At 34.1% G+C, this 68,344-nt stretch overlaps 2 pseudogenes; both read left to right on the forward strand.

The window, feature by feature from the left end:
* Positions 1-14,538: 14,538 nt before the first annotated feature.
* LOC128230873 (noelin-3-like) lies at positions 14,539-19,050 on the forward strand (annotated as a pseudogene).
* Positions 19,051-28,650: 9,600 nt separating this feature from the next.
* LOC128230874 (noelin-3-like) lies at positions 28,651-43,529 on the forward strand (annotated as a pseudogene).
* The last annotated feature ends 24,815 nt before the right edge of the window (positions 43,530-68,344 follow it).

A 68,344-nucleotide genomic window follows, 5' to 3' on the forward strand; every position in this document is an offset into this window, starting at 1 on the left:
GAAATTTCGATGACGTCCCGTTGCACTTAAGGGAATTAGGGTGATAATTCTTCCACCGTTAAGCGCTAACTAGGCCATTGAATCGAAACTTTCTCTCGTCGTAAATTGTATCGAACATTAAATGCTAGTCCCCAGATGAGTGCTTGGAAGATTTCTTATTGATGTTTTCCATGTTATGCTATATAAACGTTTAAATTATAAATTACATCCTCTTGTGTTTAATAATAACATGAACACATGCTGATATTTGCATCGGTTATATCTATTATAATAGATATTTAAGTCACGACATGGAATAATCATTGTACTTTTATAAAAAGTATTGTTTATTATTTCATTCTTTTAAAAATGCAGCTGATGATGAAATTGAAGTTAAAATCATTTAACGGCATGGCGACACCATTACAAACGCTTTTCTGCAGATTCATCATCCCTACTTAATAGAAATTAAAATGCGCAATTTACCACAAGGCAATAAATTCTCAAGATAAAACTTTTGCATAACCTAAATGTACACTGTACCTAAATGCGTTTGTAGGATCAGTAGAGAACCCCTCAACCGGTAACGTCAAAAATATAGTTTCGTCAACAGTTTTACGAATCAAATTGTAAAAGTAATTCAACCCGTCACTTAATTATATTCCATCTTAATCTTAATGTGGAACGTTTGTCTGCGTGTATAACGTCATTATTACCTTAACTTAAAGTGAATAATCGTTTTTGGATGCTATTTTTTAATGATTTGAGGTTGTATTGTCTGTCGTATAGTGTGTATTCGGCCTTGATTCGTGAGCTTTCAAATCATTTTTGGAATCATATTTTAGCTAAGACTTAGAGGTAGTATAACTTAGGGATGCAAACCTTTTGACATGCGCTTCTCCTTCAGAAACGAAATGTATATGACATAAAATGTTTGAATTGGGGTCTTGGTGTATTTTTTCTAGTTTGAAATAGTACAGTTTGATCATATGTTTTTATTTTTTCTCCGATATGACATAAAAAAGTAAACCTGTACGTGTAAAGAACGCCGGTTGAGACCTCTCTCAATCCATTACTGGAAACTATCGAGTACTTAACAATTAAGAAGGCAAAAATGTTAAGAGAGCGAAATTTGGCTCGACAGCAGGAATATAAAAGCATGACAGGGAATTGATTGCTGCTAAAAAACGATTAAGATAACGATTTTTAGTAAGTGCTGTTAGAACTAAACATGCATGGCATAACGAATGGCTGCGTGTTTGCGCGTGTTTGCGCATCCTTTAGTGTTGGCCCTAATAACCTGAGCTATTGCATTAAGAACACTGTGTGATTCTTTATGACCATCGAACGAACACAGGCATAGGCTAGTTCATGAAGAACAATATTAGTATGTAGATGAAATGTTGATTTCGGTGTCGAATTGTATTTTATTCCACGAATGACCATTAAATGAAAAAACACTAGTGGAGCAATTTATATTTCATTGACCACGAGCATTTTACTCGAACTAGAGATAAATTATCAAGTTTTTCTCAACCAATACTGTCGACTCTTTCACCCACAGGCAAAAAATAAAAAATAAATGTTTCTTTTACATTCTATGATTTCACTTGAGTTTTACTGTCCTTCTAAAGGTAGAGAGCGATGTATTTGCCTATGAGCGATATTGAACGAATTTAGAATGCAATTTGGGACTAGGATGTTTCTGTGATAACATGACCTTTAAAGTACACGTGTATAAAATCAGGCACTTGTCTTCGTATTTGGAATGCATCCTTATATCAATATTCCAACAAAACATATTCCTTCTTGGTAGAACCAATAAATCAGCACTCGGGCCGGAAAAGTTTTATTAATACCTCATTCTGAACTTATCGAAGCTAAACAATGACTGATGGTCTTCTGATCCAATAAATTATAGAAATGCACCCTCAGAAATTGCCTGCGGAAACAGTTTCGGATATTTCAGGAACCAATTCTGACTTATATGACTATGTGGAGATCTGGCGTTTAACAAGCAAATGGTTATGTGTGGCTTTCGGGCAATGCAAATTAAGTTCATGCAGTGACGTACTATTTCGGTACAACAAGCAAAGCATGTATGTATCCATAGAGCAACACAATTAAACCAAGATGAACATTTCAATTGTTGACTAATGTCTTGGTTTTTACATGTTTTACATTAGCTGTTTCTATCGTTTGTTTATTTATTTTTCATCGGCCTACACAACATACAAAGTAAGTCTTTGTATGTAAACAAGATTCGCTCGTATGCTTAAATAAAGTCAACTGTCCGGGTGGTGTACTGGCTAACAGACGCACCTGCAGACCGCGAGTACCCTGTTTCGACCCCTGCTACCGGTTGCCGACGTCAACTTATTTTGTGATTTTATTGTTTTGTGAATATATTTAAGAGATGAATATTATGTTACAATTTTTAACATTGTCCTGTTTCGTATATATTTTCGATATATTATTTATTTAATGACATACAATGACAGCCTATTGGCCTTCACAATTTAAAAAAAAATTATAAATTAATAACCACTATTTCGTCCCCTTTGTGCAAGAACTCAATATCTGCTTATATAAATATGAATATATATAAGGCTATTAGAATACAAAATCGTCCGACCAACTTAACACGTTATGGGGAAAATGAATCAACGTGTATTGTTTTAGTCCTACAGAATCAGTACAATTCCGTTCGTGTGGGCATATACTCTCCGACAACACACAATGACGACCGCACATTTCTCTACATTCTCAACACAAAACTTCATAACATTTAATAAAAACATGAAACGCCCATTTGAAGTTCATTTTATTGTTGCGACAGAACAAGAGGAGTAAATAAACGGCAACCTAATTTTAATACATTTATAATTTTAATTAATAACGAGAAACTAACGTTATCATTTATGCATGTGTTATACGCTTCTTTCGGCTTCATTGCGCAAATGCAAACAAATGCATGCGATAAATTTTAATTTAAAATAAATTACAATTACAAAAAAAAATTGATTATTTCCATTATTATTGTTTGTGATTTTTTTGTTTTTATGTTTTATGTCTTTTGCGTTTACACAGTGCCATTTAACCCCTGCTTATGTTTAAACTTTTTGCTACTGAGCTTGTTTCTGTAGTTTTTCGCATCAATATTAATCAGAGGAAACTAAGAAAACAATTTGAGTGTGTGTTACACATTTCTTTCCGCGAAATTGCGCAAATAAAAAAGCCCATACGAGTATTGATCAATACATTACTGAAAATATTGGATCATTTCTGACATTCATTTGAGTCTGGCTTATTTTCAATCGTCATTTAACACGAAATATATTTTTGAATCTCTAGATTAGGTTAAAGAGTATCTATCTGGAAGCTTCCTATCTGCTATTGCCAAGCGCAGAATGAGATAAATGACAGTTGCCTAGATATCATTTTTAAGCTACCGTGACAATTTCCAGATGATTGTTTGACAGTATTCGGTGAGAATAAATGTCAAAATCAAGAGAATACCAAGGCCATGATTACAAACCTGAGGGTCAATGGAAAATATATCAATATGTTCAGCAGACAAATGAGAAGTGTGATCATTTTGAATATCCCAACAATCAAATGACAAAGCAGGTCAGACACTTAGCATGAGACACACAAGACAACAAAACAAGCACAGTTAACACAACAACTGTATCAAAGTAACGTGCTTCGCGTTACCGCCTTTTAAAGTTTTGTAACGTTAACATCCCAGGCGCTAAGAATTTCTATTACACGAGCATCATCAAACCTAAACGCTAAGTATGTTTGACTAAATCGTAGTGATCAGATATCTTTACAGTTGTCTTCAGAAATAAAGAAAACATTGTCACGTCGCTAAATGTACGATTGTTTTCTACAATGCCCCATGCTTTAATTGTAGTGTATAGGTTATAAATTATTTTGTAGCACATTGTCTTATGTCACAGAATATTTTGAAAGCATTCAAACATCACTTTTAAGAAGAGGGTCATATACTGCCATATTTTGGTTGTTATTGTGTCATGTCTCTGAGATTGATCCTTAGGGCAATTGCCATTACGTCTGTCAAAATAGATATTTCCTGGTGGAGACCTTTTAATGTGAGCCAACATCAATGAAATAACTGTCGCCTGACTTAAATTTTACGATCCAAGTCTAAGGAATCGTTACACAAATATTAACCACTATTGAGTTCTCAGTACTACCGTTGCTCAGTACTCAATGCTGGGCCCCATACCAGGACACCACTGGGATCATTTTTATATCGTCTCTGGTGTATCGTACCAAGGGCTTGAACTCGCGACCACGTTTATCAAATACGTTTGTAAACGACTAAACAAAGAAACGATGAAGAATACAAAACTTCTAATAGGAGATGGCAAATAGTTAGAAAATATATTATTTGTCCCGTGTATTTCTCGAAGAATTTACTTTAACAATGTGAAAATGGCAATTTTTGTTAGTCTTTGTCAAATTGTTGCAGAGTTGTCTTCCCATCAATTATGAATTTTTCAGATTGTCCGAAGTATAACATTTGTACAGGTCATCTCCCAATGAACTTTGATTTTCTTTAAGAAACATTTGTAGATATGACTGTATTGTATTCAGTTGCCGTTGCTTAGGAAACTAGGAATCTGAAGTATGGAGCAATTTGAGCATGTTTTGGTTATAAAATACCGTTAGCAAAGTTGGCACGAAACACAATTCATTTGTTTCATGATTCAACATGAAATAAATATTTGATAACTTGATTACCTCATAAAACATTGCACAAAATTTAAATGTAATCACAGACCATTTAAGAATTTTATTGGATATGGAAGCTCAAGGGAGAAAATAGCAGCATTAAAAATCATGAATCCTCGTTATGCACGGAGCAAAACATTATAATATAATGATATTATATTTTACAACGATCGTAAAGAAGTTATGATAGCTTATACATAATCGCTCAAGTAAGCACGGTGTTGCTCGAGACTGTGGTCTTGTTTTGTAGGGGAAACCTGAGTACCCGGAGCAAACCAACTTATTCTGCTTGGTGACCACTAACCAAACTCACATGCACCCAGGCCAGGAATCCAACCCGGGTCGCCTTTGTGAGAAGCGAGTGCGATAACAACTGCGTTAACCGGACACCACCGGAGCAAAATCATTGTCATGAAATGTCTTAGTTGGTTATCCTTAACCTTACAACTAATAACATTTAATACGAATGAAATGTTTTGTTAAAATGTGGTAAACATTTCGTGGCTTAAAACTGTTTACGAGTGCGAAATGAGAAAAAAATAACAATTCCAAAAGACAAATTCATAATTTAAATGGCAATGAACTTATCTGAATATGTATAAAGTAGAAAAGCATGAACAAAAAAATTTGTATATAACAGGCATATGCGCGCATTACAGTCTTTGCTATAAATAGCTACTTTATTTCATGATGCACTGATGTAGCAGTGTTCGGTGCCTTAACCAGTGACTGTTAAACATTGCAAACAGAAAGTCTTCAAATCAATATTAAACAAAAAATATTTAAAAAATAAATTAACGCTGGTTCCCAATATAATGCATTTCAAATATTTGCCATTATTAATTTGTGGAATGAAGTTGTTCCTGTTAACAAACTTTAAGAACAGCCCTTCTGTTATAAGCGTTTACATAACTCGACAGTGCCAAATTCTAAGTAAGTCAATGGACACCTTATAGAGTAGAGATATTGAAATCATATATTAATTTACTGAGAAGGGAGATTGCACGTTTAAAAGTACAATACTTTCGTTGCGATCGAAAGAATACACGCAAAAGTCAAAATTACTGTTCACCTATATGTGTTAACCTAAACTTATTTCACTTTTAATAGTTCACTGTCTGCTTGAGGAAGATGTTATTTAAGAGAATCGTTTGAAAACCGGCTTCATCACGAGAGAGTAAAAATAGAAGCAGACGAACAGTCTGGGAGCCCAGGCATGTTATTAAGTGATCATATGGAAACTATATAATATGGCGTGTATAACGTCATTATTACCTATTACAGTAAGCAGTCGTTTTCTGGATGCTATTTTGTTTTAAATGATTTGAAGTTGTTGTGTCTCTCGTAAAGTGTTTATTCAGCCTTGATTCGTGAGCTTTAAAATCATTTTGGAATCATCTTTTAGCTATAAAACGATGCAGTCCAATTGCATATGTATATATATTATATGTGTATGCATATTGATCAAATGTTGTATTCTGTAGCATTGAGCTTATGGTAAATGATTTTATGTTCTTTGTCTTTGGCGTTTACCCAGTGCCATAAAACCGGGTTTATGTTAAAACTTTTTGCTACTGACCTTGTTTCTGTAGCTTTTCGCATAAATATAATGGAAACCAGAGGTTGATCCAGGAATTGACGTAAGAGGTAGCGTAACATAGGGGTGCAACCCTTTGACCTGAGCTTCTCCTTCAAAAACGAAATGTATATGGCATAAAGTGTTTGCATTCGGGTCTTGGTGTAAATTTTCTAGTTCGAAATGGTACAGTTTGATCATATGTTATTATTTTTTCTCTGAAATTACATAAAAAAGTAAACTTGGACGATTAAATGCGCTGGTTGAAACCCCTCTCAATCCATTACTGGAAACTATCGAGTACTTAAGAATTGAATTGGCGGAAATGTTAAGAGAGCGTAAATTGGCTAGGCGCGACAGCAGGAAGATAAAAGCATGACAGGGAATGAGAGGCTAAAGTTGTTTTAATTGCTGCTTAAAAAAACATTTAAGATAACGATATTAAGTAAGTGCTGTTAGAACTAAACATACACGTGTATGGCATAAAGGATGGCTGCGTGTTTGCGTATCCCTTAGTGTAGGCCCTAATTATCTGAGATATTATATTAATAACACAGTTTGATTCGTTATAACCATTGCACGAAAACAGGCATAGGCTAGTTCATGAAAAACAATATAAATATGTAGATGAGATGTTGATTTTGGTACATAATTGTATTTTATTCTACGAATGGCCATTGAATAAAAAAACAAAACAAGTAGAGCATTTTATATTTTATTAACCACGAGTAGTTTTTTTTCTCATGTCAGAGTGAAAATGATAATAGGAGCATTTCACTCGAGCCAGACAGAAATTATCAAGTGCTCCTCCACCAATACAGTCGACTCTTTCACCTACAGGCAAAAAATAAGAAATGTTTCTTTTACATTCTATGGTTTCCACTGAGTTTTACTGTCCTTTTAAAGGTAGAGAGCGATGTAATTGCCTATAAGGGATATTGAACGATTTTAGAATACAATTTTGGAATAGGTTGTTTCTGTGATAACATAATCTAAAATGTAAACGTGTATAAAATCAGACACTTGTCTTCGTATTTGGAATGCATCTTTATCTCAATATTCCGAGAAAACATTCCTTCATGAGCCTTCAAAACTTAAAAAATATAAAAATAATAACCAATATTTACTTATATTTATTTTGATCAAATTTTATTTGTAATCTAATTGAAACTGCCAATGTTATCTTATATATGGACCAAAAGTTATACAGGATAATAGGATATTAATGCTCTTTTTGTCATAAAAGTGTCGTACATAAAAAACTTCTTCGTAAAAAACAGGTAAATAACAAAGTATATCAAAATAGGATAAGTAGAATACAAAAGCTGCCAAATACTAAATCACGTAATGGTGAAAATGAATTGTATCGTTTCAATCCTACAGAATCAGTACAATTCCGTTCGTGTTGGCAAATACTCTCCGACAACACACAATGAAAACCGCACAATCGCTACGTTCTTGACCTCTAAATCATTAACCAAACTATCTTTAATAACATCACACTAATGCCTGGGTAGCTTGGGGCCATTTTTATGATCGATGTTTGATAATTTCATCAATACTGAAAATAACTTTTCGCAGTTAATCGAAGGATATTTATCAAACAAACGTTTGAACCCTTCATTATCTGTCGCATATCGCTATTCAGATAATACTTCAGTAATTTTTTGGCAGCTATGACACAGACGAACTGTTTTTTAACTTAAGTTTTTTTACAGACGGTTTTGCATTGTGTTGCACAAGATCCTCCTTGTACAGTCAGCATCAGCTTGCAGGCAGATTGCAATTAATTAAATAGATAAATTCAATTTCCGTTCCCAGAGAACGCAGAAACTCTCATTATCATACCCAAAGGTGTTTTTATCATCTAGTTCAATCGGTGCTGCTCATTGAACGCCATCAATTGAAATATACCAAAAGTTGAAGAAAAATGGATCCATCATTACTAATCACCGGCAAGGATTGTCAATGAATCTATGGTGATACATTACGGACATCTTCCGGAAAATACAATATAAATGAAGCCCCATAAATGTATCAACAACAGGCATCGCCCTAAAATAAATTAAAGGCTGATCAATTGACCATATTATTTACGAGGGTTGATTGTGTATTCGTGTTGCTCCGGTTGATTGTGTATTCGTGGTGCTCTGGTTGATTGTGTATAGTCTTGTGGCTCTGGTTGATTGTGTATTTGTTTGGCTCCTGTTGATAGTGCATTCGTGTGGCTCCTGTTGAGTGTGTATGCGTGTGGCTCCTGTTGATTGTGTTTGCTCCATATCCCATTTAACAAGATCACACCTAGGTTTAACAACGAGGATTTCTTTGTATCATTACATTTGAACAACAAGAATTATAGTAAAACAATACCGAGAAGCACACTCGAGACGTTCTTTTAAAAAGGTATACACTTTACTCTCATTCAGTTACAAAAGGAATAATTTATGATCGCTGTTCAAATGGAATAGTTGTGATCTCCTTGGGGAACACTTTTTTCAGGAAATTTTCGTGACGTCGTTTACGTATTTACAGTGATACGTCTTTCAACTAGACCATAAAATGAACATACATGAATTTTCCGCTCGTCGTATAATAATGTTTACAACAGGAGTCCAAGGGTGCTGTTCATTGAAGATCTTAGTTGTAAGTTGGAATGACCAATGGTCATTTTTAATTAATTTTGTTATATAATTGCGTTACATTTTGGCTAAGTGTATGTTAGACCTTGACTATCATTGAGTATCGTTACATTTTGGCTAAGTTTATGCTTAAGACATTCTTAAGGCCGATTCAATAAAGGAATTTCGTCATAACTTCAAAAATCTGTATAAACGTTACACATGGCAACACAATGATCTTTTTTTTTTATTTCATCAACTTTTTGTTAGTGTTTTTTCTTGCTTAATAAGGAAATTTAAGTTATATAAAGTCTAAATGGAAGAAAAAAACTGCAAATAGGTCCCAGTTTAAAGCAAATGTCAAAGCGCGGCAGCCATTCTCTCTAATTGTTTTCCTTCGTCACGAAATATAGTCATTTGTGCACTTTCGCAACTATTGATTGCAGTTTTCGGCAATGATCCGAAAATCATTTGCTTGTTCTTAAGTCTATTATTCGAATAGTTTTTCCATATAAGAAACATATTTGTTTTAGATTTCACTGTTGGGTCGCTTTGATATCATGTTCCGTATTGTGTGTAACAATGGCCAAACAGTTTATTCCTGCTAGTTACCGCTAAATTACCTTGAATACGGTTATTCTACGAAATTGTGAAATGATTATGCTATAAAATGTATATAAATTGAGTTCTCTACATTTAAACACAAAACTTCATATAGTTTAATAACAAACATGAAACTTGCTGGTTTGAAGTTCATGTAATTGTCGCGACCGAATAAGTGGAATAAATAAACGGCAACATAGGTTAAATACGCCTTGAGTGTGTGTTAGAATACCAAGGCCAGACAATGACTACACATTTGAGGGTCAATGGCTTTAAAGTATGTCAATAAATCAATGGAAAGTATATGAACATTTTCTGCAGGCAAACGAGTAGTGTGATCAGATTGAATATCCCAACAATCAAATGCCAGATGAAGTAAGACACTTAACATGAGACACACATGAAAACAAAACAAGCACAGTTAACATCAACTACTGTATCAAAGTAACGTGCTTCGCAGATATCTTTACATTTGTCTTCAGAAATAATGAAAACATTGTCACGTCGCTAATACATGCGATTGTTTTCTACAATGTCCCATGCTTTAATTGTAATGTATAGGTTCTACATTATATTGTAGCACATTTGCTGATGTCACAGAATTTTGTGAAAACTTTAACATCACTTTTAAGAAGAGGGTCGTATACTGCCATATTTTGGAGGCTATTGTGTCATGTCTCTAAGATTGATCCTTAGGGCAATTGCCATTACGTCTGTCAATATAGATGTTTCCTGGTGGAGACCTTTTAATGTGAGCCAACATAAATGGAATAACTGTCGTCTGACTAAAATAAATTTTACGATCCAAGTCTAAGGAATCGATACACAGATATGAACATGTATTGAGTTCCCAATAATACCGTTACTCAGTACTAAAAGCTGGGCGCTATGCCAGGAAACCACTGGGACCATTTTTATATTGTCTCTGGTATATCGTACCAAGGGCTTGAACTCGCTTGACCACGTTTATCGAACACGTTTGTAAACAACTAAACAAAGAAACGATGAAGAATACAAAATACTCTCATAGGAGATGGCAAATAGTTAAAAATATAATATTTGGCCCGTGTATTTCTCGAAGAATTAACTTAAACAATGTGAAAGTGGCAATTATTGTTAGTCTTTGTCAAATTGTTGCAGAGTTGTCTCCTCTTAAATTTTGAATTTTCCAGATTGTCCGAAGTATATCGCACAAGTAATTTCCCAATGGACTTTGATTTTCTTTAAGAAACATTTGTAGATATGACTGTATTGTATTCAGTTTCCGTTGATTAGGAAACTAGGAATCTGAAGTATGGAGCAATATGAGCATGTTTTGGTAATAAAATACCAATAAATAGCAAAGTTGGCATGAAACAGAATTCATTTGTTTCATGACTCAACATGAAATAAATATTTGATATCTTGATTATCCCATAAAACATTTCACAAAATTTAAATGTAATCACAAACCATTTAAGAATTTTATTGGATTTGGACACTCAAGGGAGAAAGTAGCAGCATTAAAAATCATGAATCCTCGTTATGCACGGAGCAAAATCCTTGGTTAAAACATTATAATATAATGATATTTTATTTTACAACGATCGTAAAGAAAGTTATGATAACTTATAATTAATCGCTCGAGTAAGCACGATTTTGCGCGAGAATGTGGTCTTGTTTTGTAGAGGATCTTATTCTATTGGTCACCACTAACCAAACTCACATGCACCCAGGCCGGGAATAAAACCCGGGTCGCTTTTATGAGAAGCGTGTGCGCTAACCACTGCGTTAACAGGACACCACCGGAGCAAAATCCTTGTCATGAAATGTATTAGTTGATTGTCCTTAACCTTTACAACTATCAACATTGAATAGGAATAAACTTATGTTGTATGTGTAAATGTGGTAAACAGTTCGTGGCTTAAAACTGTTTACGAGTGCGAAATGAGAGAAAAATAATCAAAAGATCAAATCAAAGTATAAATGCCAGTTAACTTATCTGAATATGTATAACGTAGAAAAGCATGAACAAAAAATAAATAACAAAATGTGTATAACAGGCACATGCGCGCGTTACAGTCTTTGCTATAAATAGCAATTTTATTTCACGATGCACTGATGTATCAGGGTTCGGTGCCTTAACCGGTGGCTGTTAAACTTTGCAAACCAAAGAGACTTCCAATCAATATAAAAATATTTAAAAAATAAATTAACGCTGCATCCCAATATAATGAATTCCAAATTGTTGCCATTATAAATTTGTAGATTGAAGTTGTCCGTATAAACAAACTTTAAGAACAGCCTTTCCGAAAGAAATCATGCGAAAGTAAACATTTATGTTCACCTACATGTGTTAACCTAAACTGAGTTCACTTTTGATAGTTCACTGTCTGCTTAAAGAAAATGTAATTTTAGGGAATCGTTTGAAAATCGTCTTTATCACGAGAGAGTGAAAAAAGAAGTAGACGAACAGTCTGGGGAGCCATGTTATTAAGTGACCATAACCGGCAAGTGTTTTATTACACGACATAACTGCCAGTTGGGTGACGCCATGTACTTCTTTTACAGCTATGTGTTAAAACAATATTATAATAGACATGTAATACTGAGGACGCGGGTAATTTTCCATTTTATTATACGAATCCAGTTTTAGCGCATTGGCTTTTAGGAGTAACATATGATGTAAATTTTACTACCACTAATTGATAATTATTGACAAAATCATGCATGACTTCAAATGCGCACCAGTCAGGTAGTTAAAGACACAAACCAAGGAGTTGGAAAAGAAGCAAATACGGTTCTTGATATTATTTGAACTTATTCAACTGTGTGGAAGTGGTAATTTCAATGTCATGTCTGTAACATGAAAACACACTAAATACTTTTGCAAGCTAGTCAGTCAAACACTTTCGTGTTAGAAAGTCAAACGTTCTCTATTTTAAAACATATTAGCTCCCAAAAGCCTTACGCCCAAATGAATGACAAAATCTAATCAACAATTTATTGTGATATGTGTGGCTTGCTTCACTTTTAAGAAATGTATTTGCATGAAGTAAAAGTGAGGGTACAATGGTAACAACAATGAGGTCATTCCAGTAATGAAGTCACAATTTTTTTAATATTTTTCTTTGCAAAGATATCATCAAAAATACTAAACAATATTTGATTGAAAAGTTTTAAGTAAGGCATTTTGGCACAGTTTCCAATATTAATATTTTGATGAGCTTTTGAGTTTTGAAAAACAGGGATTTTAAACAGATCCCTGATTAAAGGTTTATGTAGAGCCTTATATAGTATTGCTGTGGCTATATTTAGACATCTGTAATTGTGAAAAAGACGGTGATACCATCCCGTAAAGTGTTAAAAAAATCTGCTTCAATCTCATTTCGTAACAAAAGGAATAATTTATTAGTGTTGTTCAAGTAGAGAAGTTACGATCTCATTGGGAATACTCTTTCAAGGAAATTTCGGTGACGTTGCTTAGTGAATTACAGTGATTATTCTACGACATTAAGCGTTAGCTAGACCATTAAATCGAAATTTCCTTTTGTCGTATATTGTATTGAAAATAAGATTCTAGTTCCCAGATGCATTGTTCTGGGTCACTTGCGAGTAAGGGATGTAAAATTGATATTATACCGCCTATGTTATGTAAATGAATTGCAGTTAAACCATAAAATACATCCTTATGTGTTACTTACGCTCGAACTGTGGTGACATTTTTATCTAGTGTGTTTGTACTAGAAATCAGGTCGGACATTAAGGTATAAAGTTAATTTATCAAATACTCTTTAGAAATAAGGAAGTCAAAATCGGTATTACAGCAATACTATGACAATGCTGTTGTTGCGCACTTCGCTTTGTCTTACTTTATCCACATAAATAAATGCAGTCACATTTCCTTCCTTTTCTTTCTAAGACACGATTCACAGAAACAACTTAGGTTAAGTAAACTATAAAAACTGCATGTTAACCTCTTTTTATCCTTACTTGTACAATGGATGTGTGTTAACAAAATATTATCAATCTTCTTCAATATTTAGCTATATGAAAAAATATACGTTTTCTAGTAAATCAAAATGTCAGCCTGTGTTCAATTGCAAGACGATGCGATGAAAAATCTCATATTTGCCAAACAGCTACGAAACTGATCAACAGTAGCCCAGTTGCCATATTTTGTCTATACTAAAACAACGTTTAACAAACACCCTCCATTGGCTCATGATATCTAAACAAGTTTGTTGCAATGTTTGCAAATCTAGTAATATATTCCCCAAGAAATTACATTTATTTCGTACATACTGGGCTCCACAAAAATAACCCACGCCATTTGTATACAAATTTCCAATCATTTTACATTTACCCAATTTTCATTTCCTAAACTGTCATATAGTTTCAACATATAATAGCATAACTTTACATATCTATCATCAGGAAGTTTCAGAACTTTAAACAAGTAGTTAAGACATCTGTTGGGAGCAAACAATTTTACTGAATGAGCTCGCCTAATACCCATAATTTAAAGCAATCAATATCAAGTATCCAGTCCAGCGTTATCCGACGATCTATTGTCTACTTTCGTTAGGTTTATAGATGTGGTCTTATATGAAGTAGGAAAGAAATAAAACAAGAAAAACTGTGATACAAAGTATCACAGCGGGCCCACCAACAGATCTACCATGTAAAAATTTTGAAGTTGGTGATGGCTGATGTCGAGTCAAGGCTATGAAAGAATTCAAAGAGACCTATCTTGAATACAATTGATTCTATTTCAATAATAATTGTCTTTTGATTTTAATGTGATATTTGGGGAACAGATTTGGAAAGAAATGAAATAAAATAATTAGTGTTTTGGTATTATTTTGCACTCCGCAAAACAGTTATTGCTTTATAACTCAAACTATTTTCTTAACCTAAAGCATACCGCCAACAACAGAGATCTTTGTCCGATAATGATACGTTTAAAAGGCAATAAAAGCGTCCATGTCATAATGAGATTAGTCATCTGATTACATCATGGTAGCACATAATCCGATATCGAAAAGTGGTACCGGGTACCGGGCGATACCGAATACCGGGTACCGGCTTTTAGCACCACCCGCCAGAAACGTTGCGAAAATCAGAAACTCGCGCGCTTCTGTCAAACGTACGAAAGACAACTCTGTAAAAAATAGACTGTGTCTACATTATTAATGTCAAAAGTAACACCGTTTATTTAATGACGAGACAATCATTATGGTACGAACGACAACTCATGTATTCAAGGGAAAAATTGACTGTGTCTACATTTTCAGCTCAAAAGTACTTGATTTTTTTAGGAAAAAGAGACGCATATTTTCAACCAAGTTCTTAAGTCTCTATAAACCTTTTACTCACCACGTTTTAAATATAGCGGGCCGCTGTAGCGATAAAAGAGCATGCATGAAAATGGTAGTGAAACATATCTGATGAAATCAAAATGTATTATAGGGTAATAGCTTTTGCATGTTCTCTAATTGTAATAGAAACCAAGAACATACATTGCCATTACTGGTATTCAGATAAACGGATAAGTGTGTGTTGCCATATAAAAGATGTTTGTTAAAATATCTTAATGTGATAACTTTGTTTGCGTTTCCAATGGTAACATTGCGAAATTTAATTACATTTATTTTGATGCAGTGATAATTTGACAAATGAGCTTTCTCCGTGTTTCTTCCGAAAGTTAATCCTTGTTTTTGCTAGACGAAACAAAAGGTGATGCAAGCCGATCAGCGTGTTGAAAAAGAAGTCCTGAAAACTGCAGATTCCGAGAGGCTACATAACAAAGCAACTTCTTATATAACATTGTGACAGAAACAGTACAAGCCTTTCAAGCATGTTGCACTAAAATATGTTAAAGCTTAGTACAGATTTTTCAAACACGGGGTTTGGGGGGGTGGTAGCGCAGGACCAAGACATATTATTTAGCTATGGCTAAAGAGGCGACGAGGTAAACTTATAACCGTTTTATTGTGTATAAAATAAGTTCCTGCACATTTTAGGTCGAGTGTTCCTCGCTGAACGATTAGGGTGCACGGGCTACTAAGAAGCTGAACGAGGCGGGAAAGCTTCTGAGGAACGTTCGCGAGGACCTTTCCCTGCAGATAACAAACCTGATCAATCTGACAAGTCTCCTGCAGCGAGGGGACGAGGAGCTGAAGAATGACTTTAATACCATTCGACAGCATGAGATCAACTCCCAGCTTGTCAGAGAGGCCATTATTGCTGGTAAGTGTGACGGTTTTAAATATAGCGAAAGCATAAACATCAATTGGACGAAGAAAGTAGCCATTCTTCGTCAAAATACGTCCTTTCCAATATGATTTATAGAGTATCACAAAACAGTACAATTAGTATATATGTGTTCTTACATAGTGCGGACCTGCGGACTTATATATAGCTCTTTATGGTGTCTCTAGTGTATTTCTATAGATTATTTATATAAATCTGAATTACGATTGCCGTATGTTTTATTGAATTATAGATGTGTAAACCATTCCAATACCACACGAAATATTTCTTGTTCTGATAAAAATGTTCAAAGAGTGCTTTCAAGGGAAATTCTTATCCATGACAATACAATCGAACCAATCTAGATGTGGTCAGGCAAGGAATCAGAACAAAATGAATGCTGGATTGACGTTTTCTTCGGTCAAAATACAATAAACCAGATGCTTGTAAGAAAAAGAACTTAGCTCTAAAAGAAGTTCCATATTTATGCAAAAAGCTACAGAAACATGCTCAGTAGCAAAACGTTTAAACATAAACCCGGTTTAGTGGCAATGGCATACATAACATATGCTAAATGCTATCTCTGACAAAATATCCTTTTTTTGACGATTGCGTTATAATGAACCCTTGGATTATTATTTTCAAAACTTGTTGCTACCATACACGGCGATACAAACATTAAAACAATGATGATATCCATTTTCACGACAATCAGAATGTAGGAATTCAAAATGCTAGGAATTTCAGCATTGAAATGATCGCGAACTGTATATCGCCAAATAATATATACCGAAAAAGTACATAAAGTTTTCCTCCCAGCCATCTTGATATATCGATATAAACGATTTCTTGTGACATTCATGATGACTGTTTGGGTTTTCTTACGTTCTCTCTATGTCTTTGTAAAATGTGGACTACATTTTGGGCTAAAATTCTAACTCGAAATATTCATATATATATATATATATATATGGAGATCTTGCGTTTAAGTCACCAGTGATGCTATTTGCCTATTGGAAAGTGCAAAACCTCTTGCCATTTATTTTGATTTAAGTTCCAAAAGAAAGGCTTAATAACTGCATAAAGATAGCAAAGTAATATAGCTTTTTTATATGAATTATGTGTTGACCTTGACCTCAGGGCTGACGTCATAAATCAGACGCTCTATGACATAACCAAATTGATGCCCGGGGGATTCGAGCATGGTGCATTCTTTGGAGAAAAGACAAGTAGCCCAATTTGTTTCTAAATTGAACACTGTAATTGAAAAGAACAAAAATACACAACGTTTTAGTATAAAAGAGATCTCCGTAAAACGTAATCATGCGGCTGTAGACAGTTCGCAATTAATTCAATATATATATATATATATTCAATTTTCTAATTGTGCTCAAAAGAAGCAGAATCTTTCATCATACCCAAAGGAGTTTGGTATGTTCTGGTCCATTCGGTTCGGTTTCATTGAATATGCATCATTCATCGACATTAGTCGAAATATACCAATAATCTCCTTTGAGCGCATCTATCGCAATTAATCACTGGAAAGGATTGTTGTCGAACACATGAGGATGTATCACGGGCATCTTTCAGACAGATACGACATGAAATAAGCCCCTTTAAACATATATCGACAACATGCATAGCTCTTAAATCAATTATACACTGATTATAAGCGTTGATATGTACGAGGAGTTTTTTGTATGTATTAATGCACAATTTAAATCAAAACATTTTGTAATAAAGACGAAAGTAATACTATCGGTTTTGTGGCATTTAAAGTTAAACAAACACAAAACAAGGGTGATGTTTGACTTTAGTTTCCAATTTAAATACATTAAGATTGTATTTGGTTATGCCCAACATATTTGTTGATTTCGTATCCGGAGCCTCCCCCTTACATATTTTATATATATTCAGTGTTCTGTCCGCAACAACTCCGCAAGATCAGCGACAACGGCAGCGAGTGTGGTGTGTTGTGTGGACGAGGGCCAGATTATGGTTGACCCCCACACGCCATTTAAAAATCTGGGTCATGTACAGCTTCTCAAACATCAACGAACTGTCACAATACACTTCAATTAAAGGTAAGTTAATTTGGTATTGGTACACTCATACGCGATTGAATGAACTGATAAATATGATTTCCTGTCATACACCAACAGCTGGTCAATGCGGTGAAATGTGTTTCCTTTTTTTCCTATTGCAGACCGGATTTAGTAAACTAATCATAGTTCAAACAGCCTATATAGAGTTATTGGTTGTAGATGACGAACGTGTCGTTTTCTGGTTGTGGGAACTACTTATTTTTCAAACAGTTTATATGGAGGGACAAAATAGAACAAGCTTGAAGTGATACTAAAATCAGATAACATTTTCGCTTCTATCCCTCGATGTATACTTTGTTCTTGATGTTTTAAATCAATGAATATTATATTAAATCAATGTCATCTAATTAGGATTATTATTGCACGATTGATATTTCTGCTCCCTTTTGCAGGTTTGAAGTTCGAGCTGCTGGACAAAACGATCTCGTAACCTTCCTCTTGCGTGGGTACGGGTCACGTGGTTTTTAAACATGCACTGTACTGCCAGAAAATGTTCACCAATAAAATAGTAAAGTACAGTCTTGCAGAGGCTCGCTTTCTAGGGGAGAGGCAGCTTGAACATGTCGGCGTACATGACTCATTTCCTTACCAATCGGGCAAAAACAGACACATCGACGAAACAGGTTTATGGGTAATTTATGCAACAAACTCATCAAATGGGTGTATTGTTATTAGTAAACTTAATGAAGATGTGTCGTTTGAGGACACGTGGGTTACTGAGATAGCAAAAAAAACACGTTGGTAATGCGTTCATTATATGTGTCATTTTGTACGCTACTAACGCATACGACGAAGTTCCTACGTTCATCAAATACACGTTTGACACACGCACAACCAGAGGGAAGGTTTTAGAACCGGGGGTATTACCATTCAGGAATTCAGTGAGTGGAGATTATGCAAAAGTGTATGCACTTGACTACAGCCCTTCCGATAAACCCTTGTATTCTTGGAACAACGGTCGAGTGGAAATATTTCCCGTGTCGTTTGTAGATGATTCTGATCCATAGACTGATGTGAAATGTCGTTATATGCAATCATATACGTGAAGTCATTGTATTCAAACGTTTTGCGGAGCCTTAAACACTGCTTACTCTTCGATAACATGGCGTGTATCAAACATGTGCATGCCCATAAATGGATGTACATATCAAAATACTAACTGTATAGTATAACATTTAAATATCACCTGTTTAATTTATTCCATACTACTTCTGTATGTTAAAAGTCACTTTAATCAGTACAAAAATGTAAATACGAGTGTATATCACATCACTTGCATATTTCGATATTTTTACTTAATAGGGATTCATTATTATTTTACTTAATCACTGTTATGGTTTTTATATACGTTTATGCTGTTATGCAAATTTGAAATGCTTGTTTCTGTCAATGTTATGTATATTTTGTTAGTACATGTATGCCTGTGTACGAAACCCATTGAATCTAATATAATAAATGAAGGGGAAGAGTGTTCTTTGGCTTAAAAGTACAGTTTATCGTCCATCAATCTTATTACACATAAATATATTTTCAGTAGTCAGTATAGGAATGAACGTTATACATCTTATATAATCCACAAGCATATCAAGCAAACACACTAAGTCTTGAACAATTTGTTATGGAGAGCATGCGCCGACAGAAAGAGTTCGAATTGTATCCATATATACGCATATGTACTTTAATAATATAAATCACAGTTATTTAGTGGTATTAAATTATTAGGGTGAGCAAACAAAAGAACATCATTGAGTAAGCAAAAAGGAAGTTTTTAAGGAAATGCACACTGAGTTTCCCCTATTAAAACGAGACCAATCAAATGCATTCCGGAAATGAAAAGACAACAATACGTCCAAAGTAAAAAAACCCAGTTTTGTTGGATTTTCAAGACTTAAACATGTAAATATGTTAGCGACAGTTATGTGTGCTAAATTGCCACTGCACGTACAACAACGCCTTTAATGGGATTCTAATATGGCATTTCCAATTATACCGAATGATGAGCAGATAATTGAAATTCGAACGATTGCACCCTGACACAATCGGGAGCAGAAATATCATAAAAAAGGTAATGAGCTCATTAAACAGACGGGCGATTAGAGTTTTTTTCTTAATTATTGGTTTTCCATTACTTGCTATGCTTCGTCACGTTACATATATTATTCATAAATTGCAAGCTACAATGTACGAGTAACTATAAGCAAGGGAATTCCAATGAAATTCATGATTTCCCAACTTAAAATTTGAATAAGGCAACAACCACTTGTAGAGCATTTCTCAAACAGGACAAGGTAACCTTGATATTTTCAGAATGTTTGAATTAATAGTATTTGTTGCTATACGAGATTATTACAATGGCTGTTGATGCAAATGCACTTGTCTGTCCTTAAATTACCATAACATAAGTTTTTAAGTCCAGAAATGCCAATTTTGATGATTCAAGGGCTATACCTTTGGTTGTACAATGTGCAGTGGAAAACGAAACCCCTTGTTCACAATTTATAACCCCATTAATATCTCCTGAGATTGGATTACTCTGGGTAATATAGTTATTGAGTTTTGAGCGACACAAGTCCAGCAATGCCAATTTTGGCTTTATTCAAGAACCTTTACTCTGTTTTTACTAAGTGCAGCGGGACAAAAACGCCAGTGCAACACCGTATCACCCCATTAACATTCCCCTCAAGAGTTATGACTCTTACTATTATATTTTTTAAGTTTTGGGCGTCACAAGTTCGTATTATACTAACTGACGGAATCTTGGACGAACTGACTAACGCACGCACGTATGCACGCATGGACAATCAATGGCAAATACGCCTACCCCTATTTGTGTGTGTGGGGGGGGGGGCAAAAACGTCGATTGTTGATTGGATAGTATTTAAGTATCCGATACACAAATATGTGCATTTTGTTTTCCCGGTATTCCGTATCATGTTGTTAATAACAATATTTATTTCAATCTACAATATAAAAAGTACGTAACTACATTAAGCATAATCATAGGGGAAACATACGAATGACGATGTAAATATGTTCTTTCACTCCTTTAATCTGCTTAATAATATGTGAACATTGGTGTGAACGAAGACTTAGTTGAAATATGATATGTTGGTATCAATTAAAAAGGTTTTATGTGCTGAAATAGTGTATACAATTCTTATTAATAAAATAATATAACAATAAAGATAGTTTGCCTTAAACATTGCAAAATCAGTCCGATTTCGGTACACGTATAGAGCAAATATACAAACGGCAATAACTTTATGTTTACTATAAGTATATATACAAACGGCAATCACTTTATGTTTAATATAAGTATATATACAAACGGCAATACCTTTATGTATAATATAAATATATATACAAACGCTAATGTATAATTTATCTTTGGTAATTTATTTTACATTATTAGTTATAACCAAGCAATTACCTTTCAACTCATATCAAAATTATTCAAGGTCACCGACATCAACAATTACCATTACTGTCAGTAGTAAGCTTATTTGTTATTAGTCGCATTTCTTAAGTTTGGTCTTTAAATACAAACAGATCGAAGAACTTTTGTGTGTGGGTATAGACTGCGTTTTACACAAACCTATTTTGAATTGTAAGGTCATTGCGTAACAAAACAAATAACTCAAATGGAAATATTCGATCTCATTGGAAATACCTTTTCAAGACAATTTCGGTGTCATCGCTTAGGGAATTTCTTTGATTATTCTGATTTCGTTAAGCGTTAACTAGACCATTAAATCTAAAATCCAGTTAGTCGGATTTGTTTGGAAAATAACAGTTTCTTTCCCAATGAATTGTGAAGAGCATGTTGCAAATAATATTTCAAAAGGGATCTATGATTGAAGTTTTACCGCGAAATTTACCGATCCTTTAATTATGGGCGAATTTTGCTGAGGTATGCATCTTGTGTGTGGATATGCGTTCCGTCCATATAAAGGCACGAGGCCTTCGTTATTCGTTATTTTTTGTCAAAAAGAGGAACAAATCAAGTCAATATTTAAATTATAAAATATTGTCAGATTTCAAATGTACAATATACAGAAAAACAATATCTATGTATAGTTTTACCGACACGTATTTAACAATAAAATAGTAACATAGTTATACATGTAGATAAGTTAATATTCAACCAATGATGTGAACAAATCGCTTTGTTTAGAACTATTATATGAGTAGATACATGATTGGAATAGATGCACAAAGAATAATTAAGTAAAAAAATAAGCTCGTGAACGCATACTACACATATACACATAGATAATGTAACACACTCGTTTTAATGTAGGAAAATAATCGTATCTAAATCATAATAGAGATTAAAACATTTAACTTAAATATGTATTTATAAAACAAATAGAATAGTCACAATTGTGTTCATTTAAACGACGATACAATGACCTGTCATGTTCTTCAATGTTCGATTTGAATATTTTCGCTCGGCTAATGTACTATTTGCAACAAGTTCTCGTCATATGATTTGACAATAAGGGCTATGGGTAGAATACCAAATTGCGTATTGTCACGCATGTAGACACATAAGAATTCGGTGGCATAAATATCTGACCTCACAATTAAATTTCATATATTGATGTACTGTTTATGCTGTGGCGTATTCTGCGAATAATTAGCATCAGTTGTGTGTACTTTTTGAAAAGGATCCTGCAGGGCTAACTCATGTCCGTAATTTAAAAAGTAGGTACGCCATCTTTGTATCAGTTAAGGTATCCAAACTAAAATTATGGTAGTTCTGATGCCTGGTACCATGGTATTTTGGTATCGTTAAATGCATTTAGAAACAATCAAGAAGAACTTACTAAATATATATACTAAAAATAAACCAAACATAATGTAACAAACAAATATTGATGGGATGTGATAGATTGTAAAGGTATTTTAAATTCCAATTTCGAAGAAGAAATTTTGAAGAACGAAGTTAACAAAACCTTAAATCGTTACCTTTAAAGCTGCACTCTCACAGATTTACCATTTCTACAACTTTTTTATATTTTGTCTTAGAAAGAGCAAATTTTTGCGTAAATATCTGCAAACCAATGATATAAGATTAATGACAAAATATCAGATCGCAGATGTTCATATTTCCGTTCGAAAATTAATGTTTTATGGCTTAAACCGTTACTAACCGTTACTAACGGTTTAAGAAATAGGCATAAAACATCAACTTTTGAACTTGTGTATAAAAATCTGCGCTCTATTTTTTTGTCAGCAGTCTTATAGAACTGCCTTCCATGGATTTTCGAAAAAATGCCTCTTTCCAAGACAAAAAATAAAAAAAGTTGTCAAAACGTTCAATCTGTGAGAGTGCAGCTTTAATGCATTTCCTGATCATGTGACTCTGAAATGGTTTATACTTCTAATGTCAGACTACTAGGATTGGTCCTGTAGTTTTTGTTGTACATATGTTGCCCTCAAATAAAAACGTTTGTAATAAACATCTTGATTTGAACATTTTACTTATTACAACAGTTTAAAATAACATTTATAGTTAACGCAGTGTTAAAACTACTGAACGTGTCTGTGTTATCTTCATTGAAGTTGGTTGCCCTAAAATGTAACAGTTCAAACCCGTTTGTGAAGAACATCTTAATGCGAAAAAATTGTTTGCGTGAAATAATGTGTCTTATAATGTGAAGTTGATTCAACCATTGATAATCTCTTCAATGTGCTTCTTTACATTTATAATATGAATCCCGAATATTTCGTTGATTCTAGGTCTATAAACCTTTCCCAAATAACACAAAGTACTTCTTGATCTCATCAAAATGTTCAACGAATGCTTACACGGAGACATTCTGTCTTTAAAGTACAATCGAAGCAATCTAGATGTTGTCGGGCAAGGAATCGGAATAAAATGAATGATTTATTGAAGTCTTACTTCTGCAAATGTACAATTAACCAGATGCTATTCAGACAAAACTGAGCTCACAAAGAAATTCCGCTGGATAATGGTATTCGCAATCTTGGGCAAAATAGCGATTCGTTACTTTGAGACGCTTGCATTAAAGTTGCACTCTCACTGATTTACCATTTTTACAACTTTTTTTTATTTTTTGTCTTGGAAAGAGCAAAGTTTTGTGCAAATATCTTCAAAGCAATAATATAAGATTGCTGACAAAAAATTAGATCGTAGATTTTCATATTTTCGTTCGAAAATTAATGTCTTATGGCCTATACTAACGGTTTAAGAAAAATGCATAAACATAAAACATCATTTTTTGAATTTAAATACAAATATCTGCGATCTATGTTTTTGGCAGCAGTCTTATTTAACTTGTTTCCATGGATTTTCGCAAAAATTGGGTCGTTCCAAGACAAAACATAAAAAAAGTAGTCAAAACGTTCAATCTGTGAGAGTGCAGCTTTAAAGTGCCATTCAATAAGTGTTATCAAATTTAGCTGCTGCGAAAACACGGCATTACAAAGCTATAAAGTTGTTGATATATTGGGCGATCAGATTAAGTTTGAATTGTTTTAACATATTTTCTTTATTTATGTTGCTATCTTTATCTATTTTGGTGTCCCGGTAGATGCCATTTGCTTATTCTTTATCTGACAATACAACGCAACAAGATAGATAATAGCAGTACAAAAACCTATGCTGTTTATCTAAAGTTCGTCTACATTGAGTTTTACTGTAGAAATACAATGTGTTTGTCGATAAACAATTATATTTTACATTCGCCTCCTCCTTGGTATAGACATATCTTGACGTTCATATTATAATATTTACACCTCAACTTTCATTCCTTAAATGAACTGCCTTTAGGCAATTGCGTTTATCAATCATTTAAAATGTGACTGTAAGTATTGCTTGCATTGTGCCTCTTAACATAAACAGGGTAGGTTTTTGGACTGCTCTGCTCCTCTGTTGTCTGAAATCAACTGTTACACGTGGATAATATCAATATAACAACTCAAAACATTCAATCTTGGAACGATTTTACACCCGTGGCGCCTACTAGTATTTGTCATGGAAGAATTTTATTAACACCTCGTTCGGATCTTATTGAAGCTTAATAATGACCGATGATATTCTGAGCCAACGAAAAATAGAAATGTAACATCAAAAATTGCTTGCCGAAACGAATTCGGAGATTTCAGGAACCATGATCTGACGATTTATGGAGATCTGGCGTTTAAGAACTCAATGTGTCTGTACTGATATCAGGCTATGCAAATGAACTTCGTACAGTGACGTACTATTTCGGTATAACAAGACAAATGTAAATGAAAAGAGCAACGCCATATAATTTATACTTATACATTATTTTGTTTGTCTTATTATAAAAAAGGAATTGTAGTAGAAAAATAAACAGAAAACGTCATCATATGTAATGTCTTTTATTGTTTGATTTGTTTTTATTTATAATCTTCGCGGAACGGCACACCCTCACCTTTTGATTAATTTATTCGAATGTTCAAAAGCAAGCATTGTGACAACTGACAACAGCACTTAAACAACGCAGTTAAATACTAATGAAATTCCAGCCATTTTTATTCTATTGAGGTACCATTAATTGTTTATTTATGGTGGTTGGCATAATTTGAAAGGACATGGATGTGTGTTCTATGTCTTTGGCGTTAATCCTGTCTCATTAAACGTGGTTTATGTTTTAACTTTTGGCCATTGAGCTTGTTTCTGTAGTTTTTCATATCAATATTAAAGGGGCTGTCTCACGTATGATAAAATAGCGGAAAAAAGAAAATTGTCGAAAACTGACATAAACTTGGCATCGATGTGTACAATGCATTGAAACTTACTAACTGAAGTACAACATAGTTTACAATTTATTAAAGTTTAGCAGTTATTTCGTATTCTTCCATTAAAAAAGATTACTGAGTATGTCTACCAGGTAGAATTCATTCCATGCGTGATTGGCTAGTTGGTGTTATCACGTGATATTACCGAGGTAGGTGTATAGCTTAATTATGTCATCCGAGTAGTATAAGCCTTTGTAGCTCAGTTAGTAACACGCAATTAGACACAATTTTTACATTTTGGTACTTTTTTTTACAATTATGATATCAAAGCGTAACACATTCTATTAGATAATTGTCCTGAGATTCGTTACAGAAAAAAACTTTTTTGGTGCCAATCTATGACACAGTCCCTTTAAGAATAATTAAGTTACAGGAAAAACATATACTGTTTTCATTTTTGCTCTGCATTTGTTTGTAATCTAATTTAAATAGACAATTTATTTCTCTTAGGACCAGAAAATGCTGTTTGTAATACTTTTTTGGTCATCTATCATACATAATCTTTCTCTCCGCCGATTTATATGGATAACATCCAAATATATAAGGAGAAAACATAATCGACCGGCAAATTACTGTTTTACATTGCGGAAAAAAGAAATCAAGTGTAATAATGATGACTTTACTTCCATGTGCTTCAGAACCAGCACAATTTCCGAAAACGAATTGTTCCGGACCACATTGCGCCTCACACCCGCCATCATAAAAACCGCACGTTAGGCATCCTGTATTGGTCAGGTTTTTGACATCACGGTTGACATCAGAATCCTGACAATTTTTACGCACGGTTTTCCCAGTTAAAAGTAAATATGTAACGTTTCATCTCCCGAGTCTCTCTTACATGATATATTTTAGAGTTTTTCCGAGGCAAATACTGTTTAAAATACAATTAAAACTACATGAACAAGCCCAATAGCTGAAACATAAAAAATATATATGATCTGATAAGAGAAGAGGGTGCGGATGACACTGAACGAGATACAACGCGTTTAAACACCACACACAGACTTCATACATTCCAAATAGCTATTTAAATAAATGCTGGGATTACCGCCTTTGAAATGCCAATGGAACACGAGTTCACTGAAGTTTAATATGTATGCACATAACTTACACTTGTCCCAAGAATTACTAAATTTAAGCTATAACCCCCAATCGGACGCATCGACTTAAAAAACAATGAAGAATTAAGTGAAACAAACCTTAAACTAGTTTTGCAAAACAGGTTTTGTACATTATATTGTATAATGTTGGTTTATTTTTAAATACGACGATTAATCATTATATCAGAAGAAAGCGTGTGCATTTATTCCCTCTTAAAATCAACTGCGTCTCCTTAAATAGCATGCTTTAAACAGTAACTTATCAATATTGACAAGTTGTATGTCCGTCAATGAATCTACTATCAGAAACTTAACTTCATTCTTTAACATTAAAAAAAGTGATGCTTTACTCAATATAATATCGGTAGGCTTATAATTGGTCATTTAAATTTATTTAAATATATGCTTCATACTACTTGCATATTTCGATAGATAATCATTACAGTTTTGTTTTCTTCACCGTTTTTGCTCTCACGTGGCTGGTCAACATGTAAATGTATGGAATGTTGCTGTCTGTTAACTGTATGTCCTTTCTACGAAATTCATCGACTATAAAATTATGAATAAACAAAACAAGCACACTGGTTTAACAATATATCTGCTGATATCTTTATCTGAAATCTTTAATTATTCGACGACCGAGTTTCGATCATCTGATTAAGATGCATGTATAAGAATAAAATAAAATAGTTGTTTGAAATACCAAAATAACAGGCAAAATTACAAATTACATTAAGTTAAATCGAAAATTGTCTTCATTATGAGAAAATGAAAAATGAAGAAGAACCATTGTGATAAGTGATTAAGTTTGGTTTATTGCTAAAATGGCGCAATGTCAATTCCAAACCGTCATACCGTCATACCTTTATGTCCTAAATCGCGCACACATACATGTCATCAGCAGTAGCACGTTGATAAACATTTTAATACATATAGTTAATGATTATCAAAATACGCAAAACTCAACTGAAAATGCTGATCAGGCAAGTACGTTTGGATAGCGTAGCATACCGAATCAAAAATAGGTTTCTTGCTATTTTTGAAATGTTTGACTATTAATAACAAAACAGTCACGTGTCCAGAATTGCAAACGCAAGTAGAATTTTGGCCCGATTGATCGTCAATCCCGTTAAGTTTCTTGTCGATAGTTTTGTTATACGCGAGAGTTCGTTATAGTGACACAGCGCAAAAAATGCATTGTTTGGCTTTTAATTTGTGTATTGGCCACCATTTATGTTTGCATAGTTTTCGAGAACACCTCGATACAGATAGTGATCAGTAATGCAAACGCACGAAGCTAGTATTAAGATGTCAAAGATTTAGATAAAACGCCACATTGTTTTCAAATTACATATTACTAACCGTTCCAAGGCGGTACCTAACAATCCTTCATAAACATACCTAGTGTTTTTTTATATAGTATATATGCACTGTGGAGTTTTGTGCTGTTCTTCCATGTTTCTTGTTTGTGATTAAGTACTTGCCGTTAACCCAGTGCCATTAAACCGGGTTTACGTTTAAACTCCTGTTTCTGTTGTTTTTCACATAAATATTTATTTGTGGTATCAATATTTTGTGAAATGCAATTTGTACAAAAATGCATTTTCTGATGATTTCAAATTTGGCAAGCGCACGTTTGCAATTTCATGATGCAAACGAACGTAGTCTACCTAAAATGGCCACATGACATATTTTTGGTGAATAATATTGATTTTTTTAAACGTCCATTTCACTTCAAATTTTGACCTGAATTAACTATAAGCCATTGCGACAACTGCAATTGTAGAACCCCCAGAAGATAACAGTCCTGAGAAGTATCGACTTCATTCTCATTCCGTTATAAGATGAATAATTTAAGCGTTATTCAATGAGAGAGGATGCGATCTCCTTGGGACTACCTATACGAAGAAATGTCGATGACGTCCCGTTGCACATATGGGAATAAGGGTGATAATTCTTCCACCGTAAAGCGTTAACTAGGCCATTGAATCGAAATTTTCTCTCGTCGTAAATTGTATCGAACATTAAATGCTAGTCCCCAGATGAGTGCTTTGAGGATTTCTTATTGATGTTTTCCATGAAAATATAAACGTTTAAATTATAAATTATATCTTCTTGTTTATACTAATAAAATGAAAACGTGCTGGTACTTGCATCGGTTATATCTGTTAGAATACTAGATATATTTTAAAAAACGGCATGGAATAATAATTTTACTTTTATAAAAAGTATTATTTATTATTCATTCCTTCAAAAGTGAAGCTGATGATATAATTGACGTTAAAATCTGTAAGGCAACACCATCACAAATGCTTTTTCTGCAGATTCAATATCCCTTCTTAAATGCGCAATTTATCACTAAGCAATAAATTACCAAGATAAAACTTTTGCATAACCTAGATGTACACTCTACCTTAATGTGTTTGTAGAATCAGTAGAGAACCCCTCATCCGGTAACGTCAAAAATATAGTTTCGTAAACAAAACACAATTTTACGAATCAAATTGTGCAAGTAATTCGATCCGACACTTAATTAAATTCGATGGTTATCTTAATATGGAAACTTTGCGTGTATAACGTCATTATTACCTATAAAAGTAAGCAGTCGTTTTCTGGATGCTATTTTTTTTAAATGATTCGAGGTTGTTGTGTCTCTCTTAAAGTGTTTATTCAGCCTTGATTCGTGAGCTTTCAAATCATTTTGGAATTATCTTTTAGCTATAAAACGATGCAGTCCAATTGCATATGTGTATATATTATATGTGTATGCGTATTGATCAAATGTTGTGATCTGTAGCATTGAGCTTATGATAAGTATATACTGAAAGTATATAATGGAAACCAGAGGTGGATCCAGGAATTGACGTAGCGTAACTTAGGGGTGCAAACCTTTTGACCTGCGCTTCTCCTTCTGAGACGAAATGTATATGGCATAAAATGTTTGCATTTGGGTCTTGGTGTATTATTTCTAGTTCGAAGTGGTACAGTTTGATTATATGTTATTAATTTTTCTCGTATATGACATAAAAAATTAAAGTTTGACGGTTAAAGAACGCCGTTTGAAACCCCTCTCAATCCATTAATGGAAACTATCGAGTACTTAAGAATTGAGAAGGCAAAAATGTTTTGGGACCGGAATTTGGCTAGGCTCGACAACAATTGCTGCTTAAAAAATAGTAACGGTTTTAAGTAAGTGCTGTTAGAACTAAACATACATGTGCATGGCATAAAGGACCGCTGCGTGTTTGCGTACCCCTTGTGTAGGCCCGAATTACCTGAGATATTATATTAATAACACTGTCTGATTCGACCATTGAACGAAAACAGGCATAGGCTAGTTCACGAAGAACAATATAAGTGTGTAGATGAAATGTTGATTTCGGAATAGAATTATATTTTATTCTACGAATGGCCAATAAATGAAAAAATCACTAGAGAAGCATTTTATATTTCCTTGACCGCGAGTAGTTTTTTGGACTAGGGCACTTGTGGCCTAGTTCATAGCCGTAACCGCGATGTCTGCATTTTCAAGCCGCATCTGGGGGTTCACTGACGTAATGTATTCATACGCTGTATTTTGATTGGATTGCCGTTAGCGAATTCGAATAATCAAAGTAGTACCAGAACTGATTACAATGAAAACATCCAATAAAAATAGTTCTCATAACAAGACAAGCTAATTGTATGTTCTTTTAATGAAGCACAGGAAATGGGTACGTAGCGAGTGAGTTAATCGGGTTAACTACATGAATGTTCTTGCATACGCTCAGATTAAATTCAATAAGAATATGAACATACTGGAAAAGTACGCATCGACATTTTCAGTTCAAAGCTCTTTATTGATAGACTGGTAGCCGCTTTCTCTTTTATCCGAATAAAGACCAGTATCAGCTAACCACGGTGCCCGTCGCGCATTCGAAATGTCTTGTGGGTACGTAAACCGAATCAAGCGTGCGGTCTAAGTAGTAAACAACCAGGATATTTGTTTGTTTGTTTTTAAAAGTTTTGTTATCCTTTGTATAGAATGTTGGTATTAATTTATTAACAGGGCTGTTCTTTTTTCGACATAATTTGCATGTTTCCGTGACATTTTCTTTTTAAATACAAAGTTTATTTTTTAACTAATCATTGCATGGCACTCAGCACTTTTTTAAATACAGCATGATTTTTGGTATTGATTGTTTAAATATTATTAATATAAAATAAAAACCATATGCCGCGTACCTGTATAACGTTATAATTTGTGTTTTTGAGGAATGTAAATTCGGGTACCAGTCTACTGTATTGACCCATTCACACTGATCAGAGCGGCCGAATGATTTACACATGTACATGTTATCACTACTTCCGGATGCTGATGGTGTGAATTTTATACGTGTTATATTGAAGAAATTTATCAATAAAGTCACCATTGAATGATTACCACCATCAAACGGATTTATTGTCATCTTACCGTGGATAGCATGTTTAATTTGACACGTAGAATTTCAAGCAATACAAGTTCGTTTGATAAAATCATGTGATTTCAATTTTGCAAAATGGAGATAAACAAATATCAAATATGCGCATATTTATTTATGAAGTTTCATTCTAAATGAAGCCAAATGTATTAATATGTGCACAGCATCTGACTTATGAATATGATGAGTGTATAGAAAAGTCTTTGAGCCATTCTCATTGTAAGTACATTTTGTTCAATGACATTGTGTGATAAACCATCGCCATTTGCCTGCTCACTTTTGATTTCTAATCTTATTATGCACCAGTCAATTGTTACCACCCCCTCGGGGTATACTAGGGAAAGGGGCAGTGTTTTCACCTTTCAGGTGTCCTCGCAGGGCCTGATGATTGCGGTGGTTGTATCTTCCCGCAAAATATAGCGGGGAATTACCCTTACCTAAGAACCTTGGGTGGCGAGGTTATTTGGCAGGGATTTTACCACCAGTTCGTTCCCGCAGGGTAGGGCAGGGATTTTATAGGGGATTGGTGGACTGAAAGTCAAAGTATTCCCCAGACCTGGGGGGGCGTGGTTACATTTGACTGGTGCATCATGAAGTTCTTTTTCTGAAGACGCTTTGATCTCACTTTCTGTTTCCTAGCCAAGAATGAAAATCAGTAATCACCCAATGTTGTGGCATAGTGAAGTAATGAAGATTTAACCTCACAACAGCCTTTCTCAAATGCTGTCCAGGCTTTTTTATGCTTAAGAATAAATAACCTGACGATGTCAGACCAGAAATCGTCTTGGCATGAGATTGGATTACTATGGATCAGTATGCATCAATTGTCAATTGTAACCAGGGCCCCCACATCCGGGGTATACCGGGGAAATGGGCCGTGTTTTTACCTTTCAGGTGGCCCCGCAGTACCGGGTCTTCGTGGAAAATACAGTGCGGATGTGGCTTAACCTAATGTCCCTTGGGTGCTGGGGGGGATTTGGTGGGAACTTTGCCATCAGATCATCCCTGCAGGGCGGGGATTTTAGCTTGGGTTGGCTGGACCGAAAGTAAAAGTCCCTCCTATTCCCTGGATCGGGGCGGGGGGGGGGGGGGGGGGGCTGCATGCTTACAACTGACGGATGCATAAGCTTGCGTATACATTCAGATACAGTGTTTTGGTGCGCAGTTGACAAATTAATTAATTACTTATTAGAAGTTAAGAATATATATTTATTTATACCAGTTATACTTTGCAATCTAAATCATAGATTTGAAAAAGGTAACCTGTATCAATAAATGCAGTTATCAGGAGCTATAACTGAGCTATCAGGACAGAGACAGAGGACAATGCAAGAATGGCCAAGTGATGCATTTATTGATGTCTTTTACAAATATTATCCAAAGGATGGCCCTGTGGTTTAAAGCTCCCCTGAAAGAGGTGACAGGTTTTCTATATAGGATATAATTACATCATTGAAAATCTTCTCTGAAAATGCAAATAACAGACCTTTGATATAAAATGATTTAATCAAATTAAAGAAGTATGTGTACTTTGGCTAACATACGCAAACCACGTAAATTAATTTGTTTAGGTCTGATTTAACGACATTGAGATTTTCAAAAGAACTATGACTTTATCTGATTAAACACTTTAGCCCCCCCCCCCCTCCCTCTACCCAAACTTTTAAAATTTCCTTTGCAGCTTGCAAGCTAGCCCATTAAACAGTGACCCCTTGTGATGTGAGCCGATTTGTTTAATGACTAGAACATGGTTATCAACATTCCCCTAAATAAAGCCCTAGTCCATCAGTGCTTTCAGCACTTTGATTTCTCATGTCAGAGTGAAAAAAATGATAATGGGAGCATTTCATTCGAGCCAGAGAGAAATTATCAAATTCTCCTCCACCAATACTGTCGACTCTTTCACCCATAGGCAAAATATAAAAATGTTTCTTCTACATTCTATGATTTCCCTTGAGTTTTACTGTCCTTCTAAAGGTAGAGAGCGATGTATTTGCCTATAATTAATATTGAACGAATTCAGAATACAATTTTGAATTAGGTTGTTTCTGTGATAACATGACCTAAAAAGTACACGTATAAAATCAAACACTTGTCTTCGTATTTGGAATGCATCCTTATCTCAATATTCCGACAAAACATATATCTCCTTGGTAGAACCAATAAATCAGCACTCGGGCCGGAAAAGTTTTATTAATACCTCATTCTGAACTTATCGAAGCTAAACAATGACTGATGGTCTTCTGTTCCAAAGAAATATAGAAATGAACCCTCAGAAATTGCTTGCGGAAACAGTTTCGTATATTTCAGGAACCAGGTCTGACTTATATGACTGTGTGGAGATCTTTCGGGCAATGCAAATAAAGTTCATGCAGTGACGTACTATTTCGGTACAACAAGCAAAGGTTACATGTATGCATAGAGCAACACAATAAAAACAAGGTGGAATTGATTTATTAGGAGAAATAATTTTCTGAACATTTCAATTGTTGAATAATGTCTTGGTTTTTACATGTTTTACATTATCTATTTCTATCGTTTGTTTATTTATTTTTCATCGACCTACATAACATTTAAAGTAAATCTTTGTAAGTAAACAACATTCGCTCGTATTCTTAAATAAAGTCAACTGTCTGGGTGGTGTACTGGCTAACAGACGCACCTGCAGACCGGGAGTATCCTGTTTCGACCCCTGCTACCGGCTGCCGACGTCAACTTATTTGTGATTTTATTGTTTTGTGAATATATTTAAGAGATGAATATTATGTTACACCTTTTAACATTGTCCTGTTTCGTTTATATTTTCGATATATTTGATATTTAATTACATACAATGACAGCCTATGAGCCTTCACAAAATATAAATTAATAACCACTATTTAGTCCCCTTTGTGCAAGAACTCAATATCTGCTTATATAAATATAAATCAACTGTATATATCAAAATAAGATAAGTAATATACAAAATCGTCCGACCAACTTATTCACGTAATGGAGAAAATGAATCAAAGTGTATCGTTTTAGTCCTACAGAATCAGTACAATTCCGTACGTGTTGGCACACTCTCCGACAACACACAATGACGACCGCACATTGACAACGTTCTTGACCTCTAAATCATACACCATACTATCTTTAAAAAATCACACTAATGCCTGGCTAGCTTGCGGCCATTTTATGATCGATATTTGATTATTTCATCTACGGCAGAAAATAACTTTTTCGCAGTTAATCGAAGAACATTTATCAAACAAACGTTTGAACCCTTCATTATCTGTCGCATATCGCTATTCAGATAATACTTCAGTATTTTTTGGGGCGGCTATCACACAGACGAACTGTTTCTTAACTTATGTTATTTACAGACAGTTTTGCATTATGTTGCACAAGATCCTCCTTGTACAGTCAGCATCAGCTTGCAGACAATTTGCAATTAATTAATTAGATATATTCAATTTCCGTTCACAGAGAACGCAGAAACTCTCATTATCACACCCAAAGGAGTTTTTATCATCTAGTTCAATCGGTGCTGCTCATTGAACGCCATCAATTGAAATATACCAAAAGTTGTAGGAGAGCGAATCCATCATTATTAATCGCCACAAGGATTGTCAATGAATCCACGGTGATACATTACGGACATCTTCCGGAAAATACAATAGAAATGAAGCCCCATAAAATGTATCAACAAAAGGCATCGCCCTAAAATGAATCAAAGGCTAATAAACTTACCATAATATTTTCTTTGGTTCCCATCAAAATAAGACGGTGAATAATTTAATCATGCTCGTAAAATTAGGGTATGGGATATATATCTGTACTTCATCGATGCGGTAGTGTCCACCTGCAGAGCAACCCTCGCTTTTATTTCGAATGCTCTATTGCGACGTTTACTATATGTTTAATGAATCCATGTAAAAGCTATGTGTTAAAATAATAGATACATGTAAAATTGTCGAATGCTATTTTTTCCATGATACATAAATATATTATTCGCTGTTGTCGCTTAGCAGATAGGTGAATTATTTAACACATATAGTTGATCATATGATTTATTCATATGAGCTTGACCTGAACCTAGTAGGTTCGCTTATAACTACCGCTGAAACTATGTACTTCTTAGTGATTTGTTATATAATATATGTTTTGTTGATTGTGTTTTCGTCTGGCTCCTGTTGATTGTGTATTGGTGTTGCTCCGGTTGATTGTATATTCGTGTGGTTTCTGTTGATCATGTATTTGTGTGGATCCTATTGAGTGTGTATGTGTGTTGGTCCGGTTGATTGTGTATTCGTGTTGTTCCGGTTGATTGTGTATTCGTGTTGCTCCGGTTGATTGTGTATTCGTGTTGCTTCGGTTGGTTGTGTATTCGTGTGGCTCCTGTTGATTGTGTTCGCTTCTTATTCCATTAAACAATATCACTGCTGGCTTCTCAACGAGGATTTCATTGTATCTTTTCATTGGTGCACTAAAAGTTGTAAAACAATACCAAGAAAACACACTCGAGATAAACGTTTTCAAAAAGTATCCACTTTACTCTCATTCAATCACGAAAGGAATAATGTATTACCGCTGATCAAATAAAGTAGGTGTGATCTATTTGGGGAAACCTTTTTTGTTAGATTTTCGTGACGTATTTTACGTAATTTCAGTGATTTCTTTTTTCAACTAGACCATTATATTGAATTTTCCTCTTATCGTATAATGTTAGCAACATTATTCCAAGGGGCTGTTTCATTGAAGATCTTAGTTGTAAATTTGAATGATCAATGGTCGTATTTATTTTATTTGGTTATAGAACTATGCTTCAGTTGAAATTTAGCGGCTAATAGAAGCTATTTCAAATCAATTCGTTGCTGTATGTGATGTTCCTATGGATCTAGTATTGTTTAAACAAGCTGCAGTGATCCTTAAATAAGTAGGGCGTCTGTTTATGTATCGTGCAAATGATATAAGTAGAATTAACATATAACAGTCAAATGTGATGAAAACTTGTTACAGCTCGACCAAAAATTTAGTTGTGTATGTTAATAATGTGCAAAACTAGCTGAGATTTGCAACTGGTGTGTTGTATATGTTTAGACAAGGACACATCCAATAACGTGTATACGTTAATTTGTGGTTCTATGAATTCGTAGACTGTACAGTGTATTATTTCCTAGATGATAGTGTAATAGCAGTTAAAATCATTTCATTTACGTGACAGCATTCTAGAACTTGCGTTTCTGCTAAAACCCACAATCCATACCAAATGGAACCAAAGACGTAAACTTTATCACATGACATTATTTGCTCAGTGATTAACCCGCTCCTGAACATCATTATTGCTTGATGTTTAACAATTCTAATACCTGAACATTTGCATCAAGTTTATGTCAACATACAAATATGTTTCATTTGATCACGAATGCTCTGTGTGAAAACCCATATCCAGAAAACATCTAGTATATGCATTGAGTTTCGTCAAAGGATCGTTATTCGATGCAACTTCATTTTATCAAACTTTATCTATTAGTTTTAAATCAATTACTGTGGTGCATTCTGTGAATTCTTAACAACATTCATGGCACGCTTTAAATACTATACACCGCCAATTTTATCAGTATGTCAGAATCTTATTAATGATTAAATTAAGTGTGTAGTATAAGTAATCGAACCTGTTCAGCGTTGTCTGTAGGTTGTTTAGTTGCTCTTTTACCTTCACAAACGTTCTTCAATGAAAATATAAAATAAACATATATACATACATATTATTGCTAGCGAAACATGTCTCAAATACAGTTCTCGTTTTCATATTCCTAAACTAGTTCTGGTCTGCTATTATTTATGATTGTTTTGACAAGTGTGTGGTTGGGTATACACCTACTAGTTTAACCCACGTCCCATTCTCCCCCACCCCACTTCAGTAATTTATACCGATTTTTGAATGCATATGTTATGGATTTTTGTTTTATTGTGATGTTGTGTTTTTCTCGTTATGTCTATGTTAGAACTTGAACCATGTGCTTATTCACAGTATAATCGTTACATTTTGGCTAAGTGTAGATTAGGCCTTTACCGATGTGCTTATACATGTATACGGAAGTATCGTTACATTTTGACTATCGACTCTTTAGAACCTTAGGTTTCAATTGTATTATTATAAAACTAGCATGCGGCGTAGATTAAGAAAATAAGGTTGGCACTTGAAAACCACGTTCTTTTTTAAATGAATGCTTTATTGATCGTTGCCCTCAAAAATAAGAGATAAAGTTGTTTGTGAACAGTTATCTTAATGTGAAAACCGTGTATGTCCTTTCAATGGCAACTTTGCAAATGCCGTAACTTGATAACAATGTAGAAAATCAGTTTGAGAATATGCTTTTCCAATCTTGGGAAGGGAAAAGGAAATTCCTATGGAACAAGTTTCAGGAATTGTATGTGTACGTCTGTTTACGTGCATGTTGTCCATATGAATGTTCGGTGAACAATAAGAACATATGTTGTACCAATGCAGGAAAAGAACACTCGAGAGCTGTAATAAAGCGTTGCTTAGATACATTAATATATATATATTTTATGTGTTGAGTTGAGTTGGGTTGAGTTGAGTTGAGTTATGTGTTGAAAACATTCTGAGAACTTCAAGTTTCCACTTGTTACATAATTATGAAAAGGACAAGGACAAAAACGTAAGCCTTTCCGAGAATGTTGTACTGGCCATTCTTAAGGCGGATTAAATAAATAAGCGAATATAAATTACATAAAGTCTTAATTTAACTGCTTTCAAAGACGCAAGAAAAAGCCGGCAAATATGTCCCAGTTTAGAGCAAATGTCATTTTCCATCGTCACGAAATGAAGTCATTTGTACACTTTCACAAGGAATGGCTCTGTTTCAAAACATTTTGATCCTTTCCTAAAAATTGTCCATTTAAATTATCAGACGATGTAAAAGAAGAAACCATTATTTGTATATAGAAGTCGAAAGTTAAAACATAAACCGCAATAAAAAAACAGTTTCTAACTTGTAAATAATGATCATTTCATATTAATTGCTATTGCAAACGTAAATTCGTCATTGAGAGTGTATTGTCTTCTCAATAAATCTATTATTTGCAGTTTTCGGCAAAATTCCGAAAAAAAACTTTTACATCCTTTTTGTGTTGAACGGGTATCAATAACCAATCATTTTATTCCTGCTAGTTACCGCTATAATATCTTGAATACTGTTATTTAATGAAACAGTGAAAGGATTATGCTATAAAATGTATAGAAATTGAGTTCTACATTTCCAACACAAAACTTTATAGCATTTAATAACAAACATCAAACTTGTCGATTTAAAGCACATGTAATTGTTGCGACAGAATAAACGGAACAAATGAACGGCAACATAAATGAAACACATATATAATTTAAACTTATAAGGAGAAACTAAGGTCTAATTTTAGCATTTGTTATACACTTCTTTCGGCGAGATTGCGCAAATGCAAACAAATGCAGTTTAATACAATTACAGAATTTGATTATTTCTTGGCTTAATAAGAATAATTAGAGGAAACTAAGAAAACAATTTGAGTGGGTGTTACATATTTTTTTCCACGGGATTGCCCGAATGAAAAAAACCTCATTCAATTACTGATAAATACAATTACTAAAATATTTGATTATTTCTGACATTTATTTGTATCTGGCTTATTTTCAATTGTCATATAACACGAAATATATTTTTGAATGTCTATATTAGGTACAAAAAGTATATATCTGGGATATTTTTTTCTCCTAATGCCAAGCGCAGAATGAGAAAATTGACAGTTGCGTAAATATCATTTTTAAAGATACACTCTTACTCCCAAATGCAATAACCCATGCTTTGATTGTAGTGTATAGGTTATCGATTATTCTGTAGCACATTTTCTGATGTCACAGAATTTAGTGGAAACATTCAAACATCACTGTTAAGAAGAGGGTCATATACTGCCATATTTTGGTTGCTATTGTGTCATGTCTCTAAGATTGATCCTTAGAGCATTGCCATTACGTCTGTCAATATAGATGTTTACTGGTGGAGACCTTTAAATGTGAGCCAACATAAATGGAATAACTGTCGTCTGGCTTAAATTTTACGAGCCAAGTCTAAGGAATCGATACACAAATCGATACACAAATATTAACCAGTATTGAGTTCTCAGTACTACCGTGGCTCAGTACACAAAGCTGGGCGCCATGCCAGGAAACCACTGGGTTTTATATCGACTCTTGTATATCGTACCAAGGACTTGAACTCGCGACCGCGCGCGAACGCTTCTTCTGTCTCATTTGACAGAGTTTGCTGAAGAGAATTATCATACAAATTTATTACGTTTAATGAGTTATTGCCGAACAAAGAAAGATATGGCAATTAAATAAATGTTCTGATATTTATTTTGCAAAACACATTGTTTTTAAATCAAACTGTGAAGTGAAGAGTGGCCACGTTTATCGAATACGTTTGTAACCGACTAAACAAAGAAACAATTAAGAATACAAAACCTCTAATGTTAGAATATATATTATTTGCCCAGTGTATTTCTCAAAGAATTAACTTAAACTATGTGAAAATGGCAATTATTGTAATTCTTTGTAAAATTGTTGCAGAGCTGTTTCCACCTAAATTTTGAATTTTCCAGATTGTCCTAAGTATAACATTCGTTTAAGTTATCTCCCGATGGACTTTGATTTTCTTTAAGAAAAAAATGTCGATATTACTGTATTGTATTCAGTTGCCGTTGCTAAGGAAATCTGAAGTATGGATCAATATGGGCATGTTTGGTTATAAAATACCTTAAGCAAAGTTGGCATGAATCACAATTTATTTGTTTCATGACTCAACATGAAATAAATTTTTGTAAATTGATTACCTCATAAAACATTGCACAAAATTTAAATGTAATCACAAACCATTTAAGAATTTTATTGGATATGGAAACTCAAGGGAGAAAATAGCAGCATTAAAAATCATGAAATTTTGTCGTTATGCACGGACCAAAATCCTTAGTTCAATCATTATAATATAATGATATTATGTTTTACAACGATCGCAAAGAAATTTATGATAACTTATACTTAATCGCTCGAGTTAGCACAATGTTGCACGCAAGTGTTTAAACTTTTGCTACTGAGCTTTTTTGTAGTTTTTCGCATAAACATTGTTGGGAAAACCGGAGTAGCCGGCGCAAACCAACTTGTTCTGCTTGGTGACCACTAACGAAACATACACACATACAGCCAGGCGGGGAATCAAACCCGGGTCGCCTTTGTGAGAAGCAAGTGCGGTAACCACTGCGTTAACCGGACATCGCAGGTGCAAAATCCTTGTCATGAAATGTCTTAGTTGGTTATCCTTAACCTTTACAACTAACAACATTTAATACGAATGAAATGTTTTGTTAAAATGTGGTAAACATTTCGGTGCTTAAAACTGTTTACCAATGCGAAATGAGAGAAAAAATCCAAAAGACCAAATCAAAATTTAAATGCCATTTAACTCATCTGAATATGTATAAGGTAGAAAAGCATGAACACAAAAAAAAAATTAAACAAAATGTAAATAACAGGCACATGCGCGTGTTACAGTCTTTGCTATAGATTATGGGGAGCCATGCTATTAAGTGAACATAATACACATGTTACTATAAATAGTAACATTTTACTATAGAAATTCGTTCCCGCAATAATGATTATCGTCTGTGAGATTATCACGGCACGTCAGGGCGATTATGGCATAATTGCCTGACGATGACGAAAACGTGCACACTGACGTCATTTTCACGAAAATAAAAATGGTCAACCATGTATAATTCTATTTGTTTGTGTTTTCTTATAAAATTTTCCCTCTATGTATATGTGTGTATGTTTGTTTTTTTTTTCCTATATGATTGAAGCAATGATTTGGCAGCTGCAATTTGATAAAGAAGCTATTACCAGTCAAAGTTATTGTTTTTCAAACAAAACTTGAAATAATAATGTAATGTGGACTACATTTTGGCCCAATTTCCATATCGAAATATTCTGATCTAAATGAAGGTTGAAATAAGCTTAATAATGACTGATGATGTTCTGACCGATAAAAGTATAATTGCACCGTTCGAAATGGCAAGCGGAGACATTTTCCGAGATTTAAGTAGCCAGAATCTGACTTGTATAACAATTTATGAAGATCTGGTGTTTAAGTCACCAGTGTTGCTATTTGCCTATTGGACAGTGCAAAACCTCTTGCAGTTAATATTGATTTAAGTTCCAAAAGAAAGGCCTAATAACTGCATAAATATTTTCTATGACCTATGTGTTGCTTTTTCAATGCAATTACTAAAAACAAATACTGAATATTTCAGACCTTTAGAACCAGTAACATTTCCTCCGTATGAGCCTACTCTCCCAGAATACGCATTTGATCGAACTGATTCCTACCATCTCGCGCCTCACAACCGCTGTCATGAAGACTGCACATGGGGCACGTGGTATTGGTGACGTCCTTGACCTCAGGGCTGACGTAATGAATCAGACTCTCTATAACATCACCAAATTGATGCCCGGGGGATTCGAGCATGGTGCCTTTGTGGTGAAAAGTCAGGTAAAACACTCCGTCAAAATATTTAAAAGCTAATTTTAGGAAGATTAAGTTAACAAACAAACTGTTTCTAGATTTAAGACTGTATTTAAAACAATTAAAAAAACACAACATTTTAGTGTACAGGAATGATCCGTACAGAGTCAGCATGCGGCTGTAGACAGTTTTCTAATTCGTGCTCAAAAGAAGCAGAATCTCTCATCATACCCAAAGGAGCTTTGTATGTTCTGGTCCATCCGGTTCGGTTTCATTGAATATACATTATTCATCGACATCAGTTGAAATATACCAATAATCTAAGGAGAATTCCTTTGAGCGCATCTATCGCAATTAATCACTGGCAAGAATTGCTGTCGAACTCATGACAATGTATTACGGGCATCTTCCGGACAGATACGACATAAAATAAGCCTCATTAAACATATCGACAACATGCATAGCTCTTAAATCAATCAAATACTGATTACTAGCGTTGATATATACGATGAGTTTTTTGTATGTATTTATGCATGATTTAAATAAAAACATTTTGTAATAAAGACGAAAGTTTATACTGTCGGTTTTGTGGCATTTAAAGTTAAACATACACAAAACAAGGGTGATGTTTGACTTAAGTTTCCAATCTAAATACATTAAGATTGTATTTGGTTGTGCCCAACATATTTGTAGAGTTCGTTTCAGGAGCTTCCCCTTAAGCTTACATATTTTATATATATTCAGTGTTCTGTCCGCAACAACTCCGCAAGATCAGCGACAAGGGCATGAGTGTTGTGTGTGGTGTGGACGAGGGCCAGATCATGGTTGACCCCTACACGCCAGTAAAGATCTGGGTCATGTACAGTTTTACAAACATCAACGAAATATCACAGTACACTTCAATTAAAAGTACGTTAAAAGTATGTTTCCATTTATGATTGTGAGACGGATTTGAAAACCTAATTCAAGTTCAAACAGCCTATATAAAGGGATTGGTTGTAAGTGACATGCATTTCCTTTTCTTGTTGGGTGAATTAGTTATATTGCTAAAATAGAATAAGCTTAAAGTGATACTTAAATATCAGATATTACATCTTCGCTCCCATCCCTCGATGTATACTTTGTTGTTTTCTATCAATCAATATTACATTAAAGCAATGTTGTCTAATTTGGGATATGATTGCACAATTTATATTTCCGTTCCCTTTTGCAGGTTTGAAGTTCGAGCTGGTGGACAAAACGATCTCGTTACCTTTCTCTTGCGTGGGTACGGGTCACGTGGTTTTTAAGCATGCACTGTCCTGCAAGAAAATGTTCACCAACAAAATAGTAAAGTACAGTCTCGCAGAGGCTCGCTGACTAGGCGAGAGGCAACTGGAACATGTCGGTATACATGACACATTTCCTTATCAATCGGGCAAGAACAGTGACATCGATTTTGCCATCGACGAAACGGGCGTATGGGTAATTTATGCAACAAACTCATCAAATGGGTGTATTGTTATTAGTAAACTTAATGAAGATTTATCCTTTGAGGACACGTGGGTTACTGAGATATCAAAGAAACACGTGGGTAGTGCGTTCATTATATGTGGCATTTTGTACGCTACTAACGCACACGCCGAAGTTCCTAAAAGAAATAACGCCCAAAACACATACTTTAGTATACAGAAACGTAAATGTATCGGCTTTATTTACTTAGATTTCGAACAGCCCCATACATCTGTTGAATAACTGCGTACATAAACCACAAAAGAAAAATGTAAATGAATGGAAAAAGCACACAGTTTTCGACAATACTTCTCATATCAATTTATAATAAAAATACAACATAGATGTGGAAACAATTCGACGAATGTAGAGAGAACCTCATATAAAAACAATACCAAACCAATGCATTCCGGAAATGAAAAGACAATAATACGTCCAAAGTAAAAAAGAACCTTTGTTAGTATTTCAATCTTTCTTTCTTACTATCCGAGCACGCGCCTCCAGTACAAAATAACACACAAAATAGTCAACAAAATATTGTACAAAAATTTTCAAATAAAACAAAAGTGAAATCTTAAGGCGATATTTTTAAAGTATATTACTGTTGAAAGCAAAGATTGTAAAGATTAAATCAATATAAACATGTAAATATATACGCGACAGTTGTATGTGCTATATTGTCACTGCTCGTACAACAACGCCTTGGATGGCATTCTAATATGGCATTTCCGATTATCTCGAATGACGAGAAGATAATAATTGACGTTCGAACAATCAACCGCCTGTAACAAATGTAATGGGCTCATAAAACAGAGATGCAATTAGAGCTTTTTTCACTATATGATTGGTTTTCCTTTACTTGCTTTGCTTCGTCATGTTATATATATTATTCATACATTGTTTGTAACCTACACTGTAACTATGATCAAGCGAATGCCATTGAAATGAATTAATTTTGCACTTTTAAATTTGAATGAGGCAACCACTTGTAGAGCCTTTTTATATCAGGAAAAGGTAACCTTGATATTTTCAGAATGTTTGAATTAATATTATTTGTTGCTTTATGAGATTATAAAATTGGCATGTCTATGACCTGAATTAACCATGAAATAAACAGTTGATGCAACATGACTCTCAGTCCTTAAATTAAACACCGTGTGATTTTTAGAAAGGTGATGTGAAGTTGAGCTCTAACAAACCTGTTACACCCCCAATTCTTGTCGTTTAATAGAAGTTACAACATAATGTATCAATAAACATTTATATATGATACATGTGCCACAGTGCGAAGGGATCCCAATTAAAACGTTAGAAGATATTTGCACTTTTTTGTAATCAGGTACGTAATTGAAGTCGCATTTTTTCATTAAGCGCACACGAAGTTGGTGAAGAAATTTTCAACTAGAAATGTCTGCATACGACAGGAATGCCCCCATATGCAGCGTCAAAAAAGCAGTGGCCATTGATTTGTCCATTCTCCATAAATGTGCATCAAAATCATGAGTTCCAAAACTAAAGCAAATTAAGAAACTTCATGAAAGATCGCATGAGTGTATGACAAATAATTTTGAAGTTATGAGTGACACAAGTTTAACAAGCTTCTTATTGATATGTGAACTTTGGTGAGAACGAAGACTTGAATAAAACATAATAATTAAATTTTACACATATCTGTTTTAAAATGTAATGTGTAGGGGGAGGTAGAGGCTAAAACAACTCTATTTCACTGCTAGGCTTGCCATTGTAGTTTCATTGCATTATTGCATTGCGACAACATGAATTGTGAAAAAGAGATTTCCATCCTGGAAGTGTTTAAACACTATCTGCTTCAAGGTCATTGCGTAACAAAACGAATGATTTTTAAGTGCTGTTCAAATGGAAAAGTTGCGATCTCATTTGAAATAGCTTTTCAATGCAATTTCGGCGTCGTCGCTTAGGGATTTTTTTTATTATTATTCTGATTTCGCTAAGCGTTAACTAGACCATAAAATCTAAAATCCAGATTGTCGGATTGTTTGGAAAATAACAGTTTCTTTCCCAAATGAAAGTGAAGAGGATGTTGCAAATAAGATTTCCCAAAGGGTTTTATAATTGAAGTTTTACCGCGAAATTAACCTACCCTTTTGTATGTTCATAATGGACGAATATTGCTGAAGAATGCACCGTTTTCTTATCACAAGATAGCTAATGGCGAACTATTTGCAACAAGTTTTCGTCACATGATTTGACAATATGGGCTGTGGGTACAATCCCAAACTGCGTAATGTATCGCATGAAGACACATACACATTTCTATGGTGCATTCTGCGAATAATTTGTAACAGTTTTGTCTCCTTTTGATTAAGTATCTTGCTGTGTCAGAACTAGCTGAACTAGCTCATGTCAGTAATTCAAAAAGAAAGTACGCCGTCTTCGTATCACTAAAATTATGGTAAATCTGAGGCCTGGTACCATGGTATCGTTTTATGTGTTTAGAAACAATCAATAGAAACTTATGCTAAAAACAAACTAAACAAAATGTAAAAAACAAATGTTGATGGGCTACGATAGATTTTAAGGGTATTTTCAGTTCCAATTTCTCTTGAAATGTAGAACAAAATTAAAAAGTCCAAAATCGTTACATATAATGCATTTCCTGACCATGTGAATCTGAAAGGGCTTATACTTGAAATGTTTGACTACTGGATTTGTTCTTGTAGTTTTTATTGTATATATGTTGCCCTCTCCCTCCCCCACCCCCACCTCCAAATATAACAGATAAATAGGATCTGACACGAGTTGTCATTTAATACAAGATTTTTTTAAACGAGTTAATGAAATTTGTTAGTAAGCGAGCCTCTGGCGAGCTTACTAACAACTTTCATGGACGAGTTTAATAAAATTCTTGAATTAAATGACAACGAGTGTCAGATCTGTTTAATCACATGCTTAAACGGTGTTTTTATTACCAATTAAGTTCCACTTTCTGAACCGATTGTTTGACAGCCAAAGTACTCAGAGTAGAATGTCAACGATGCGTCATATAAATAGTTCCAAATTAAAATGACACAAGTAACTAGCAGTTATCAAGTTTTAAAATCTGATAAAGCGCTTAACAAGTCACAAATATAAAAATGTGTAGTAAAATATCCAACAACATGAATAACGAACGATTTTAACCAAAAAAACCCTACATCGGTCTGTCAAGTTTTACTGTGTGCACGGATTTAAAAGTTATTCGCTGTCGCTTTCTACGATGATTTTGCAGCGTTTTCTTGGTGTACATGGTGTTTCACAACATGCAGATGATAACGGCAAAGCCTTACTCTGTACTGCATGGATGTTGATGTTGAAAAAGTTAATTTCCACCAGGAATGTTTCCAGAGAACATGATGTTCTAGCCGCCATGGGATGTGTCATGAGATGTCTGTGCTGCGGAATTCGTATTTGTGTTTTCGGTAACCGGCAGCTAATTAAATCGGCAAGCAAATGGCATTGATTGCATATTGCTTGTTTTGGTCAAGATGGAGATGTTTGAAATGTTCTTGTGGTGTTTGTCACTATTGTGGCTGTATTTGTTGACTGACTGGATATTTCTGTGACTAGAAATCTGCATTATCTGGTTGGCGGAACATTGTTATCAGAAAGTTTTTGTACAAGATGCTTTCTGGCACTATGATTCGTTAGCCATTTCTCTCCCGGAAGTCTTACAGCTTCATTATTACGGTAAGTATTTGTTGGCATTTAAACCATTTTGTTTACAAACAATGCGGAGGGATATCTAGGTTGCGTGTGATAAGTCTGACCAATAGAAATGTCTGATAGGTAATCTTACTCATGTGTAAGATAAAAATATTCGTAATGGGTATATTACACGGAAAACAAAGGTAAGCATGTGATAAAAAACCGTTTGTTATGAACATATTTATTTGAACATTTTACTTTTTACAACAGCTCAAAATAACATTTATAGTTAAGGCAATGTAAAAACTACTGGAAGTTTCCGTATAATCATCATTGTAGTATTGTTGTATCAGTTCAAAGCCGTTTGTTATGAACAGGTTAATGTGAAAAATAAATTATATGTTTTAAAATAGGCAATTGATACGACCATTGATAATGTTTTCGATGTGCTTCTATACAAACATTAATATAAATCCAAAATATGTTTCATCTGGTTCATTCTCTGGTCTGTAAACCTTTTCCAAATAACACGAAGTACTTCTTGATCTCATCAAAACGTTCAAAGAATGCTTACTAGGACATGTCTTGTCTTTTTAAAGTACAATCGAAGCAATCAAGATGTTGTCGGACAAGGATTCGGAACAAAATGAATGATTTATTTACGTCCTCCTTCGGCAAATGTACAATTAACCAGATGCTTTCCAGACAAAACTGAGTTCACGAAGATGTTCAGTACGATAAATGGTATTCGCAATCTTGGACAAAATAGCGATTTGTTACTTTGAGATGCTTGCATTAAAGTGCCTTTCAAAAAGTGTTATCAAAGTTAGTTGCTGCGAAAACACAGCATTACAAAGCTACAAAGTTGTTGTGATTTACTGGGCGATCAGATTAAGTTTGAATTGTTTTAACATATTTTCTTTATTTATTTTGCTTCTAGTTTTGTCCCGGTAGTTGCCATTTTCTTATTCTTTATCTGACAATACAACGCAACAAGATAGATAAAAGCAGTTCAAAAAACCTATGTTGTTAATCTAAAGTTCGTCTACATTGAGTTTTACAGTGGAAGACCAATGTGTTTGTCGATAAACAAGTATATTTACATTCGCCCCCTCCTTGGTATAGACATAACTTGACGTTCATATTATAAGTTTTACACCTCAACTTCCATTCCTTAAATGAACTGCCTTTCGGCAATTGGGTTTATCAATCGATGAACGCAACATCTTCGGATATGGTCGGATCGCATTTCATCGCTAACAATATACATGAAAAATATTGATCTTGTTATTGTTTGTATTGTGTCAGCAGGTTCCGTAAAATATAAATCAACATTTTGGAAACTGTTAAGTTATTATAGTTTAAACGTATTGTTGCCAAAAGTGTTTAATTTTACGTTTAAAAGTGATTTCAAGTGGATATCTTTTTCCGCGATATTGTGACGTCATTTGAAAAAAATGTTTCCGGTTACAGTCGGGTCGTTCTATTTACAGAATGGGTAAGAAAGGATTACTGAAAGGTTATCCTAAATGTAATGAAGTATTTTTTTAACATTTCTGGAATGAAATAATGAACTATGGGTGTAAATATAAGGAATGAATTGCGGGGTTGATATCATTCTCGGGGTATGAACGCAATTGGGCTGGTCAAAATGAGTCCGAAAAAAATCGCAAGTAGTTGACGTCATTTTTGTTTTGATACTGCACTCCAAGTGGATAAGCGCGACGTCATTTAACCAATTTTTTACGACGTTACAGATATGCGCTTTTATTTTATACAGACGAATGAGTTCGGTTTCATTTCTCTAAGAACAAATTCTCGATTACAATAGATAGTGCTAATTAATAATCGCAATGAATAATTATATAAAATGTGACTGTAAGTATTGCTCGTATTTTGCCACTAAACAGAATCAGTGTAGGTTTTTGGACTGCTCTGCTCCTGTGTTGTCTAAAATATAACAACTAGAAACATTTATTCTCGGAAGAACCATTTTTCACCCGTGGCGCCTATTTGTCATGGAAGAATTTTATTAACACCTCATTCAGGATCTAATTGAAGCTTAATAATGACCGATGATATTTTGATCCAAAAAAATAGAAATGTAACATCAAAAATTGCTTGCCAAGACGAATTTGGAGATTTCAGGAACCAGGATCTGACTTTTATGACGATTTATGGAGATCTGGCGTTTAAGAACTCAATGTTTCTATACTGCTTTCAGGCTTACAAATGAACTTGCAGTGACGTTCTTTTTCGGGTTAACAAGACACATTTAAATTAATAGAGCAACGCCATATATTTAAAACGTATACTTTATTTCGTTTGTCTCATATTAAAAAGGAATTGTAGTTGAAAAAATAAACAAAAGAGTCAACATATGTAATGTCTTGTCGCATTGTTTGTTTTGTTTAGAATTTTCGCGAAACGGCAGACCCTCACATTTTGATTAATTTATCCGAATGTTCAAAAACATTGTGACAACTGACAACGGCACTTTAACAACGCTGTTAAATACTAATGTAACTCCAGCCGTTTTTATTCTATTGAGGTACCGTTAATTGTTTATTTATGGTGGTTGGTATAATTTGAAAGGATATGGTTGTGTGTTCTTTGTCTTTGGCGTTCGCCCTGTGCCATTAATTGGGGTTTATATTTTAACTTTTGGCTACTGGCTTCTTTTTTGTAGTTTTGATATTAAGACAAATTAAGTAACAGGAAACACATATACTGTTTTCATTTTTGCTTTGTTTTTGTTTGTAATCTAATTTAGATAGACAGTTTTTTTTTCTCTTAGAACCAGAGAGTGTTGTTTGAATACTTTTTTGGTCATCTATCATACATAATCTTTCTCTCCGCCGATTTATATGGAGAACATCCAAATAGATAAAGAGGAAACATAATCGACCGGAAAATTACTGTTTTACATTGCGGAAAAAAGAAATCAAGTGTAATAATGATGACTTTACTTCCATGTGCTACAGAACCAGTACAATTTCCGAAAACGATTGTTTCCACATTGCGCCTCACACCCGCCATCATGAAAACCGCACGTGAGGCATGGTGTATTGGTGACGTTTTTGACATCACGGTTGACATCAGAAACCTGACACTTTTTACGCACAGTTTTCCCAGATAAAAGTAAATATGTAACGTTTTATCTCCGAGTTATTTCGAGTCAGATACTTTTTAAAATACAATAAATACATGAACAAACCCAATTGCTGAAACATAAAATATACATGCTCTGATAAGAGGAAAGGGCGCGAATGACTCTGAACGAGATACAACGCGTTTAAACACCACAAACACAGACTTCATACGCTCCAAATAGCCATATCAATAAATGATGTGATTACCGTCTTTGAAATGTCAATGGAACACGAGTTAAAACTTGTATGTATGCACATAACCTTACACTTGTCCAAATATTTTTTTCAGGAATTACTGAATTTAAGATTTAAACCCCAATCGGAGGCTTCAACTTAAAAAACAATGACGAATTAAGTGAAACAAACCTTAAACTAGTTTGGCAAAAACGGTTGTGTACATTCAATTGTATAATGTTGGTTTATTTTTAAATACGACGATTAATCATTATACCAGAAGGAAGCGTGTGCATTTATGTCCTCTTAAAACCTACTGCGTCTCCTTAAAAAAGCATGCTTAAAACAGTAACTTATTAATATTGACAAGTTGTATGTCCGTCAATGAATCTACATATCAGAAACTTTACTTCATTCTTTAACATTAAAAAGTGTTGCTTTATTCAATATTATATCGGTATGCTTATAATTGGTCATTTAAATTCATTTTTAATTTAAGTACGAGTATACTTCATACTACTTGCATATTTCGATAGATAATCATTAGAGTTTTGTTTTCTTCACCGTTTTTGCTCTCACGTGGCTGGTCAACATGGAAATGTATGGAATGTTGCTGTCTGTTAAATGTATGTCCTGTCTACGAAACTCATCGACTATAAAATAATGAATAAACAAAACAAGCACACTGGTTTAACAATATATCTGCTGATATCTTTAACTGAAATCTTTAATTATTCGACGACCGACTTTCGATCAGCATGTATAAGAATAAAATAAAATGGTTGTGTGAAATACCAAAATAACAGGCAAATTTACAAATAACATTAAGAAAAATTTCTTGTCGATAGTTTTGTTATACGCGAGAGTTCATTATAGTGACAAGGCGCAAAAAAAGAATGCATTGTTTGGCTTTCGATTTGAGTATTGGCCGCCATTAATGTTTGCATAGTTTTCGAGAACACCTCGATACAGATAGTGTTCAGAAATGCAAACGCACGAGGCTAGTATTAAAATGTCACAGATTTAGATAAAAAGCCACATTGTTTTCAAATAACATTTTACTGACCGTCCCAAGGCGGTACCTAACAATCCCTCATAAACATACCTAGTTTTTTTATATAGTATACATGCACAGTGCTGTAAGTGGAATTTTGTGCAGTTCTTCCTTGTTTCTTGTTTGTGCTTTGTTTGTTTTTGTGTTTTGGCGTTTACCCAGTGCCATTTAACCGGGTTTACATTTAAACTTTTTGCTATTGAGCTTGTTTCTGTAGTTTTTCACATAAGTATTAATTTGTGATATGAATATTTTGTGAGATGCAATATGTACAAAAATGCATTTTCTGAAGAATTTCAAATTTGGTAAGCGCAATTTCATGATGCAAACGTACGTAGTCTACCTAAAATGGTCACGTGACATTTTTTAATGAATAATTTTTTTAAACGTCAATTTTACTTTCAAATTTTGACCAGAACTTACTATCAGCCATTGCGACAACTGCAGAAGATCACAGTCCTGAGAAGTTTGAAAAAAGAATCCACTTCATTCTCATTCCGTTATAAGATGAATAATTAAAGCGTTATTCAATGAGAGAGGATGCGACCTCCTTGGGACTACCTATACGAAGAAGTTTCGATGACGTCCCGTTGCACTTAAGGAAATAAGGTTGATAATTCTTCCACCGTAAAGCGTTAACTAGGCCATTGAATCGAAATTTTCTGTCGTCGTAAATTGTATCGAACATTAAATGCTAGTCCCCAGATGAGTGCTTTGAGGATTTCTTATTGATGTTTTCCATGAAATGCTATATAAACGTTAAAATTATAAATAATATCTTCTTATGTTTAATAATAAAAAGTGAACGTGCTGGTATATGCTTCGGTTATATCTGTTAGAATAGATATACTTAAAAGTTACGACATGGAATAATCATTTAACCTATATAAAGCTGATGATATAATTGACGTTAAAATCTGCAAGGCAACAGCATTACAAATGCTTTTTCTGCAGATTCAATATCCCTTCTAAATAGAAATTAAAATGTGCAATGTATCACTAAGCAATAAATTACCAAGATAAAACTTTTGCATTACCTAAATGTACACTCTACCTTAATGCGTTTATAGAATCAGTAGAGAAACCCTCATCCGGTTTACGTCAAAAATATAGTTTCGTCAACAAAACACAATTTTACGAATCAAACTGTGCAAGTAATTCAATCCGACACTTAATTAAATTCCATGGTTATCTTAATATGGAAACTTTGCGTGTATAACGTCATTATTACCTATTAAGGTATTAGCCATGTAATACAACTCGGGAAACATCGGGTAACATCGACATATATCGCCACTCGCCGTAACAGATCGCGACGAACATCGGGCGTATTCGGCCTGTACCGGATGTTGCTTTTTTTAGAAACAGAAGGTATTTCCCGGCTATTCATAGGTCAATAATGGAATTTCTACATCGTAGGATTTGGAAACATTGTGATGTTTTTCTCATGAATATACGTTTAAAATAAATTAACACTAAAAGTACACGCTGACTGTTGATTACGGTACATCTAACAATTTGAGTCATTACAGTAAAACATGGATTTTAAGTGAAATATACGCGTAAGAGAAGATTTTCTCTCGAAAAAACGAACTGTCAACAATCGGCATGGAACTGGGATATTCGTATCAAAGGGCTCAGAATGTAAGTATCCTTGAGCAGTTTTGTACGTTGATGTGTTCAAAAACGTTTGTTTTTTCATTTATCTTTGGAATTCTTAAATCATTTTTATTAGCTAAATGTTTAGACAGCATGTTCATATTTTACATGTACTTATGTGTTTGTTGATTGTTTTATCTTAGAAAAATATTAGAATTAAAATTTTGTATAAAAATGATGTGTTTTGGTATGTGACCTATTTCTAACATACCACAATACATGTACATACCCGTTATTTGTTTACAAAATGCATATTTTCAAAATTAAGCTGTGGTTTTTGTTTTTATAAACCTACTGTATTCATTAATCAAGTGGTGGTGGTGGGATGATGATGATGATGATGATGATGATGATGATGATGATGATGAATTTTATTGATAAATTTAATAATTTTCTTTATATATATATACATGTATGTATCAGCTTGTTGTTGTTTTTTCAAAATAATGTCGAGAAATATTAAAGTGTTAATATTTTATTTTGTATATGTATGGCAGTATAATTATCTATACTAATTAGTTAGAAAGGCTTTAAAGTACAACTTTTTTTTCCTTTACAGCACTAAACATTCTTGATGGGTAAAGTACCTGAAGGTGCATGAAAACCAAATCAGCATTGACTCAGCATTGAGTAGTTATCATCTGTGCACACACTACAAGTACAAAGCATGGGAACAGACCAAACTTCAAATGTTAAAGAGTGAAGAATTATTGTGAAAAAAATAATTGTTAGAATACCAATGACATAATAAAACAGTTATACATCAAATTACCCACAGAGATTGTTTACATGTTATAATATTTAAAAAAAACAACATTAGTTGAGAACTTTCACTCTGATATTTTTGGAGGGGCGAGCCCACTTATTGTTCTTGTTTCTTCACATATTTTAGTTTAAAAGTACACTCATTTGTTTTAAACTCTGTATTCTGAGTTAGTATCATAAGTAAAATTCATTTATTTGAAAGAGTACATTTTATGAATAAGTCCAATTAAGCTTTATAAATTTTTACAAGAAAAAGGTTGATTTTTAAGCATTTTATTAGCTATAAAAATGTATGGTAACATGACATTATGTATATTTTCTTCAAAACTGGACGGTAAACTATCATAAATTGTCTTTTAAATTGTTTAATAGACATCATAGATAATATCTAAAATGATTTCAGCAGCTTGCCTTATAGTTAACTATTTTTTATAAATTTTATAAAACTGCTCTATATTTTCAAACATCGAAAAACTGCTCTTTTCCGAAGAATCATAAGATCAATCAAAATGATTTTTTCCATGTGTATCAATAATGTTTTCGTTTGAACTTTAGTTTCTGTTAACTGAAGTTTATTTTACCAGAAACTGTTGTGTTAATTTCATAATCTCTGATAATGCGAAAAAAAATCAAATATAGACAAAATATTTACTTGTCGCTCTTTGTAGCCCTTGGAGTTTGGAGGTGGGTGTAATGAAACATAAATAACTTTTTTAATTCACGGTAAAAAATCTTCAATATTTGGATAAAAGTCCCATAGTGTACCGTGATTATAACTCTGTTGTCGGTTAAAGTTTTTAAAAAAGTGTGTATTACGCGGCTAATACCTTAAAGTGAGTAATCGTTTTTTGGATGCAATATTTTAAAATGATTTGAGGCAGTTGTGTCTCTCGTAAAGGGTTTATTTGGCCTTGATTCGTTAGCTTTCAGTCCTATTCCATTTGTATATATATTATATGTGTATGCATATTTATCAAAGGTGTATCGTTTCAGTCCTACAGAATCGGTAAAATTTTGTTCGTGTGGGCAAACTATCCGACAACACACTATAGCGACCGCACATCGGCTACGTACTTACCATCTAAATCATAAACCAAACTATCTTTAATAAAATCACACTAATGCCAGGGCAGTTCAAGCATGGGGGCCATTTTTATGATCGAAATTTGATAATTTCATCAAAGGCAGAAAATAACTTATCGCGAGTTTTTCGCAGTTAATCAGAGAACATAAATCAAACAAACGTTGAAACCCTACATTATTTGTCGAGTATCGCTATTCAATAAAATTTAAGTTATTTTTGGCAGCTATGACAGAGACAAGCTGTTTCTAAACTTAAGTTTTCTTACAGACGGTTTTGCATTCTGTTGCACAAGAACCTCCTTGTACAGTCAGCATCAGCTCACAGACAGTTTGCAATTAATTAAATAGATATATTCAATTTCCATTCCCAGAAAACGCAGAAACTCTCATCATCATACCCAAAGGAGTTTTTATCATCTAGTTCAATCGGTGCTGCTCATTGAATGCCATCAATTGAAATATACCAAAATTTGTAGAAGAGCGAATCCATCTTTATTAATCGCCGGCAGGGATTGTCAATGAATCCAAGGTGATACTTTACGGACATCTTCCGGAAAATACAATATAAATAAATCCCAATAAAACATATCAACAACAGGCATAGCCCTAAATGATTCAAAGCCAGATCCATTTTACCATATAATTTACGAGGGTTTCCTACAATATAAGATGGTGAAACATTTAATAATGCTAGTTAAAACCGGATATGGGATATATATCGGTACTTATATCGATGCGGTAGTGTTCAGGTACTTATATCGATGCGGTAGTGCAGAGCGACCCTCGCTTTCATCCCGAATGCTATAAGTTTAATGAATCCATGTAAAAGTTATGTAAAATAATAGATACATGTAAAATTATCGCGCGCTCTTCTTCCATCATAAATATATAATTCGCTCTTGTCACATAGCAGATAGGTATATCATTTAACACATATAGTTGATCATTAGATTGATATGACCTTGACCTGTACGTAGTATGTTCGGTTATAACTACCGCTGAAACTTTATACTTTAACTTTGTTCGTGGGGTTTCTGTTGATTGTGTATTTGTCTTTCTCCGGTTGATTGTGTATCCGTGTGGTTCCGGTTGATTGTGTCTCCGTGTGGCTCCGATTGATTGTGTATTCGTGTTGCTCCGGTTGATTGTGTATCCGTGTAGCTCCGATTGATTGTGTATCCGTGTGGCTCCGATTGATTGTGTATTCGTGTTGCTCCTGTTGATTGTGTATCAGTGTTCATCCGGTTGATTGTGTATCCGTGTGGCTCAGATTGATTGTGTATCCGTGTGGCTCCGATTGATTGTGCATTCGTGTTGCTCCTGTTGATTGTGTATCAGTGTTCATCCGGTTGATTGTGTATTCGTATTGATCCGGTTGATTGTGTATCCGTGTGGCTCCGATTGATTGTGTATGCGTGTGGCTCAGATTGATTGTGTATGCGTGTGGCTCAGATTGATTGTGCATTCGTGTTGCTCCTGTTGATTGTGTATCAGTGTGCTTCCGGTTGATTGTGTATCCGTGTGGCTCCGATTGATTGTGTATGCGTGTGGCTCAGATTGATTGTGTATGCGTGTGGCTCAGATTGATTGTGCATTCGTGTTGCTCCTGTTGATTGTGTATCAGTGTTTCTCCGGTTGATTGTGTATTCGTATTGATCTGGTTGATTGTGTATCGGTGTGGCTCAGATTGATTGTGTATGCGTGTGGCTCTTTTTGATTGTGTATTCGTGAGGATTAGATTGATTGTGTTTGCTCCTTATGCCATTTAACAAGGTCACAGTTTAACAACGAGGATTTCATTGCATCATTACATTTGGACAACAAGAATAATTAAACAATACCACGAAAACACACCCGAGACGAACGTTTTAAAAAGGTACATTAAAATTTTGTTTACACTTTACTCTCATTCAGTTTCAAAACGAATAATTTTTTATCGCTGATCAAATGGAGTAGATGTGATCTCCTTTGGGAAACCTTTTTTAGGAAATTTTCGTGACGTCGTTTACGTATTTACAGTGATTAGTCTTTCAAATAGACCATAAAATTGAATTTTCCGCTCGCTGTATAATGTTTATTACATAATTCACAATTCACTGATTAATTCACAAGATCTTAGTTGTAAGTTGGAGTGATCAATGGTCATATTTTTGTTTTGTTACAGATTTAAGTAGTAGTTATAATTTAGCGGCTAATAGAATCATTTTAAATCAATTTGTTGCCATATGGGATGATCCTATAGAGCAAGAATTATTTAAACAAACTACAATGGTCCTTAGATAAAACGTATATGAATCGTGCAAATGATCTATGTAGAATTGATATATTACCCTTAAATGTTGTGTAAACGTGTTACAGCTCGACCATAAATTTATTTTTTGTATGTTTATTATGTGTAAAACGTGCTGAGGTTTGCATCTGGTGAGTTGTATATGTGTAAACAAGGAAACATTAAATAACGTGAATACGTAAATTTCGTAGGATGTATAGCGTATTATTCCTTTGCTCGTAATATAATAGAAGTTAAAATAATTTCATTTACGTGAGAGCATCCTTGTGCATGCGTTTCTGCTAAAACCCACGATCCATATCAAATGGAAACCAAGGCGTAGAATTTATCTCAAGACATTAATTGCTCAGTGATAAAATCGCCGCTGTACATCAGTATTGCTAACTTGATATTTAACAATTCTTATACCAAAACATTTGCAACAAGTTTATGTCAACATACAAATATGTTTGATTTGATCACAATTCGTGTGAAAATCCATATCCAGAAAACATCTAGTATATGCAATGAGTCAACGGAACGATGTTCGATGCAAATTCATTTTATCTAACTTTATCTATTAGTTTTATGTTAGGAGAATCAATAACTGTGGTGCATTCTGTGAATTATTAACAGCTTTCATGGCATGCTTTCAAACAGAAAAACCTGTGCACTGCCAATGTTATCAGTATGTCAGAATAGTACAGAGTAGTACTCGAACCTGTTCAGCGTTGTCTTTTAGCTGCTTTTTTACCTTTGCTAAAAGGTCTTTAACAAACGGTTTCCAATGAAAATACACAGATACAATATGTACACATAATTGCTAGTGAAACATGTCTCAAATAAAGTTCTCGTTTTTATCTTCATAAACGTGTTTAGGTTTGCTATTTATTGTCATTTATTATTTAACTTATTTTAAGGCCATGCCTGTTGTCGACATGTTTAATGGGGCTTCGTTTATATTTTGTTTTCCGGAAGGTGTCAATAATGTTTCACCGTAGATTCATTGAAAAATCTTGCCGGTTATTCGCTCTACTACAACGTTTGGTATATTTCAATTGATGGCATTCAATAAAACAGCACCGATTGGACTAGTTGATAAAAACTCGGGTATGATAATAAGAGTTTCTGCGTTTTCTGGAAATGATAATTAAATATATATTTTTGATTAATTGAAAACTATCTGCACGCTGATGCTGACTGCTTAAGGAGGCTCTTGTGCAACAGAATGCCAAACCTGTCTGCAAAAAAACAGTAATGAATTTAAAAAAAAAGTTCGTCTGTGTAATAGCTGCCTAGTAGTACCTTCTGAATAGTTATATTCGACAGCAAATGAAAAGTTCTTCAATTTACTGCGAAAGAACGCGTGCAAGTTTATGTTCTGCCTTTGGTGAAATTATCAAATATCGATCATAAAAATGGTCCAGTGCTCGTACGACCCAGGCATTAGTGTGATGTTAGTTATGAATGTTTCGACAAGTGTGTGGACTCACGTCCATTCTCCCCTACCCCACTTCAGTAAACCATACCGATATTGTAATGCATATGTTATAGGTTTTTGTGTAATTATGACGTTGTGTATTTCTCGTTAATTGTATGTTAGGCATTGAGTACGGGAGTATTACATTTTTGCTAGTTGTATGTTAGGCCTTGAATATTGAGTATCGTTACATTTTGGCTAGTTGTATGTTAGGCCTTGAATATTGAGTATCGTTACATTTTGGCTAAGTGTATGTTAGGCCTTGAATATCAGTGAACATCGTTACATTTTGGCTACGTGTATATAAGCCTTGAATATTGAGTATCATTACATTTTGGCTAATTGTATGTTAGTCCTTGAATATCAGTGAGCATCGTTACATTTTGGCTAAGTGCATGTTAGGCCTTTAATATTGAGTATAGTTACATCTTGCATAGTGTATGTTAGGCCTTGAATATTGAGTATAGTTACATCTTGCATAGTGTATGTTAGGCCTTTAATATTGAGTATAGTTACATCTTGCATAGTGTATGTTAGGCCTTGAATATTGAGTATCGTTACATTTTGGCTAAGTGTAATCTTAAGGCCGATTCAATTTAGTCCTTACCTCAAAAATTTGTATAAACGTGACAAATGGCAACACTACAGGTGCTCTTCACATTGCCTGAATACAGTAATACATACTTATTTCATATGTTTTTATTTTTTTTATTTTTTTTCATTATTTATTTATGTCGGTCAAGATAGTGAATATGTGTCATTTAAAAAAATATTCCACAATTTTTTATGAAAGAAAATTAGTATAATATATAAATAAATATAAGGTAAACATGTGCAAAAAATCATCAATTCCGAACGGACCTAATCAATAAAGCGTAGTTCCTAAAATAATTGAGATAATCTAATATTTTTTACTGTTCTGATAAGGTAAGATTCCCATCTACAAGAAAAATATAACCTTTATGCTGGTAAGATACGGCATATTCAACAAAATGCACCGACCAGAAGCTGAAATTCGCCATTACGAAAGAACCGGGAGGTTGAAAAACAACGGATTTTTCCCCCCTAAAACACGTTAAAACAGACTGACATGCAAACTTTCCGTATGCATTACAAAGAGAAGCTTAAAATATCATTCCTACCGTTAAAAACTCGTTGAGTAAGACGCGTATTTATCCAAATAGAACGTTTTTTGTTACAGTATTTCTATGAAAATATTTGTTTATTTCTGACCTTCATTTGTGTCTGGCTTATTTTCAATTGTCATTTAACACGAACTATATTTTTGAATCTCAATATAAGGCACAAAGAGTATATATCAGGGACATTCTTATCTGCTATTGCCAAGCGCAGAAGGATAAAAATGACAGTTCCCTAGATATCACTTTATAATCTTCGGTGACAATTTCCAGATGGTTGTTAAACAGTATTCGGTGAGAATAAATATCGAAATCGAGATAATACCATGACTACAAGTGGGAGGGTCAATAGCCTTAAAGTAGGTCAATAAATCAATGGAAAATATATGAACATGTAAACAGAGAGTAGTGGGATAATATTGGATATCATAACAATCAAATGCTAGAGCAAGTCAGACACTTAACATGAGACACACAAGACAACAAACCAGGCACAGTTAACATCAATTACTGTATCCAAGTAACTTGCTTGGCCTTACCGCCTTTGAAAGTTTTGTAACGTTAACATCCCAGGCGCTAAGAAATTCTAATGCATGATACTGAGTACGAAGTTTCTTACGTTACATATATAGGGAGGATAATCGATTGCACTTTACCCAAACAAACAATATAGCGGCGAGACATGATGAAGTAAGATTTATCTAAATATCTTATATCTGAAAAAAGGTATGAGAAAATTTCTTGGCCTTCATCTTGCTACATTATTTCTAGTGCAAACCAGTTTAGATTTAATAAAAATGCCGTTGTTTTTCTTAACACTTAGTCATGAGAATCAAACGATTGAAACTTTGACAAAACATAGGATAAGTTGCAGGGAAATGGCCCATAATTTAAAAACTAAATAAATCATCTTGTTATGCACTCTTATCGAGAATTATGTGTTCCTATATAGTAAACTAATAAACGTATTTGTCTGAAGTCAAAATAACGTCTTAAAATCATTTAAAAAGGTATGGTGAGGTGCAGTTTCCATCAATAATGAGTAATGTGCAGTGCCTTTTCTTGACGGATTACACACATCTTTATTTCTCATCGCAGACAAGTCCAGAGACAGTCATTGAAGCGACTACGCCAAGGTACAAAAACATGAATATTGCCTTTCACTGACGAAAGTTATTTTTCTTCAGTTACTTCATATTAAAACATTTGTAACTTGGTTTATAAAGTAAATATTCGAAGAATGAAAAACAGCATCATCTATGAAAGGCATCTATATGTACAATGAAACTCCCGGCACAGTTTTAAAAAATATCTAGTAACAGTTAATTATTAAGCCACATATTTAACTTAAAGAAGGATTATATTCTGAACGAGTTTTACTATTAAAAAACTTGGCTTCATATCGACAGTAGTAGAATTTGTTAGAACATAACTTACATGTACCTCATAACTGAATGCCAAACTCAAGTATTGCTTTTGTTTGTAGGCTAAGGACGGCTGAAACAAGCAGTGTACTCTTTGAAATATGCGGTCGCACGTACGCCTAAAAAAGCAACACATGCTTTTTAACCGCTTTTTTCTCACGTATTCATGATTTTTTTTAAATATGCAGATGCAATCATTTTGCTTCCACATAAGAAACATGAATGTGCAATATGGTTAAACCCTTTTTTACACTCACTATGTAATGTTATTTTCAAAACTGGACATTTTCCAGAAACATGGTCTGACGCTTATATAGTGCCACTACATAAGAAAGGATCTATTCATAACCCGGAAAACTACAGGTGTATTACTTTATTGAGTGTTTTGGGGAAACTTTTTACCCGCATTCTTAATAACAGATTGACATCATGGGCTGAAAATTACAATGTTTACATCGAGGCTCAGGCCGGTTTTCGCAGTGGAATGGGCACTTCTGATAATATATTCGCCCTACATGGTATAATTACACATATGATCAATCAGGGTAAAAAATTGTATTGTAGTTTCATAGATTTTAGCAAAGCTTTTGATTATGTTGAACGCAATAGTCTTTGGTCTAAACTGATAAAACTTGGTATTCGCGGTAAAATGATGACAATTCTTAAAAGTATGTACTCAAATGTTAAATCTCGTGTTAGGTTCAACAACAAGTTAAGCGAAGAGTTTTTTCTTGCTTTTTAGGCGTTCGTCAAGGTGAATCGTTGTCTCCTTTCTTATTTTCAATGTTTCTCAATGATATTGAAGAGCATCTAGTACTGAATGGTTTTAATGGTATCGAGATGTACATGACAAAAATGTTAATTTTATTATACGCTGACGACATTGTTGTTTTTTCTGATTCGCCCGAAGGCTTGCAAAACGGTTTAGATAATTTATATGAGTATTGTCGTAGATGGAAACTCAAAATAAATGTCCAGAAAACCAAAATAATTGTTTTCAGAAAGGGTGGCAATTTGCCAAGGAATCTACAGTTTTCATTCAATGTCAGGTCTCTTTCTTATTTAGGTGTTGTCTTTTCCTCGGGTGGTTCTTTTAGTAAAACAGAAGAAACTCTAGCTGGCAAAGCACAAAAAGCTATTTTTAAACTTAATAAATATTTATACAATTTTCTAACGTGAGCGTGAAACACCGACTCGACTTTTTTGACAAGCTGATTGTAGCTATTTTGAATTACTCTATCGAGGTTTGGGGTTTTCATTTGGCAAATACTATCGAACGTATCCATACACAGTATTGCAAACGCATTCTTCAGGTAAAACGCTGTTCACAGAATGATTTTGTTTACGGTGTACTCGGTCGATTTGATTTAGCATACAATAGATATATTAGAATTGTAAAGTACTGGCTAAAGATTCTAACTAGTGACGACCTGAAGTATTGTAAAATTGTCTACGAAGTTTTAAAAACTGATGTTGATTTGCTTCCAAATAAGGTGTCGTGGGTAACATTACTTCAACATTTATTGTCATCATTAGGATTTTTATGAAGTTTGGGTAGCTCAGGGTGTTGGTGCTGCAAATGTTTTTTGTAAGAATTTTTAAACAACGTTTGTGTGATACAAATGTACAAAACTGGAACGCGAGAATTGAAATTTCACCACGCAGCACTTTCTTTAAATCCATTGTTTCCTTTGGCTTTCAGTATTATTTAAAATGTAACGTATGTAATAGTTTAACCATAGCAATGTCTAGGTTACTTCTTTCATCTCATAATCTGTCTATTGAAACAGGTCGATGGCATCGTCCAAACTGTATTCCACGTCAAGACAGAAAGTGTATTACATGCAATAAATTGGAAGACGAATATCACTTTGTGATAGGATGTAACTTATATACTGAACTCCGTAAAAGATACATTGCAAAATATTATTGGTCCAATCCAAGTATGTATAAACTTAAACAACTCTTCGAAAGTACTTATATTACTAAACTCAGAAAGTTATGCACATACGTAGATAAGGCTTTTAAATTTAGAAAAAGTTTACAAAGATAAACAACCTTCTTTTTTTTCTTTTTTCTTTTTTGTTGTTTTTTTTTTTATTATAATATGTTGTCTTACATTTCATTTTATGTATTGGTAAATTTGTCCTTTGATTTGTATGTATTGAAGATCGACATTTTTGTTTTTGAAATGTGTAAATGTACAATGTGTAAAGAGTTCACTTTTCTAAGATTTCTATGTTGCACTTTGTTGACACTGTATGTAGTAATATAGGTATATGAACACCTTCTCCGTATATGATATCGATCTGCATCTTTAAGTATTACGTTGTCTCTTATCATGTCCTTCGTTACCTGTAAAATCTATCGTAAAATTTAAATAAGCCTTACGTGCTCCACTTGCTATGTCATTTGTAAATGTTAAATCGTGTATTTTGTTTTTCTCACGGGCCATGTGGCTTATTGAACATATATTCAAAATAAACCATCTCTCTATGATAATGAAGTTGAAAGTTGTTGAGTAAGAAATTTTACGGACTATATAACAAAAGCGCACGTTTATGCGACTGTGTCAAATGAATGTACAAGAATTTATTAAATCAATACATACAATTGTTTTTTTACAATGTCCCATGCTTTAGTTGTATTGAAAAGGTTATAAATTATTTCGTAGCACATTTTCTGGTGTCACAGAATGTTGTGAAAACATCCACACAACATCTATTTTTTGTTGATATCGTTTCATGCCTACAAGAGTGATCCTTAGGGCAATTGTCATAAATTATGTCAATATAGATGTTTCCCGTGGCAGATCTATTAATGTGATTCAACATCAACGGAATAACTGCCGTCTGACTTAAATTTAACGAGCGAGGTCTAGGCAATTGATACACAGATATTTAACCAATATTGGGTTCTCAGTATTACCGTTGATCAGTACTACACTCAAATCTGGGCGCCATGCGAGGTGGCCACTGGAACAATTTTTATATCGTCTATGGTGTGACATGGCAAGAGCTTGGAGTCGCGACCTTTCGCGGACGCTTTATTATTGAGCTATCGGGGCGGATAATATATATGTATAAGTAGAGCAATCCAACGTTTGTATTTATTTTCACGACGCAGTTCAACAGATCCAATGATGATCATAGAAGAAACACATTATACCATTATAACAAGAGCGTCGTCAAGGAACAATCGCAAATGGTCGTCTTTTGCGGGGTTTTTTCTTTAGTCAAAAGATTATTTTATCATTATTAAAGAAGAACAGTATTACCAACATTTACCATGAATGTTTCAAGGTGCATAATTTTACAACTATAACATCCAAAGTTTCGTGACTTCTTACATCGTTACTGGAAGCATCATACTAGAATGTGAACAAAATGCATGTAATTACGTTGAAAGACGTTTGCAACCATTCAAGGGTCAAAACTTAGCATAGCTATGTGTAAACGTGTCTTCAATAATATGTGAGACCTTACAAAAAGTCGAGAAAACCAAAGGAAATTGAAAAGTAAAACATTGCAAAAACGGCTGCTATGTATTCCTTGGTCATTCGCACGAAGGGGCAAGTAGTGTCATCGAATTATGACCCTGATTGTATGCCAAGTTTTGATAATTGAAAGGGCCATAACCCTGGAATAAATTATGTGATCTGCTAATTTTTCAATGTTTTTTCAAGACATCCGACTTCCTGAACGGCGTTTTGAACATGTCTTACGATACATTGTATGTTTACGCTAGCGTGTTTGAAATGGTACTTAGAACAAAATCAAACCATGTATCGCCCAGCATGAAAGCAGAGCTATAAATGTAGTATATACAATTGACATATTAAGCGACCACTTAGTTTAAATAAAAACTCTCAATTTAATAAATGCAAAGAGAATAAGAGAATAAACCTGCCATATTCCTGAAAATGGTCCGGAAATAAGATAAATCACTTGTCTTTTGAATGAACTATGTATTTGCCCTGCACCCAAGTTCCGCCCTGTGTCGGGACGATCTGTTTTCCTATGCACCTTTTGACATCAATCATACTTTATTAATTTTGGGTCAGAGTCATTTATCCAGTATCACTTCTATTATTATGCAGACACGAGTCGCACGCACATGTTATCGTCACAATATAAACCCAAACGCAATTAACTTAAATGTATTTGTTTCATATTAAGTTTGGGTGGGGTCGCCAAAAATCTACACAGATACAAAATCCCAATTATACAAAGGCAACATCATTATATGTATGATGAGACTGTCTATTGGCAGCAGTGGTTATCTCAAGGGTGGTAACGCCCCATAGAAAGCAATTTGAACGATATTCTAATTTCACGGATCAAAATTCATATTAAAAGATCTCTTAGAACCAGAAAATAAATAAAAGCACGGTGGACTTACAAAGTATGTATCAGGTCATATTTCAGATCATCTGCTTGATTGGTCTAATGTTGTAAAAGGTCTATAAATGTATAAAATGCTGTGCAAGAGGGAATTTTCCAGCACGACCACATTTACCCAAAATGCCTATCTGGTATGCAAGAAGCATGGTTCTTGACACCAAATTGAAGAGTAACTACCCTATTCCGTCAAAACACGGAGCCATTTAGAGGTTCTCTCTGACTATCACTTTGAAAGATGTATATATTTGTATTTTTCTTAGTTTTAACGAAACAATTTATTCTGTGTGACCATCCAATGCCGTCCAGACATCGTAATCAATCAAAAGTTACGATCAACACTACAGGCAAAGACAGTATTTCTGTAGATCAATAAAAGGTTTGATGTATTAAGCTTATGTCATAAGGAACAATTACAGAATGTATGTCCATCTCACTTCACAAGTTTGTCAGATACAATGACAGGAATCCGGTTATCTCTGTAAACATTGACATCAATACAAGAGAGTTCAGATATCCTGATTTCCCGGAATTAATCTCGAGGTCTTTCCTACGGTCAATGGTCTTGTAGTGATTGTGAGTTTCAATACATTGCACAGAATTTCATAGACCTTTGTTTACATTTTATGTTTTGATGTTTTCTATCAGAAAATCCATCGCAAACTGTTCAACTTTTTACGTTTCAATTAAATATGGATCTCATTAGTTTAAAATATAATTTGGATGTCAAAATAAGTGCGATGCTAAAGCATGGAAAAGTACAAAGGAAGCTGGTTACAGAAAAATATAAGTAAAGCATAGACCACCGGTTTATCTTGCATAACCCTCGACTGATAAACGGATAAATCGATTCGTATGAATGTTTTCTATTTTTTTCATTCGCGATGATGACCTCTTACTGGCCTAAATTGTTTCTAAAAAATGGAGTCAGTGAGCGGAAACAAATACTTTAAATATGCCTATTTTTTATTAAAATAAAATGATTTCAACTTAAATTATGACGAAAAATATACCTTAACGTGTTAATATATTTCTAGTCTGTCATGTGAAATGTATATGACCTCTATGGTCCTTGCCTCTTGACCTCTCGTTACCTTGTTGTTCTGAGAATATCATGAATGAATCAGTCTGGTATTAAACGTCTTAAAGAATGCATCGCCTCCTTGTGTTTCCCAGTAATAATAAATATATGACATAGTCATTTCCTGCAATTTTAGCCAAAATATAACTTCAATATTTGGTCAGTTTTAGTGTTGTGTGATATCTCATGTTATCTCATGTTCCACTACAACTGCTAACACAGGCCACATTCCCCCGATAGAGTGTTCTAACAAAAAGGCCAATTTTGCACGTATGAAACCGGACCCACGTTTTGTCAACGTGAGAGGTTTTGAACAATCTTTGTAGAGGGACATTTATAAAATCTTAAAAATTATGATTTTCAATCAGACACTTAATTTTACGAATTTTGATCACATTGCATACTGACAATATTCTTAATGTTCCCATATGAAAGTGAGAGAGAGTTTAAAGGTTTAGTATCATATACAAAATATTTGTCGGCAAAGTGTTTAGGCATGCAGTTCCCATATTGGGCAACGTTCAGTCTAAAACGTTTAAATTGACGATCGTCTACCGTTAATCTATTCTAGAACATATTCCATTTATCCATATGTCTGTTACACTTTCATTAAGTATCTGAAATTGGCAATTGCTGATGGTTTGAAAACATACTTTCACTGACATAGACGGCATTTATTACAGCTGAAATAGCAATTACTGTTATAGTGCAGGGCTGGTTAGGAAATCTTTTTTTTCTAGACGTGTATTGTATGAATGCTGGTATTGATGACGATTTTGATTTCTAATGCTGGATATAAACGGTCATCTTTCCTTTTTAAAAGATTCACGGCATATGTTCTGCAAAGGAATATGAAAACGTTGATCCCCTTTAGTTTTACAGTACTATATTTCGCATTGAACAGTTTAAAGGTTATCAATATAGCAGGGATCATGTATATGCGTGCCTTTTTCCTTTCAAAAAAAGAGACCAACATAAGATCTCAAATCATCAATACTAGGAGTTCTACAATATACGTTCAGACAGAATTGATTCCCTGCAAACCCTCGACTGTAACATGAACTGTTATTTCAACTGTTATAAATGTCGTCTGTGCCCGTGAACCATCAGCGATTGCGAATTTCAGACTGTTAAAGAAATATCTGAGTTTAGGGCAAGGGTCTCAAAAATGCTATATATGGTATAGACAGTTTATATAATCCAGTCAAAACAGCAAAGCAAGTGGCGAAAGAGTAACCATTGCATTTCGGTATACTGTGTATTAAATAATTAATAATAATTGATTTTATGTTTTAAATATAATGAACATTATTGTATTTTACAATAAATAACAACTAAAAATCGGATTAAATGAAAATCTTTATTTAAAATCGGGTATATTATAACAATAACAATTAGCGCAATGAGCTATTTTCCGACATGAATAACAAACATACATATAATAACAATGAACTGGTGACCTAGAAATAAAAGTAAATAGTTTTAAAAAGGTTACATATTTGATAAAAAGTATAGGCCTTTGCTACTTATTTCATGCAGACAATTACAAAAAAGTAAAGTAAAGCGCGTGCTCATCTTGAATAGGGCACGGGAAAACCTGGGAATATGACTGCAGCCGAATAAGCCTAAATTGAAGCTTATGTGGTGGTTGCCTTTCCATGTTTACAATAACATTTCGAGACAGCGGAACCATCCAGATGTCAGTTTCAACAGCA

Source organism: Mya arenaria, chromosome 4, assembly GCF_026914265.1.
Source record: "Mya arenaria isolate MELC-2E11 chromosome 4, ASM2691426v1".
NCBI lineage: Eukaryota > Metazoa > Mollusca > Bivalvia > Myida > Myidae > Mya > Mya arenaria.